Genomic DNA, 72,089 nt, shown 5'->3' with positions numbered 1-72,089 from the left:
ACAATAGCAAAACATCTTCAAAACTTACAAATGCCTTTGATCCAAAGTAATGTTATGCTGCAACTCTCTTGGTGCCCAAATGTTTAAAAAGACTGATAATTCTCTCACACTTTTTACATTTGTGATAAAATGCCTTGTAATATCAAAGTGAAAAAAGCCTTATGTGAGTCTGCATTTGCTTATATTATAATCAGATAAAAGTAACTACAGTTCACCAACGTATGCGGAACCACGGCACATATTCTGTCACACTATGAGGGCTTATAGATCTTCAGTTCCTTTTTCTACCCTTTTTGTGCTTTCAAGAAATCAGTTTTTGTGAGCGGATGCCAAAAACTGAACTCAATGTTCAAGATAAGGTATAAAACAGTTTGTGTTTGGCAAATAATGTTTATTTTGCTTTTATATATATATATATATATATATATATATATATATATATATATATATATATTTTTTTTTTTTTATAGGCAAATCAAAAAACTTAAAGTAAACTGAAATATGCTACATCTAGAGCCACACCTCTGTACAATTTTTGCACCGAGGTGGAGCAATTCAAAGTATATGTGCACTGTGAAAATGTCCCTACACTTAATTCAGCTAGACAACACATTAAAAATATAATCTATTTTGGTAATTTTCATTTAAAAACACAGATCTTTGTTGCATAAATTGGCAAATATTTATAGGACACACTGAAATATTATTTACCATTTTTTTAAAATTATGTTGAAATACCAGTGTAATGTTTCCTGCTGCTGACCTTCTTATTGTTTTTAGTGGTAACTCCACAGAGATACAACCTGTTGTAACCTGGATGTGTGAACAGAATATGATAGTAAAAAAATACAATTAAAAAATTATATATTTTTTTTAATTTTCTGCTTTTTATTTATAAATGTATCTCACATATTTAGGGGCGATTGCATGCCTTTATGTGTATAGAGATCAGGTATCCAATCAATGTTCATTACAGCAAATAAGATATTTACAAGTGGGTCTGAGTTTTATTGAATGAAAATGTGTACAAATATGCTTAGGAAAATGTGTAAAAAAAAAAATGCCAGTACATTTAATTGTGTTTAAAAGTAGTTTAAGATTTCATTTGAGTTTAACATTACATTTTGGAATGAATAGGCTTTACTGAACAAAAAATACATGCACCTTCTGCACCACCCATCACTGAAGTTGAAAAAGAACATTGATTTGACCCCATTGTTACAATATTCTTAAAACCAAAAAATGTAATTATTCTAGTGTATATCCAACTTTACTCTGTAGTTGCCAACTTAGAGAATTCCGGGATATGGATGTGTTTACATAGTTACAATGCTTGGACCAATGTGTGTATATATATATATATATATATATATATATATATATATATATATATATATATATATACCATAAACAATACAAAGAACAACTGGACGGTCACACATCTTGGAAACCACCTTTATTGTCTATGATTAGTAAAATTGACAAATCAAGTACAGCAAGAGGGATGGAGAAGGTCTAATGTGTTTCATGCTTTTCAGCTCTTATTCATAACCTGTCCAGCAGACTATGATTTACCAATTGTCACCCAGCCTCAATACATTCACTGAGTCAGGGTAGCACAGCCAGACATGAACATGTACATCATCCTGCCTTTTCTGGGTTAGCGGCATGCAGCGCACCACTCCTGAGACCTCTGTGTCCAACGGACACACCAGATTGTGGCTCCCAGTACCTGGCCCCTTTAATCATAATGTTAACAAAGCTATTATGAATTAATTTCAGTCATATCAGCTGTGTTTCCTCTGGTGATGCTGTGACTGGTCCACAGCCATCAGGATACCTGGGCCAATCACAGCACCTTGTACCATGTTATTGCTGCGAATCAGTCACAGCACACTATAGTAAATCACAGCTGTTATGAATGTAACCTTTTAATGACCATTCAAAACATTGATGTTACAGTGATCTTCACTGTACCAGCAATCAAAGTGTAAAGAAAAAAAATCCTTGATCACCCTCCCCCCCAGAATAGTACAGTGCTACTATGGTGACATTGAACAACTCTGATCAAAGTATATAAAAAAAATAGTAAAAGCAAATGTTTAAAAAGAAGAAACAATATTTAAAAAATGTAATAATTTTTTTCTTTTTTTTCTTTTCTGTCACCAGTCAGTATCCCTGATCCCCACCATACCAGTCATATGATGACGCTGTACTGCACTGCTTACACTATGTAAAAAAATGAAAACATGAAAAAAAACACATTTTATTTAAATTCTTTCTTTCCAAACCCTGTGACAAACAAATTGCAACTATAAAAAACTCACCATGCCTCTTACTAAATACCTCAAACTGTTTAGGGGTCATTTGGGAGGGATTTGTACTGCCCTGGCGTTTAAACGAGTGCCCCAAGAATGATAGTACATCAGGATTGATCAGTCTTCAAATATGCAGGTACATCTCATAAAATTAGAATATCATCAAAAAATTAATTTATTTCCGTAATCCAATTCAAAAGTGAAACTCATATATTTGAAATAGATGCGTTACACACAGAGTGATACATTTCAAGAATTTCTTTCTTTTAATTTTGATGATTATGGCTTACAGCTAGTGAAAACCCAAAATTCAGTATCTCTGAAAATTAGAATATTACATGGGCACGGGGGGTGTGGCTTGGTCCCGATCTAAGATGACTGCTTAGCTCTGAGCTCCTGCATCTCGTGGCCTGATATTTCCTCTGCTTAGCCCAAATACCCCCTGCATAGCTTCTACAATCATGGGGAGCACCTCCAGAAGCACCTCTGCTATGCTGTCCCGATCTCCGAGAGAGCCGGAGGCACATATTAGCCGCAACATTCCGGAAATCTTCTGCACGCAACCCAGGGACACACCGCGCCTACTTCTTCTCCCTCTCAGCAATCCTGCTCGCTGAACAGACTCCCTACCGGAACCCCGCTCGCCTGCCTCTGATCCATCCAGGCAACAAACCTTGCTGTTCTTCGCTGACTTACAAATGGTAGCCTCTGATATTAAGTCCGACATCAAGTCTACTCTTTTTGCAGCGATAGCGGAGCTGAGGAGCGATTTCCAAGCTATGGTGCTGAGGGTGGAAGAAGTGGAAACTATCACTGCCCTCCACTACACATCTCTGTGCCATGTACAACAAGTCACAGAATCTCACGCTGTCCTCCTCAGAGACCTCAACCATCATGTTGAGGATCTTGACAACAGGGGCTGCCGGAAGAATCTGAGAGTCAGGGGTATCCCCGAGAGTGTGGAGGACCAAAATCGCCCACAGGCTGTATCATCGATCTGCAATGACCTCCTGGGTAGACCCCCTGACTCCCCAGTTGTCATGGAGTGCATCCATAGAGCCCTTCACCCCCGGGGAGAGAAAATGACCCGTCGAAAGACGTGGTGTGTTGCCTGGCTGATTTCCAACTCAAGGAGGACGTGCTGAGGATTGCCAGGATTAGACAGCACATCACATTGCAGGGTACTGAAATTAAGATCTATCAGGACTTGTCCAATATCACGCTGCAAAGAGGGAGGGAACTGCACCCCTTACTAGATGAACTCCGCTCCAGGGCAATCATATACCGCTGGAAGTTCCCTTTTGGTCTTTCCGCCACCTCATAGGGCCGCACGGCACTCCTACGGGTCCCCGAAGATCTGGATCACTTCTGTGCAACCCTTGCCATCCCATTTGTCAGCTTACCTGACTGGTACAGCGAGTTTCATATCTCCCCGTTGCACAGGGCTACCTCCATGGATGGCATCCAGTCGGCCGGGAACTACAGCATCAGCAGGCGCCGGGGCGCACCCGTCCTCTTCACCCCCTGCCAGGGGGGATGGTGCCCCCCTTAACTGCAGCCCAACAGCATCTCCTCATCATAGGCGGGCAAGGCACACATTTAGCACACATTTGCAAATGCACAGTGGAAGCACATGAAAGCTAATGGATAGATAGGGGGCAGGTGAGCCTGGAGGTGGCCCATCCCTCCTGAAGGTACTTGGGGGCATAATGGAAGCCCAGCCAGTGGTATTACAGCAAAGGCATCCAGTATGTCCACTCACCAGTATACATTAACAACAAAGAAAATGGCCTATGCCCCCACCTATAACTGTGAAGACTCATAAATTTACTAGAGTTAGGACTGCAGGTAATACAGGATGCCGTGGAGTGGCCCTGCAGCTTACACATGCATTTGCAAATGTGTGCTAACTAATCCCCTGTTTTGACACAAACTGTAAGACAGGTTAATTTGGTTGGTAAGCAAACTGGTTAGCAAATCGAACTGGGAATTTTTATTTTTGTTTGTCTCATGTGCGTTGCCCTTCCATGTGTTCTTTGCTATAAAGGCCAGTTATAGGTGGGGGCAGAGGCCATTTTCTTTGTTGACACTGTCCTTGCCGACCTTCACCTTCAGAGACAAGGTTATGGAGATTGGACACCTCCCTGCTGACAGATCCCGTTAAAACCTTGGAAATTCAATCAACCCTTGCAGAATATTTTCATCTCAATGCTACCCCTGACACATCTGTCATGACCCAGTGGGTGGCGCATAAATGTGTCATTAGGGGTAAATTTTTGGCACTCGCTACAGCCCTCAGGAAACAGAGAAGCTGTTATTTCCGACTATTTGAAACAAATCCATGACCTTGAAACGGTGCATTAAAGAACGCTCGCACAAGACACACTGTCCACACTACTGGACATCCGGGAAAAACTTCAGGCTGAATTGGACAGGAGAACGAACAGAAGGTTCTTGCTGTCCCAGAAGTTGTTTTATGAACATAGTAACAAAAGCAGCCATCTTTTACAGAGAGCATTGCACACCCAGAAAGTCAAAACCACGGTCCACCACCTATGCTCTGACTCTGGGACGCGAGTGACGAACAATTGCGGTAGAGCCACAGCGTTTGAACGCTATTACCATCAGCTTTATAACCTACCACGGGAGGGCTTGCACCCCTCTTGTGGCTCTTCGAGAGCCTGTAATATTGATTTTCTCACTACTAACATGTCTCACGCCATCTCCCCTGACTACAAAACCACCCTAGATGCTTCAATTACCCAACTTGAGTGGGAAACGGCGCTTAAACAACTCCGACCCAATAAAAGTGCAGGCCCAGATGGGTTATCCGTCGCATATTACAAATCTTTTGCCGATACATTAGCATCTCCGTTCCTTGCGGCTTTCAACTCCCTTTCCTCAGACCATTCTCTACCTCCATGCATGCTAGAGGCCCATATAGTTGTTATCCCAAAGGAGGGGAAGGATCCGTCCTCCCCGTCCAACTATAGACCAATCTCTTTGCTAAATGTGGACGTGAAGATCTTTGCTAAAATTATGGCAAACACATTGCTCCCACTTCTTTCCAAGGGGATTCACACTGACCAGGTCGGTTTTATCCCTGGACGTGAAACCAGGGATAACACCATAAAGGCGATAAATCTACATCATGCCTTGTCCTTTACCAAACAGAGGGGGTTTCTACTCTCCCTGGATGCAGAGAAGGCATTCGATAGGGTCGCCTGGGATTACATGGAGGCCGATCTCTCCTCCTGGGGCTTGGGCCTGCACATAATGAGCTTTCCCATGTCCCTATACGCAAACCCGCAGGCCCGTGTCAGGGTTAACGATACCCTATCGAATGCCTTCTCCATCCGCAATGGCACCAGACAGGGGTGCCCCCTGTCCCCTCTGCTCTTTGTCCTCATGTTAGAGCCTTTTCTGAATAGTATCAGAAATAATGAGACTATCCGCAGTGTTAAATTTGCTGGGGTGACAGAACCCATCACCACCCTTCCTTCGGTCATGAGGGAGTTTCACCAGTTTGCCACCTTGTCCAATATGAAGATTAATTTCACTAAATCTTTCACCCTAAATGTTTCCTTATCTCCAACTGAGGTACAACATTGTCTAAATAATTTTCGCTTCATTTGGAAACAGGACTCTATCCCATATTTAGGTATCCAGATCCTGTCCAATCTACAACACCTCTATGATCATAATTTCTCCCCGATCCTTACTAAAAAGACCTCCTTTCTTGGACAAAACTGACTTTTTCTTGGTTTGGTAGGGCCGCAGTTTTGAAAATGAATGTCTTTCCAAGATTGCTGTATGTACTTCAAACAATCCCCATAGCAATTCCTGCGTCCTTCTTTCACACGTACAAACAATTGACCTTGGCTTTTCTTTGGAATGACAAACAACCTCGCATTCATTATGACCATCTTTCCTTACCCAAAAACAAAGGTGGCATCGGCCTCCCGGATGTTCGTAACTACTATACCGCGTGTCACCTTACGAGGGTAGCTGTTTGGAACGCGCACAAGCCTCTTAAGGACTGGGTGTCCATCGAGGGAGGCTACACCACACCCCCATAAAACTCAACCCGGACTTCCCACCGGGCATGCACCGCAGTTATTTAGCACATAATTGGTCCCTAGAGCAAATGCTTATCCACCATGTCTGCGAGGGCAACTCTGTTCTCTCCGCTTCTTCCATTGCAACGAGGATGGATAGACCATCCATACCACCCTGGCCTTTTCTCCTTCTCACCCAATATGTGAAATCGTTTCAACGCAAACACCTCTGCAAGGACCCCCCACTGCTTTTGACGGGTTCTGTCAGCAGAAAGGCCCACTCCGTAAACTAATTTCCATAACGCATTCCCTCTTATTTGCAGACTCAGGATGCTGTAAAAGTAAACGTTGCGAATCATGGGAAAAATAACTTTCCTGTTCAATCTCCATCGACGAATGTTAACAAATATTTGTCAAGAACCATGAAAGCTTGCTAAATGTGACCATGCAGGAAAATGGGTACAAAATTGTATCTAGTTGGTATCGCACCCCATGCTCCTGTATACATTTTCGCCTTCCATACCTTCCACCTGTTGGAGATGCCTGACAGATACGGGGATCCTTTTACATATTCTGTGGGCCTGCCCGAAACTGTCCTCCTTCTGGCAAGAGGTCCACAGGATTACTACACAGGTGACTACCTACACAATGGAGTTCACGCCTGCCCAGCTCCTCCTACACCATTCTCCTGCCTCGCATAGATCTTACATGTAATATCTTGCGATACAGATGATAAATGCGGATAGGCAATGCATTCCAGTACTCTGGAACTCCACTACTATAAAACAGTGGCTGTGGCATATTCTCAGGATTGCGGAAAAGGAAGAACTCATCCAGGTGGCGAATGATACCCCTACTAAATTCTATACGAAGTGGGCGTGCTGGCTCCACTATACGACTACAGCGGAATTCTCTAGTCTCTGCTGCCCGTAGACTTAGGCCCTTGCATCTCACGATTGTGGCTGCGATTCTGGAAATGATCCCCCTTTTTACTTTAGGTTTCACAACTTGCCTGCTCCGAAAGTACCTTCCGGTGCTATTCTCACCCTGAGTCCCGCACTTGCGCACGCTTGCTTGACTCTGACGAAGTGGGGACTACCCCCCCACAGCCCTTCCTTCACCCCCCTTTTTTTTCTCTCTCCCTCTTCTCTCCCCTTCCCTCATCTTCTTCCTCTCTTCTCACTTCTCTTCCTCTTTGATACTTGTACCCCTTCCGACTTTATAAGTTGCTAACTTGCTGTTCGGCTGGTCTGTTCAACACGCACCTATAAACTACCCGATGTACCTAGCTCGGGTCGTCTCATTGTATCGACGACTCTCTCTTCCCGTGCCTGGGTCTTAGCACCCAGGACATGGGTTCACCCTGTTACCTGCTCCTCTCACGTAGTATCTCCTTCCTAGAGGTCCCTCACATTTTACTGGTGTCTACAGCCACATCTCTTGCTTCTGTCCTACCTCGATCTCGCATATCAGAACACATTTCTAGTTCCCATTTTGGATGTTTTTTCGGGATCGGCATCGCCACCCACAAGTTATACTGCCCTTTCTGACCTCTCTGTGCCGTTACCCTCTGATGTTCGTAACACATTGCCTCTCTTAGGTCCTTGTCAACTCCGAACATCTTTTGTACTGGATTTGTTGTTTTCTTTTAAATTGTTTATTTTTTACATGCCTGTACTTACACTTGTTCTTGTATACATGCTTTTGTACTGTACTTTTTACTCTCAATAAAATTGTTTTTTAAAAAAAAAAAGAATATTACATAAGACCATTAAAAAAATGGTTTTTAATACAGAAATGTTGGCTTACTGAAAAGTATGTCCAAGTACAGAATAGTATGCTAAGGTGTTATGGAAGCCAAGGTTGCTTTGATAGTGGCTTTTAGCTCATCTGCATTGTTGGGTCTGGGTTTTTTCATCTTCCTCTTGACAATACCCTACAGATTCTCTATGGGGTTTAGGTCAGACGAGTTTGCTGGCAAATCAAGCACAGTGATAATATGATCATTAAACCAGGTATTGGTACTTTTGGTAGTGTGGGCAGGTGCCAAGTCCTGCTGAAAAATGAAATCAGCATTTCCATAAAGCTGGGCGGCAGAGGGAAGCATGAAGTGTTTTTCTTGGTAGAGGGCTGCGCTGACTTTGGTCTTGATAAAACACAGTGGGCCAACACCAGCAGATGACATTGCTCCCCAAATAATCACGGACTGTGGAAAATCCAATCTGCATGAGGTCCAGTGTGAAGTTTCCACAGTCAGTAAAGCATTTTTATAAAATATATGAGTTTCACTTTTTTAATTGAATTACTGAAATAAATAAACTTTTTGATGATCTAATTTTATGAGATGCACCTGTATATACCATAGTTTTTTTTTTTTTTGTGAAAAAAAATTATATTTAATTTGACTACAGTGTTGCATGACTGGGCAATTGTCAGTTAAATTAGCACAGTGCTGAATAGCAAAAACAGTGGCCTGGTCATGAAGGGGGTATAACCTTTTTGGAGGTCAAGTTGTTTAGTGCTGGTAAATGTGAAACGTGTTAACCCTTCTCCATCCCTCTTGCTATACTTGTTTTACTGATTTTCCTGATCATGAACAATAAAGGTACCTTCTAGGATGTGGGACTCTCCATTTCTTCTTCATATCTTTATAGGTATGAGCTAAGCAGTCACTCCAGCAGCATTCAAGTATTGGCTAATCTGGAGTGGTGTTTTTGTTTTTGCATATGCCATGCCTGTGGGTTCCCTTTAGAAGCTGCAAATCACTGCAGTAGACACCGCTACAGTGACCTCCACTAGCTTCTGGGACTCGTACCTGCTTTCTGAAAACAGGCAATCAGTCACTTAGCACAGGCGCCATTCTGAGAATGCTTTGCAGTTCCTCAATGAATGCAAAGCATTCTGTGACTGGATGAAGTTGAGAGCATGATATCGCCACCCCACCTCTCTATCTCTATCAATCAGAAAATGCTTTGCAAAGTACAAAACTGCAAAGTATTCCTCCAATGACACCTGTGCCAAGCAGCTGACCTCCTGCATTCAGTAAGCAGCAGGGAAGCCACTGAGCATGGGACCCAAAAACTAGTGGAAATCTCTAGTGTTGTGGTGTCTACTACAGTGATTTACAGCTTCTAGATGGATAGTATATGCATAGGTACATCAGTCCAAGATACAGCAATGTAGCTATGTAAAAATGCTATATGTGGAATTCTTCTTTAAAGTCTTCTCATTGGACCCGATTTACTAAAGAAAACTAACATTTGCAGGGATAAACTTGTATGATATGCTTCATATTCAGGCTTGAAAGTGTGTGGATAGATGTGCACGTTGAAACTAACAAATTGTACACCAATAGTTAATGCATACTATGAATGTAGTCCTAGTTCGCTGTGCAAGGAGTGTTGCTATCATTACTCTTCTTTAAAAAACAATAATGTGACCAAATTCAGGTCCTGGAGCACCAGGTCAGTTGAAACACCCACAAAATTACCACGTTTTGGACAGTAAACACCCCAAAGTTTTGTTTATCCTCTTGACCACTGGAAGGTTTTACCCCCTTCATGACCAAACCAGTTTTTGCTTTTCAGCACTGTGGTACTTTAACTGGCTATTGTGCGATCATGCAACAGTGTAGGCAAATTAAATTTATATACATTTTTTCAACAAATAGAGCTTCCTTTTGGTGGTTTTTGATCACTACTGGGTTTTTTTTTCTTATTATTATATAAGCGAAAAAAGACTGAAAATTTGGGGGAAAAAAACATAGTTTTCTACTTTTTGTTATAAAACATCTCCAATAAAATCTAATTTCTTCATGAATTTAGGCCAATATGTAATCTGCTACATGTCTTTGGTGAAAAAAAAAATTCCCTCATGTTCTCTCTTGTTACCCTCTCCCTGTCCTGTCCTGCTCCCAGCTACCTCTGTTTAATCTCCAGTGTATGACCCTGGCTCTAGTACGATTACGCTTGCATTCTCTATTTGCTGTATATATTTGGTTTAAGCAGTTGTGCATTGTGTGTCACTATTTGTTTGGTTATAATGTATTCATCTTGCTCATTCCCCAGTTAATCAGGGCAGAATTTTGTTTGGAGATGTTCGGCCATTAATTCAGGTTTGTGCGGAACTAGGTTTGTCCAGTATTCCTAAAGGCAGTGATGACTTTTCTCCCCTTTCAGTATGGCTCAGGTAGAATCACTGGTATGTTTATTAGAGGATGACTCGGCTTATTTCTTTGAGTACTATTCAGCATGTTCCCAACATGTGCTAGTGGAGTGTATTAATGCAGTGCAGTCTCTTGTCAGACAGGCTAAGTGTAAACTGAATTTTGTTCAACTATTACTCCATCATATTCCGATATATTTCACTCACTTGTCAGCATGCACCAACCCATTCCTGCTGCTAGACAGCTGCCTGCTCTAGTATCTCTCTCCATCACCCACAGCAACCACAGTTGCAGCCCAGCTTACCCTGCTACCAACCATATGTCAGTACCCTGTTTCCACTTGCTACACCTACCCTACCTTTAACCCGTTGAAGATTAACTCTTCTCCACTGCCTGCACCAATCCCTCATACATCCTCCTTAGCAACTGCTCCCTCTTTTTCCCCATCCCCCTGCTCCAGTTTGCTTCCACGCCAGCCGATCTGCTCCAGTCTGCCTCCATGCCTGTCAGCTGCTGGTGTGATCAGAAATGTGTGGACTGTCACAGAGAATGTCAGGCACAAATTCAGTGTAAAAGTATATAATTTATTTAAAAATAAGTGAAAAACATAAATGTAAACACAACTCCAATAAACCAAACTGTATAAAACAAACCAGATAACCAGACATATAGTGAGACACAATGCACGTCAGGGAACTTCCCACAAGAGAGCTGAATCTTCCGCCCACACTAATGCAGCGACGCCCAGTGGCCTATTTAAACCAGCCTGCTCCAGCCATTAGTTGCTGGATGATCTTCAGCTTCCTGTTTCCTGCTTCCTGTGTTCCTGTTCCTGTTTACTTGGATTACCTGTTACCGACCCGGCTTGTCTCACCTGTCTTGTCTCTCCTTCTGGCTCCGACCATCGGCTTGTTTACCTACTCTGCTTCAGTCTGCTGTTCCCGTGTATGACCCCCGGCTTGCTCCTACAGACTCCTCTACTGCTTGATGAACTGTGTTTGACCCCTTGGCTTGACCTTGACCTCGCTCTTGTCGCACGCCTGGCTACCTCCTCCAGTCACCTTCAAGGCATCCTGCATTTCAGCACGCACTACGTGTCTACTACCACAGCAGTCACCTCTTCACCGGAGCTTGCCGCAGCTGGCGACCCCTGTTCCTTTGGGCACAGCATTCCCTGTCTCCACCTCCAGGGGTGCCTTGCACTTAGCCACAAGGGAAGCCCTCTCAGCACCTCGGCCTCTGATCAGGTACGTGATAGTATCATCCAGCCAGAATATGTCAGAGGCCGACAGAGGTGCTTCCCAGCTCGAGGCTCTGTGCCAGCAAGTCGCAGCCCTCACTCAAGCAGTGACCAACCTACAGGACGGGTACTTCCAGTTGGAGGGTCATTTACAGAACTTGGCAGTATCTTCCGCAACTACAGCTCCTCTGAAGGAGAACCTATGCAAATTGGCATGGTTTGTTCTGCCCTGACCTCTGATGAGAGACTCCGCCGCAGGCGGGCTAACCTCTGCCTCTACTGTGGGGAGGCCGGACACTTTCTCCGCAACTGCCCTGTGAGGCCCAGTAAGTCTTCCCCACACAACTCCATGTATCAGCAAGTCTCAGGATCTTCCCTTACTCATCTTGTTCTCCATGTCTCCCTACAGGTAGTGAAAGGGGAGGTCCGACTCCCAGCAATAATTGACTCTGGGGCATGTAGTTGCTTCATGGATGTAACCCTTGCCAAGGACTTCCGGATTCCTATTCAGACTAAAGAACTTAAACTCAAGGTCCAGTTGGCCGACTGTACCACTCCTTGATCCGGGCCTGTTACTCACGAGACGGTACCTATTCTTACCATTACTGACTCTGGCCATCAAGAGTTCCTGAAGTTTGATATTTTATGTTCCCCCATGTTCCCCACAATTCTGGGGATACCATGGTTGCAGGCACACAACCCACAGATAGACTGGATCCGAAGGGAGATCTCCTTTGGGTCCCCCTACTGCCTTCAGCACTGTCTGATGCCCAAACCTGTGTCTCCTTCCAGTTGCCTTACCGTCCAGCCAGTCTCCGACTCCAGCCAGGACGTTCCTCCAGTTTACCATGATTTCCTGGACGTCTTTGACAAAAAGAAGGCCGATATACTACCACCTCATCGCCCCTACGACTGCCCTATCGAGCTATTACCTGGTGCAGAAGTTCCCTTTGGAAGGATTTTTCCACTTTCAGAGACTGAGCTTGAGGTGTTGCGCCAGTACATTGATGAAAACCTAAAGAAGGGATTCATGCGCCCCTCATCCTCTCCAGCTGGCGCCAGAATTTTCTTCGTAGAAAAGAAAGATCATACCCTCAGACCCTGTGAGGATTACAGAGAGCTCAATAAGATCACCATTAAAAACCGGTACCCTCTTCCGCTTGTTCCGGAGCTCTTTCAGAGGTTCCGTACCGCCCAGGTCTTTACTAAATTGGACTTGTGCGGTGCCTACAACCTAGTACGCATTCGCGAGGGCGATGAATGGTAAACAGCCTTTCGAACACGTTTTGGGCATTTTGAGTACCTGGTTATGCCTTTTGGTCTATGTAATGCTCCAGCTACCTTTCAGCACTTCGTGAATAATATCTTTAGAGAATACCTGGATAACTTCATGATTGTGTACCTGGACGGCATTCTTGTCTTCTCCCCTACCCTGGAACTACATAGAATCCATGTCAAGAAAGTGCTGTCCACACTAAGGGTAAACGGACTCTATGCAAAAGCAGAGAAGTGTTCCTTTGAAAAGACTTCTATACAATTTTTGGGTCTGATCATTTCCATTGATGGGGTAGCCATGGACCCCCAGAAGGTATCTGCCATCCTGGAGTGGCCAACTCCCACGGACAAAAAGGGCATTCAGAGGTTCGTAGGGTTTGCGAATTTCTATCGGAGGTTCATCAAGGACTTTTCTGGCATTATCGCCCCGATTACCCAGCAAACTCGCCAACACTGCCGCTTCCAGTGGTCCCAAGAGGCTCAAGAGGCTTTTGATAAATTAAAGGCGTTATTCACTTCTGCCCCTGTCCTGCAGCATCCCGACCCCGCCCTGCCCTACGTACTGGAGGTTGATGCATCTGAAGTCACCACAGGGGCCGTCCTATCTCAACGTCTGGGCCCTAAAGCACTATTGCATCCAGTGGCTTTCTTCTCCCGAAAGCTCTCTCAGCCGTAAAGGAACTATGATGTTGGTGATCGGGAACTGCTGGCCATCAAAGTCGCTCTGGAGGAGTGGAGATATCTCCTGGAGGGTGCAGCGTACCCAATTATGATATTCACCGACCATAAGAACTTGGAGTATCTCAGATCTGCCAAGCGCTTAAGACCACGACAGGCCAGGTGGGCCTTGTTTTTCTCAAGGTTTAATTTTCACCTCACCTATCGCCCAGCATCCAAGAATGGTAAAGCGGATGCTCTGTCACGAATGTTCCCTGAGACCCCAAATACTGCCACCCCCAGCACCATTCTGTCTCCCCAGAACTTTCTTCTTATCCAGCCTGATCTAAGGGCCACCCTGGAACAGGTTTCTGCCCGGTGCCCTGAGTCCGAAATCCCCACACTTAGAAGGCAGGAAGGTCTTTTGTGGCACGGGGATAAGATTTTTGTACCCGAGGGAGCCAGAGTCCAGGTTCTTAAAACGTTCCACGACCACCAGCTGGCAGGCCATTTTGGGGTCCGCAAGACATTAGAACTGATCCAACGTTCCTATTGGTGGCCCAACCTTAGACAGGACTGCAAAGACTATGTAAGTTCTTGTACGACCTGAAGTACCCGAAGTAAAGGAAGTCTCACGCAGACTTGGGGCTTGCTAAGACCTCTGCCTGTTCCGGACCAGCCTTGGAGGATGTTGTCTATGGACTTTATTGTAGAACTGCCCCCTTCTGAAGGTTTTTCCACTATCCTGGTAGTAGTAGACCGCTTATCAAAGATGGCACACTTCCTGCCTATGGTGGGCACTCCCTCAGCCATGGACACAGCACATATCTTCATCAAGGAGATTGTAAGGCTACACGGCATACCAAACAGTATTGTCTCGGACAGGGGGGTACAATTCACCTCTCGATTCTGGAGGGCCCTCTGCAAGGCTTTGGATATCAAGATTTGCCTATCATCTGCCTATCACCCCCAGAGCAATGGCCAAACGGAGAGAACAAATCAAACCTTGGAACAATACCTTCGTTGTTTTTCTTCCTTCTCACAGGATAATTGGGTGGCCTTACTGCCCTGCGCAGAGTTTGCTTACAATAACTCTATTCATGCCACCACCAACCAATCCCCATTCTGGGCCAATTACAGCTTTCACCCCTCTTTTTTTACCCAACTCTGTACCAGAAGCAACGGTACCTGCGGTTCAGGATGGATTAACCTTTATCCAAGAGAACTACCTAACCCTCCAGGCAACCATGCGTAAAGCGCAGGAAGATTATAAGAGGTCATATGACAAGAAGAGAAAGGAGAATCCAGCCTTAAAAGTGGGGGATGAAGTGTGGCTCTCCACGGCAAACCTCAAACTACCCTGCCCATCACGGAAGTTGGGTCCAAGGTACATTGGCCCTTTCAAAATCAAGAAGGAAATCAATCCTGTAGCCTTCGAACTTTCCTTACCGGATTCCTACAGGATCCATCCTGTTTTCCATATCTCCTTGCTCAAGTCTGCCTCTTCTGGCCCCTTCTCAGGAAGGGGTGATCCACCTCCACCTCCCATCTCGGTGGGTGAGGAATTTGAGTATGAGGTAGAGACCATCCTAGACTGCCGAAAGAGGGGAAGACAGGTCCAATACCTGATTAAGTGGAAAGGGTATTCACCTGAGGAAAGTTCATGGGAGCCTGCAAATAACGTTCATGCCCCCAAACTTCTTAGAGAATTTTTCAACAAGCATCCTGAGAAGCAGGCCCAATTGGGCATCCGGAGGCTGCCCTTTGGGGGGGGGGGGGGCACTGTCAGGGAACATCCCATAAGAGAGCTGAATCTTCCGCCCACACTAATGCAGCGACGCCCAGTGGCCTATTTAAACCAGCCTGCTCCAGCCATTAGTTGCTGGATGATCTTCAGCTTCCTGTTTCCTGCTTCCTGTGTTCCTGTTCCTGTTTACTTGGATTACCTGTTACCGACCCGGCTTGTCTCACCTGTCTTGTCTCTCCTCCTGGCTCTGACCATCGGCTTGTTTACCTACTCTGCTTCAGTCTGCTGTTCCTGTGTATGACCCCCGGCTTGCTCCTACGGACTCCTCTACTGCTTGATGAACTGTGTTTGACCCCTTGGCTTGACCTTGACCTCGCTCTTGTCGCACGCCTGGCTACCTCCTCCGGTCACCTTCAAGGCATCCTGCATTTTAGCACGCACTACGTGTCTACTACCACAGCAGTCACCTCTTCACCGGAGCTTGCCGCAGCTGGCGACCCCTGTTCCTTTGGGCACAGCATTCCCTGTCTCCACCTCCAGGGGTGCCTTGCACTTAGCCACAAGGGAAGCCCTCTCAGCACCTCGGCCTCTGATCAGGTACGTGATAGCACAACTGCCTAAACCAAATCTATACAGCAAATAGGGAATGCAAACGTAATCGTAACAGAGCCAGGGCAATACACAAGAGATCAAGCAGAGGTAGCTGGGAGCAGGACAGGATAGGGAGAGTGTAACAGAAGAGAGAGCAGGAAGCAAGGGATCAGGCTGCAGTGTCAGGATCAGGGTCCAGGAACAAGAAACGGAATTTGGGGTTCCATACAGCACCTAGAATCGGTTCTTTTTAAGGGTTAGAAGGCAACTGCTCCTTTTTAGGCCTCGTTCACACCATGTGCAAAGAGGTCAGTTTTTCTGCACGCATTCTGCAAAGGCACAAAAAAAATAAAAAACAATTGTTCACTATGTGCCCTGTTCATACCACAGCACTGTTATCAGGTGCAGATTTTTTCTGCACAGGAATCTGCAACATGTATGTCTTTTTCTACAGGCGAAAAAATTACATGACTACAAAATTGGTGTGAATAGGGCACATAACTGACATGCATGAAAACTGATGTCACCATGCATAAAACCGATGTCCACGTGCATGAAAACTGAGGTAAACCAATGTGCAACTGGTGTAAACTGTTGTCTCTGTAAGTGAAATGTGCTAAATTTTACCATAAGTTTCCATTAGTTTTCATGCATGTATGGTGTGAACGAGCCCTTACTGTTCATGTTTTCATGTTTTGACAGTTGGCTGTTTTGATCCTTTGCTGATCCCTGCTTTGGCTACAAGAGGTTTCTGCTGTTATCTGTCTGTTTGGGTTTATTAACCCTTGTTGTTTTTCTTATGGGCCTGTTGCTGCCATTTTGGCTGTTTTTTTTTTTTGCCCACCCCTTGATTTATTGCTTGGGGACAGCCTATGGTCTTTACTGTAAGATAAAGATAACAAGAATGTTTATGTACCTGTAAATTCCATATTTTGGAGTACAGTACAGGACACAGGTCCCTCCTTTTTTCCTCTGTGATCTCCATATGGCTTTCTAAAAAACTGAAGCCTCACAGATTAGGCATAGTTATCAGGGTACCCTTGGGTCGCAGTTTCCAGCAAAGCTTTTGCCAGTGCCCAATCACCTGAGGTTGCGGCATACAATCCATATAAATCTTACTTTTACCTTACTGCCTTATGCATTTTATGTTCTCTCTAAATAAACCAAATCACAATTTTATATGAAATGTGAATATGTGTTAGATAATTAATCTTAAGTACTTAATTATGTGACTATTAAAAGTTAAGTGCATTTGAGAACTATTAGCTTGATTTACAGGATGTTATGCAATGAGATCTTAGGTACGTTCATAAATACATTTTTCAGTACACCAAAATAGCTAATAATTAGTCATTTGAATATTTTATTAGGTTTGTTGTTTATACCAGGAAAATCTAAATATGAAATCTACACAAAATCACAGAAATTAATAAAATCAAATCAATAAATACTTGCGTTAATAAGACTCTTCAGGCAATTCAAATAAGGACAAGTTGCATTTAAACGTGTAAATTACACTTAAAGTAGTTTTTTTTTTTTAATAACTTGCTCAGGCTGTTTGAAAAAAAATTGCCGGTCTTGCTGCAATATTCAGCTTTTCTCCAGTACTCTACCCCGCATGCTCACCACTCTGTCCATGCCCTCTGAGGCTGGCAATACATGATACAATATTCTTGTACAATTTTTCTTTAAATGTACCAAAACCATATAATATGAAGTTAAAACCTAAACACGTTCAATCTTTATGCAATGTGGCAGGCCCTCGCACTTTATAGTTGAAGGTAAATCTAAAAGAAATTGAACAAGATCATTGTATAATGTATGGCCTGCTTTAGTCTTTGGATGATGGCCACTTGCTGTGAGCCCAGACTGGCATGGACATACCCTTGGTGGTGTGCGACCATGGCAGCCTTGGCTCACAGTTTATGCAGAGAGCAGTGCTCTTTATTGCCTGGATCACAAGGCTTGCTGAACAAAATTTCAAAACCTTCATAGCTTCAATTGTGCATTTAGCCATTTGCCCAGAGTTTTTTAAAAGGGTGCAAGGCCAATAAAAGGTATGTGCAGTTGCTGGAAATATTAGTTATGAATTTTATACAGCGTGGTTTATGCTTTGCCTTCTCTTTTATTCTAGATTGATGAACTGCACAGTTCATCAGCAATTTAGTGTTGTATAACCAGCCATTTTCTAGTTTTATAAATAGTCACACTTTAATGGATGACAGATGGGTTGAAGCTATTTACGTTGAACATTATCATACATAGGTGCCCTATGCATGTTTGTATGCCTAGGCAGGGTTGCCCACTGTCCAAATCTTCATAGACAGTAAATAAAAGCAAAGCCAGAATTCCCTGTTGTTAGAAGGTAATGTATGTTTTTTGCAGACCATGAAAAAGCCCTGTTTTTAAAGGTTTTATTTGGCTGGCACAATCACAGACAGCTTTCTGTGCTGTGAAGTGCAGTGAAGCTCAGAGCAGACACAGCCCCTATTAGTTCCTTTTGGTTGCTACCCATCTACCTCTACAGGAAAACAGAGACTGATCTTTTTGGGTAAGGGCTAGGGTTCAGCGAATACATTTCACTGTATGTTCGGGATACAGTCCATTGTTCGATAATGTTATTTCATGTTTTGGCGCGGTTTTAATGGATTGCAAGGCAGCCAATCAGCAAGCATTTAACTAGTGTGCCCTTAGAAGCCATCACAGCCATGCCTACTAATGGCATGGCTGTGATTGGCCAGTGCAGCATGTGACCCAGCCTCTATATAAGCTGGAGTCACATGGGGCAGCGCGTCACTCTTCTCTAACTATACTAGGGACAGGTTCCTGATTCTGCTGAGGGAGAGATAGGAGATTATTGTAGGGGCAGGCTGGAGATTGCTTTCAGGGAAAGAATAGGAAGAATCTTCTTTAATCAGACAACGATCTACATTGATTTTATTGTGTGGGGGTGCAGTGCACAATCTTTTTGCCCTGACCTGAGCCCAGTGAGGAGGAGGGAGAAAAAAAAAACACTTTTATCAGTCTGTTAGGTGGGCGGCGTGCAGCGGCCATGTAAATGCAAGCTCATTGCATATGTGTCTGCTTAATCTGGATTTAAAATAAGAAAAAAACTTTTTTCCTTCATATTTTACTTCGACATACAATGTTTAGACACTGCGTTTCTAATCTGCTCTTCAAAAAGCACCAATTTAAGGGGAAAATATATTTTGTTCAGTTTTTAGGGAAAAAAAAATATTTTTCAGTTTTTCATTCAAATGTTTTTTTTTTTTTTATTCAATAGCAGAATAGAACAACAACAGTATCCAACCTGTTAGGTGTGTGGCGTGTAGCGGCCATGTAATGCAAGCTCAGTGCATATCTGTCTGCTTAATCTGGATTTAAAAAAAAAAAAAAATTTTCTTTCATATTTTACTGTGAATTACAGCGTTTAGACACTGCAGTTCTAATCTGCTATTTAGCAAGCACCAATTAAGGGAACAATTATTTTTCAGTTTTTCATTCATACTTTACTGTGACACTGTCATACAGCGTTTAGACACTTTTATGCAAATCTGCTCTTCAAAAATCACCAATTAAAGGGAAAAATAAAAATGTTTCATTCATACGTTAGTGAGATACAACCATTGGATACTGTTGTTGTATTCCGCTTTGCAATAAAAACCCATTTAGGGGAAAAAAATTAAATTGCAGCCTAGTCTGCATATGTTACAGTGAGAGACACCCATTGGATAATGCTGTTGTATTCCGCTTTGCAATAAAAACCCATTTAGGGGAAAAAAATTAAATTGCGGCCTAGTCTGCATATGTTAGTGAGATACACCCATTGGATACTGTTGTTGTATTCTGCTTTGCAATAAAAACCCATTTAGGGGAAAAAAAAAAATTGCGGCCTAGTCTGCATATGTTACAGTGAGACACACCCATTGGATACTGCTGTTGTATTCAACTTTGCAATACAAACCCATTTAGGGGGAAAAAAAATTGTGGCCTAGTCTGCATATGTTACAGTCACATACACCCATTGGATACTGTTTTTGTATTCCGCATATCAATAAAAACCCATTTAGGGGAAAAAAAATAAATTGCGGCCTAGTCTGCATATGTTACAGTGAGATACACCAATTGGATACTGTTGTTCTATTCTGCTTTGCAATAAAAACCCATTTAGGGGAAAAAAATGTAATTGCGGCCTAGTCTGCATATGTTACAGTGAGATACACCCATTGGAAGGTCAAATAAGGGACGTGGTGCTGCTGGTGGAGTTCCTCTTGCAAGGAGAGGACGTGGTCGATCTGTGCCAGCTACACGCACAACTAAAACACCTTCCTCAGGTGTGAGGAAGTGGAAGAGATTGAGTGCACCGATGCCCAACCACTTATGTCTCAAGATGAGTACATGGGAGGACCATTACAGACGTCTCGGATGATGACGAAACACAGGTGCCAACTGCTGCGGAATTCCGAATTGTGGAGACCGACAAGGAGGGCAGGGGTGAAGACTGGGTGGAAGACGATGTGGAAGACGATGAGGTCCTCGACCCCACATGGAATGAACGTCATGCAGGTGACCTGAGTAGTTTGGAGGAAGAGGCGGTGGTCGCACAGAGCCACCAGCACAGCAGAAGAGGGAGCAGGGTGCAAAAGCAGAGCGGCCGTGCCCTAGACACTATGCCTGCTACTGCCCAACGCAGCAAGGGAACGAGCACACCTAAGCCAGCTCAAAGGAGTTCCCTAGCGTGGCAGTTCTTCAGACAATGTGATGATGACAGGACATGAGTGGTTTGCACGCTGTGCAATCAGAGCCTGATCGGAGGCATAAACCTTCTCAACCTGAGCAAAATCTGCATGACCAGGCATCTAAGTGCAAAGCACGAGCTGCAGTAGAGTAGACACCTCAAAAAACCAAGAAAGGTCTCTGGCTACTTCTGCTTCCTCTTCTGCTGCAGTCTCGGCCTCTTCATCCACCTCTGTAGTGACAGTGGCACCTGCCACCCCGCAAACAGGATCTGCCAGCAACACCACCACCTGGGTCACCAACAACTATCTCCACAATGTCCCTTGGAAGCATTCAGCTTTCTATCTCCCAAACACTGGAGCGGAAGAGGAAGTACCCCCCTACCCACCCGCAATCCCTGGCCCTGAATGCCAGCATTTCAAAATTCCTAGCCTTTGAAATGCTGTCATTCCGTCTGGTGGAGATGCAGAGTTTTAAAAGCCTTATGGCGGTGGCTGTCCCCACAGTACGTCGTGCCCAGCCCCTACTACTTTTCCAGGCAAGCCATCCCTTCCCTGCACAACCAAGTGGGAGACAAAATCAGGTGTGCACTGCGCAACGCCATCTGTTGCAAGGTCCACCTACCTACGGATACGTGGACCAATAAGCACGATCAGGGATGTTATATCTCCCTAAAAGCACACTGGGTAAATGCAGTGGCGGCTGGACCTGAGGCGCATAGCAGTTTGGCGCATGTCCTTCCACCACCGAGGATTGCAGGGCGCTTCAGTTTGCCTCCTGTTCCTAACTCCTCCTACTCCGCTTCCTCATCCTCTACCGCCTCCTCATCCGGTCAGCATAACACCTTCACCACCAACTTCAGCACAGCCAGGGGTAAATGACAGCAGGCAGTTTTAAAACTTGCCTGTTTGGGGGAAAAACCACACACCCCGCATGAGTTATGGAGGGGCATTCAACAGCAGCCCGATGAGTGGTTGCTGCCAGTGAGCTTCAAGCCCGGCCTGGTGGTGTGCGATAACGGGCAAAATCTCGTAGCAGCTCTGGGCCTAGCCGGTTTGACACACATCCCTTGCCTGGTGCATGTGCTGAATTTGGTGGTGCAGAGGTTCCTTAGAAATTATCCCGATATGTCAGAGCTGCTGCAGAAAGTGCGCGCCGTCTGTGCGCACTTTCGGCGTTCTCACCCTGCTGCTGCTCGCCTGTCAGCGCTGCAGCGTAACTTCGGCCTTTCCGCTCACCGCCTCATATGTGAAGTGCCCACAAGCTGGAACCGCACCTTGCACATGCTGGCCAGACTGTGCGAGCAGCAGCAGGCCATAGTGGAGTGCTAGCTGCAGCACGCACGCGTGAGTCGCTCTGCGGAACAGCACCACTTCACCACCAATAACTGGGCCTCCATGTGAGACCTGTGTGCCTTGTTGCGCTGTTTCGAGTACTCCACCAACATGGCCAGTGCCGATGGCGCCATTCTCAGCTTAACTATCCCACTTCTATGCCTTCTTGAAAAAACGCTTCGGGCGATGATGGAAGAGCATGTGGCACAGGAGGAGGAGGAGGAAGAGGTATAATTTCCAAGGCTTTCAGGGCTGTCATTCACAAGTGGCTCCGAGGGTGGGTTCCTGTACCCACAAACGCAAGGTACACAATTGTCCAGCAGGGGCACAGTTCTGGAGGATGATGAGGAGGAAGAGATGGAGGAGTAGATGGAACCATGTTCACAGCAGGGTGGCACCCAGGCCAGCTCATGGCCATCACTGGTGCATGGCTGGGGGATACAGAGGACACAGAGGATACACCTCCCACAGAGGACAGCTTTTCGTTGCCTCTGGGCAGCCTGGCACACATGAGCGATTACATGCTGCATGGTGTCTCCGCAACGACCGCCGAGTTGCCCACATTGTAACTTGTGCTGATTACTGTGTGGCCACGCTGCTGGATCCCCATTACAAGGACAACGTACCATCCTTAATTCCCTCATAGGAGCGTGATCGGAAGATGCGCGAGTACAAGCGCACGCTGGTAGACGCACTGCTGGTGGCATTCCCACCTGACAGCGGGGGCACAGTGGAAGCACAAGGCCAAGGCAGAGCAGGAGGAAGAGTTTGCCAACACAGCCAGGGCACCGCCAGCACCTCATAAGGCAGGGTTAGCATGGCCGAAATGTGGAAAGGCTTTGTCAGCACGCCACAACAAGCAGCAGCACCACCAGCTGATATGGAACGTCTTAGCAGGAGGCAGCATTTCACTAACATGGTGGAGCAGTATGTGTGCACACGCCTAGACGTACTGAATGACGGGTCTGCCCCTTCAACTTCTGGGTCTCCAAGTTGGGCACATGGCCTAAGCTTGCCCTTTACGCCTTGGAGGTGCTGGCCTGCCCTGCAGCCAGTGTATTATCTGAACGGGTATTTAGCACGGCTGGAGGCATTATCACAGACAAACGCAGCCGCCTGTCCACAGCCAATGTAGACAAGCTCACGTTCATTAAAATGAACCAGGCATGGATCCCACAGGACTTGTCCGTATCTTGTGCAGAATAGACATGTATACCGGCCATACCCAGCCATTGATGTATTTGATCTTTCTTACTTTTTTGGGGTGTACCCTAATATAAAAAAAAAATTTAATTTAAAAACCAAAACCAGTGTCGGCTACCTCGTCCTCCTCTTCCGCCGCCGCTTCCACCTACCCCGCCATATCCACCACCACCTCAACCTCCTACTCCATATGGGCCTCGTCCTCCTCCTACATCATTTAAGATTATTTTTTATTTTTATGTATTTTATGTTATTTTAAGTTATTTCCCTATCCACATTTGTTTGCAGAGCACTTGCCATGCTCTTAAGAAGATGTTGCTGCCATTTGCTGCCCTCTAGCCCTTTCCATGTTTGTTTTAGCGCCATTTTAGTGCTCAAAAGTTCGGGTCACCATTGACTTCAATGGGGTTCGGGATCGGGGTCAAGTTTGGGTTAAGACCGGGTCACGAACCCGGACATCCAGGTGTTCGCTCAACTCTAGTAAGGGCTTGAGGTCAGGGCTGCTGATTGTTTTAAAGCAAAATAAAACATAGCCCTTTAACCGCTTGCCGACTGCCGCACGACTATTTACTGCGGCAGTCAGCCCCGTACAGGCAAACCGAAGTAGGGCTACGTCGCTCGCCTCTAGGGGGGAGCGCGCACCACCGGAGGCGCGCTCCCGCCCCCGCTCGTTCACTAACATCCCCGCGCCAGTGACCGGCGGCTCTGATGTCTGCCGGTTACTCGCAATCTCCCGCTGGAGAGGGAGAAAGGCAGGCGGCTAATGTAAACAAAGCCGCCTGTCATTCTCCCTGATGTAACTGCAGAGATCCCTATGTAGGATCGTACAGGGAGTGCAGAATTATTAGGCAAATGAGTGTTTTGACCATAAAATCTTCTTTATGCATGTTGTCTTACTCCAAGCTGTATAGGCTCGAAAGACTACTACCAATTAAGCATATTAGGTGATGTGCATCTCTGTAATGAGAAGGGGTGTGGTCTAATGACATCAACACCCTATATCAGGTCTGCATAATTATTAGGCAACTTCCTTTCCTTGGGCAAAATGGGTCAAAAAAAGGACTTGACAGGCTCAGAAAAGTCAAAAATAGTGAGATATCTTGCAGAGGGATGCAGCACTCTTAATATTGCAAAGCTTCTGAAGCGTGCTCATCGAACAATCAAGCATTTCATTCAAAATAGTCAACAGGGTCGCAAGAAGCATGTGGAAAAACCAAGGCGCAAAATAACAGCCCATGAACTGAGAAAAGTCAAGCGTGCAGCTGCCAAGATGCCACTTGCCACCAGTTTGGCCATATTTCAGAGCTGCAACATCACTGGAGTGCCCAAAAGCACAAGGTGTGCAATACTCAGAGACATGGCCAAGGTAAGAAAGGCTGAAAGACGACCACCACTGAACAAGACGCACAAGCTGAAACGTCAAGACCGGGCCAAGAAATATCTCAAGACTGATTTTTTAAAGGTTTTATGGACTGATGAAATGAGAGTCTTGATGGGCCAGATGGATGGGCCCGTGGCTGGATTGGTAAAGGGCAGAGAGCTCCAGTCCGACTCAGACGCCAGCAAGGTGGAGGTGGAGTACTGGTTTGGGCTGGTATCATCAAAGATGAGCTTGTGGGGCCTTTTCGGGTTGAGGATGGAGTCAAGCTCAACTCCCAGTCCTACTGCCAGTTTCTGGAAGACACCTTCTTCAAGCAGTGGTACAGGAAGAAGTCTGCATCCTTCAAGAAAAACATGATTTTCATGCAGGACAATGCTCCATCACACGCGTCCAAGTACTCCACAGCGTGGCTGGCAAGAAAGGGTATAAAAGAAGAAAAGCTAATGACATGGCCTCCTTGTTCACCTGATCTGAACCCCATTGAGAACCTGTGGTCCATCATCAAATGTGAGATTTACAAGGAGGGAAAACAGTACACCTCTCTGAACAGTGTCTGGGAGGCTGTGGTTGCTGCTGCACGCAATGTTGATGGTGAACAGATCAAAACACTGACAGAACCCATGGATGGCAGGCTTTTGGTGTCCTTGCAAAGAAAGGTGGCTATATTGGTCACTGATTTGTTTTTGTTTTGTTTTTGAATGTCAGAAATGTATATTTGTGAATGTTGAGATGTTATATTGGTTTCACTGGTAAAAATAAATAATTGAAATGGGTATACTGTATACGTATTTGATTTTTGTTAAGTTGCCTAATAATTATGCACAGTAATAGTCACCTGCACACACAGATATCCCCCTAAAATAGCTAAAACTAAAAACAAACTAAAAACTACTTCCAAAAATAGTTGTTGTTCAATAATAAAATTAATCCTCAAAAATACTCATTTGCCTAATAATTCTGTACTCCCTGTATATCTCTGTGGTTACATCACAAGCCACGCCCCCCCCCCCCCCCCCCCCACAGTTAGAATCACGCACCTAGGGATACATTTAACCCACTGATCACCAATAAAGTTAACCCCTTCCATTCCAGTGTCATTTTTACAGTAACAGTGCATATTTATAGCAATGATTACTGTAGTAATGTCACTGATACCCCCAAAAATGTCAGTCAAGGGTCCGATCTTGTTCGCTGCAATGTCGCAGTCCCGCCAAAAATATCGCAGATCGCCGCCATTACTAGTAAAAAAAAACAATAAAAATGACAAATCTTTCCCGTAGTTAGTAGACTCAATAACTTTTGCGCAAACCAATCAGAATACGCTTATTGCGGTTTTTTTATACCAAACATATGTAGCAGAAAACAAATTGGCCTAAAATGTTAAAAAAATTTGATTTTTTACATTTTTTTGGGGGGGGGGGGGGGATTTCATATAAAAAATGTGAAAAATATTGTTATTTTTTCAAAATTATCGTTCTTTTTTTGTTTATAGCGCAAAAAGTAAAAATCGCACAGGTGATCAAATACCACCAAAGTAAAGCTCTGTTTGTGGGAAAAAAAAGGACGTCAATTTCATTTGGGTACAGCACCGCACGACCGCGCAATTGTCTGGTAAAATCATGCAGTGCCGAATCGCAAAATAGGCCCTGGTCTTTGAGCAGGAAAATCCTCCGGGGCTTAAGTGGTTAAGCAGTATGCTCTATTAGCTCGTCACATCATGCTATTAATAGCACAGATGTATACCTTGCTCAAGGGATACTATTATATCTTTCACCAAGCTGACTTTTTTCATATGCTTTGAAGTGAGTTTTCTTCTAGATTAATATCCCTAATATATAGTAACAGGGGCTCATACATTGATCACTATTATATAGGGAGAATTGGTATTCAGTGCTTAATTCAATGTAAATACCCACTTTAAATTGGTGGTCAGTGTTAATGTCCCTATTATATTGGTAGGCACTATAAATGTCCCAATGTCCCTCTACATCATTGGCCAGTGTAAAAACCCCAGTTGTATCAGATGCAACTGGGGTATTGCGTAAATACCACTTTTACATCAACATCAGTGATTACATAACCCCATTATATTGGTGGTCATTGAAGAACAACTACTCCTACACCCCCCCCCCCCCCCACCGCTAATGCTAATGCAATGCAGATTTTACTCTTTTGAAAGTTGGTTTGATTATGTTCATCAGAGCAATCTCCTTCTCGCTGACCACCAGCCATTGTTTTTCCCATGGAAACTGACTCCAGGCCTGTTACCTGTACATGTACCTGAACTGACCACTTTTGTGGGGCATTTTTTTATACCCAGAAACCACTGACATGGGGCAGGCATTTTCACTTCCACTTATGCCAGCTCCCCTCCCCCACTAACACTAAGGCAAATTTCCTAACCACCATTGCCTAGGGTTTCTTATTTTCACTGATGATTGGCATTTTTTTTTTCCTTTTCCTACCAGCAATGCAGTTGCCCCTAATATATATACCCCTGACCTCTTCAGTGTGACCACTACACCATATATATATATATATATATATATATATATATATATATATATACTATGCAGAACATAACCTAGATCTTACCGTTTACACTCTATATTCTATGTTGCGTTTTATACAGTCCTGACTAAAGTGTTTAATTCCCCAGCAGTAGATTTACACATATACAGTGTATGAACTGTATATTTGATACAGTAGATAGTTTTTTTTTTTTTTTTTTTTTAGTTCTTCAAGGTAGGCTCAGACTAAGTGTTAGCCATCTGTCCATACATTTCTGCAGCCCATCAGAGTACCCGAGTACCTGTCTCCAGCCCATCAGAGTACCCAAGTACCGTTCTCCAGCTCATCAAAGTACCCGAGTACCTGTCTCCAGGACATCAGAGTACCCAAGTACCTGTCTCCAGCCCATCAGAATAACCGAGTACCTATCTGCAGCCCATCAGATTAACCGAGTACCTATCTGCAGCCCATCAGAGTACCTAAGTACCTGTCTTGTGGAGTCATTTTGTGGATGTTTTACATTGTCCTGATGCTCCAATGCCTTTCCAGATTTGATAGGTAGTCAGGAAATCAAAAGACTCATTATGTCTCATAAAATATAAGTTTGGGGGTTTTCTTTCCAAAATGGGGTAATTTTGTGGGTGATTCCACTGTCCTGGTGCTCCAGGGCCTTCAAAAGTGTGATAGGTAGTCATGAAATTATATGTGTAATTTATGCTTCTAGAATGCCCATCGCTGCTCCCTGCATGTTGGGCCTCTGTATGTGGCCAGGCTGTGTAAAAGTATCATATGTGGTATTGCCATACTCAGGACGAGTAACATACTGTATTTTGGGGTGTCACTGCAAGTATGCCTTATTTTGGGGTGTCACTGCAAGTATGCCTATGTCATGTGTGAGAAATAACTTGTTAATGTGACAATTTTTTGTAAAAAAAAAAAAATAATAATTTTTTCATTTTCCTAAGAATTGTGGGAAAAATCACAACTTCAAAAAAACTCATTATGCCTCTTACTAAATACCTTGGAGTGTCTACTTTTTAAAAATGGGTCATTTGGGGGGTATTTGTATTGTCCTGACATTTCAGGGCCTCAAGCAATAAAATAGGCCATCGGTTTATTTATGAACAAAAATTACCTTTTTGCAAACATTTTTAATAGAAACTAACCTTTTTTTTATTTATATCGCAGGAAAAAAAAAAAAAAAAAAAACATATGTGACTAAATACCACCAAAAGAAAGTTCTATTTGTGAGAAAAAAATTATTAAAATTTTGTTTGGGTACAGTGTAGGAAGACAGTGTTGGGTACAGTGTAGTAATTGTCATTCAAAGTGTGAAGGCACTGAAAGCTGAACATTGGCCTGGGCAGGAAGGGAGTGTAAGTGCCCTGTTTTGAAGTGGTTAACATTTGTAATAGGAACTTTTGTCATATTTCAGGCTGTGAATAAAAATGTACACCTTTAGTAAAATTGTGTGCATTTTGTGAGTGAAAAAAGTTGAGAGGTTGACTAGTTTACAGAAACTCTGATCCACCTCTTCAAAGTAGCATATTAACTATTGAGCTTCTGCCACAATTTTCTCTCTTTTTTTTTTTCTCAGTTTTGGATGAGAAGGGAATTGACAGAACCTTGATCACCTGCTGGTGACACTGTGGTTCACAGAGCTGAAGGGTGTAGTTCTGGTGTCAATGTTATGCTGGCTGCTGGGACCACTCCCCTAGCTTCCCTCAGCACCTCTGTGCTTTACCAGTGCACCATATACCTGGTTACTGATGCTCTGTTTATGATCCTGCTCCTAATTACAACCATGTTCCTGATCCAGTATCTGCACCCGATATCCTGCTACCACATATCTGCTTTCCTTTTTTCCTGATCTGTCTCCCTGGTTGTCTCTTGCATGTCGTGTCTTACCCTGTTCTCCAGTGTTCTCCTTCATTTCTATATATTGAGTTATAGTTAGGTTGCTTGTTAGGTATTCTGCCACTTGGTTCATTGTTCACATATATTTTTACGTTTTTTTATACTGTTTGCTGGTGTTGGATGGGTTTTTGCTTCAATATTAATAAATCTTTAATCATAAACAGTCTGATCCCAGGCTCCTTAAGTGTAGCAAACAAAACAGACCTGGTCACTCCTTCTGTTGCTGGATACACGATCAGTATTCTAACAGTAAAACAACTGTGCTAGGTTTATACTGTCTTTTTTGGGAAGATTTCCTCCTATGTCCTGTTCACAATGACAGAAAGTTTTAGGAAGTCTCATTACTAAAAGTGTCATTCAAAAGAGGCACCTGTTTTGGTGGTTACTAACAAGGGAGGGAGAGGATTGTTGCTTTTTCATCACAATATGATACAAATGTATACTAATCCAGGATTGTATACAAAATATAGCTTTATGCAGATACAGTGCTCAACATAAATGAGTACAGATTACTCTGTAAAATAATTTTAACCACTTCTTACCCACCCACCATCAAATGACGGCGGAACGGTGCATACATTGTTCTGGTACGCCGTCATATGGCGGCGCACCAGAACTGCCTCTCTTGAATGGTGATCGTGGCCACACCGTGTTGCTAGGACACGGCGCGACCCCAATCTCGGTAAAGAGTCAATGACATGACTCTTTACCCATGTGGATACATATTCACCAGCACACCAAGGATCTTGCAAAAGCAGTCCAAAAAGCTTTATTCCAGAGAAGATCACATAAAAAAAAAAAAAAAAAAATAGTGCAACGTTTCGGAGCCGCGCAGGACTTCTTCGTCAGGCATGTGCTTTTGCAAGATCCTTGGTGTGCTGGCGAATATGTATCTACTTGTAATTGATCCAGTGGCCAGCTGGTGATCGCTTCAGCACCCAGTACACAAGTGCCTACAAACCGGGAAGATGTGCGATAGGAATTTGAACTATATCCTTACCCATGTGATCGGCTGTGTCCAATCACAACCGGTCACATTTAAATGAGGAAGTGCTGTTATTCGACACTGACAGTGTGAGGCAAGGAGAGCTGATCAGTGGCTCCTCCTCACAGGAGAGACAAAGACAGGTAATCATGGCACTGATCAGTGCCCTTATTACACAAAAGTGAAATAAAGTGCCAATCAATGCCCCCCATCAGTGCCCACAGTGCCCACCATCAGTGCCCAAAATCAGTGCCCATAGTGATGCCAGTCAGTGCCTGCTCATCTAGGCACTGATTGACACTGACTGGCAGCACTATGGGCACTGATTGTGAGCACTGATGGTGCTGCCCATCAGTGTCCATCAGTGCCGCCCAACAGTGCTTATCAGTGCCGCCTCTCAGTGCCCATCAGTGCCCATCAGTGCCACCTTTAAGTTCCCATCAGTGCTGCCTATCAGTGCCACCTATCAGTTCCCATCAGTGCAGCACATTAGTACCTCCTCATCAGTGCCACCTCATCAGTGCCCATAAGTGCCACCTCATCAGTGCTCATCAGTTCCGCCTATCAGTGCCACCTATCAATGCCCATCAGTTCAGCATATTAGTACCTCCTCATCAGTGCCACCTCATCAGTTCCACCTCATCAGTGCTCATCAGTGCAGCCTATCAGTGCCGCCTCATCAGCACAGATCAGGGAAGGAGTAATTTTCTTTTTTCAAAATTTACTCACAGAAAATAGGAAAAACTTTTTTTTTTTTCCAAAATTTTCTGTCTTTTTTCTTTTTTTTTTTTTTTTGTAAGAAATAAAAAACTCAGCAGTGATTAAATACCCCCAAAGCTCTATTTGTGTGAAAAAAATGATAAAAATGTCATATGGGTACAGTGTAGCATGATCGCGCAATTGTCATTCATAGTGTGAGAACGCTGAAAGCTGAAAATTGGCCTGGGCAGCAAGGAGGTGCAAGTACACTGTATTGAAGTGATTAATCAATATCTCAATGGACACAATAGCAATTTCCAAAATTTTGACAAAACTGACTTTTATAGAACATTTGTTTAGCTCATCACATGAAATTAAGGTTAATAATATAACTTACAGTAGATTACAAAATCTTCAGTTTTACTCAAATTAGTTGATGCAAAAATTAATATACCCACAACAAAAACTAGTACATCTAGTTTTTTGTATGACCTCCATGATTTGTAAGGACAGCAACAAGTCTTCTAGGCATGAAATGAACAAGTTGGTGACATATTGCAACATCTATCTTTTTCCATTCTTCATGACTGACCTCTTTTAGAGCCTGGATGCTGGATGGAGAGTGATTCTCAACTTGGGGAACACTTTATGTATAGCAGACTTTTAAAGGTACCCACATCACAACCTACAATTTACAACAATAAAAAGTTGTATTGATGCAATTCTCTTAAAACCAGTTTAAAACATGCATTAGAACCTAAATGCAATAAGCTCCTGTACATATGGAGTCCCCATCCATCGCCTTTTTGCTGTCCCATTCATATATTATCCTTATAGTGCAAATTACTTGTTCCTTTGAATGCTAATATATGGCAAAGGCATGGGGATTACTCAACATCTTTCTTGGAAACATCTCTATGCAATTTGAAGGTGTTACCACAAAAAAAAAAAACATTTATAAAGAAAAACAAATAATACAATAAAATTGCTGGAAAATACATTTCATTGTTGGCTGCTTCAAAAAAAAAAAAAAAAGGACCATTCTTAAGGGTCCCCAAATATTTTAGTGGACCTTTGAAGGGGCCTGTGTGCATTTCAAATAGAAGCTAGAAGGGAAATGTAATTTGCAATTTAAAAAAATTTTCCTTTTTAAATGGCAATGCTTAAAAAAAAAAAATCTCTGCCAATTTTTTTTTTTAATTTGCAATGGTTACATGATTCTCAGGTTCAGTGCCCATCCCTATTGGAATGCTTTTGACACCTGTTTTCCTAATTGGCATTTTTGGTATGACAAGTTTGGCACCTGTTGATTTTGGTGGGGTTCAGATTTGGCATCCAAACTTTTGAAATTTACCAAACTCTGCCAGAACTGAACCCAAGGCAACTTTGGAACTACAAGAGTTTCATAATTATTAGCCATGTTAAGTTCTGTTAGATACCAATATATGTAAATGTACCATATTATAGAATTGAGGAATGTGGGATTTGTTAATATTTATTCTAGTGATACTGTCTTATACAATGCTGTAATTGCATTTTTTTCAGTTTGTCAGGTATCTGTTTGTCGATCTATAAAAAACTGGATTTTGAAGATTTTGCGGTGCTGCATGAGTTTCAGAACAATATCAGAAACATACTATCATTTTTGGCAGGTTTGTCTACAAAACTATTTATTTCACAGTTTGGTGCTTATTATTATTTATACATAAATGCTGAAAAATATTCAATAATGTTCTTATGCAAATTGACGGTTTAAAAAGAAATTCTCTTAAAAAAAAAAACATATACATGTATGAATCTTAATTCTTTTTTAGGTAGCAGATATTTAGCACTAGTTTTACTTTACTTCAATATTCTAACAGCAATTCAAACACAACCAGGGGAATTCAATATAGTCTTAAAGCGGAGTTCCGGGCACAAAAACTTTTTTTCAGTGAACATACCCCCGGGACAGTCAGGGCTAGTAGATTCCACAATGGCTAGCCTCTGATCTGTCCCGGTTCGCACTTACCTACAAGAAGAAATACTCACTTTTAAAATTTCTTCTCCAGCATTGCCATCTCTGTTGTTGGCAGCTGATCCTCTTCTCTGTCCTCTTCTCCCAGAATGCGCCTGCACCGGCCCCTCTCGTCACTTCCGGTGCGGCGCCGCATTCCTCCACAGCTTCTGGGCATGCCCAGAAGCTGTTTAGCAGGGAATGCGGCGTCACCCCGGAAGTGACGAGCGGGGCCGGTGCCATCGCATTGATTCCAGGGAGCGATGACGTTCAGCTCCCAGGAATCATCGCAAGACAGGAAGTAACGGCGGAGCCGCGGCACAGAGGGAGGAAGTAGAGAATAGGTGAGTATTTCCAATCTACAATTACAAGGTGAGTGAAAAAAAAATTCCTAACTATCCAATTCCTTTCAGGTGAAGGAGACCAAGTGGATGGGCACAAAAAAAAGGTTGATTTTGTGCCCGGAACTCCGCTTTAATGAAAGATTTCTGGCAGCCCCTTCTGGCCCTTCATCACCTCCATTGTATCACTCTCTCTCTTATTTCCCTCCCTTCTAAATTTTTTCCCCATATACACTTAAAAAAATATTGAAAACCTGATAAAAACTGGACTGATATTCCAGAGTTACGAAATATCCTTTCTGAGAGATGCAGAATTGACAATTTACAGTTCTAGTATTCTAGCTTGATGCAGATCATCTGTCATCATGTTTGTTTAACCTAAACTATGTATATTATTGCTAGTTACCAGACATGATTTATCTTGTCAACATGTTCAATCCGGATGTAAGCCTTTCAATAAAAAATGTAAAAATGTTTTTTTCGCATGGTAGTTAAGAACTACTTGTGCCTAATTCAGGCAGTCCTTTAGTCCTTTGCACCAGTGTCAGTAACATTATCGACATGTGCAGCACATTTAGATAGTTCTTACTACTTCCACTCTAAGAAACTTGTTGCTATGGCAGCAACAAATCCTTAAAGAATTACCGCCAACCTTTGTTGCAATACCTTGCTGCATGGGTCCACTCCTTGCCTCCAGACAGGGTTTTCCAACCCCCCCCCCCCAGATATGCTCACTCTCTCAGAGACTTCCAGACTGCCTCATGCCCCCTGGACTCGCTAGCTGCCTACGTTTTCTCGACCAGGAGACCTTCTCTTGGTCTCCCAGGATCGTGTATCTGTACCAACTTTCCTAATGATTTGGACAAGAAGTACCCTGCATTAAGGATGCAGTTTCTGGTAGGAACACCCAGCTCTTCTGACAGGGTCCTGTCTTCAAAGAGTAGCACACCAGTCCATCATGTTAAGTTGTATATTTAACCCTCTCTGTGCTAAAAGAAAAATGAGGAAAACTAAAAATCTAAATAAAACAAATGAATAAAGGCAAGTAGATGAATCCCAATAAGCTATTATGCTAACAAATATACCCCAAATAACCTGTAAATAATTGTGTAGAGTGGACACAGCCACTACAAAAAAAACCCAGTGCTTTGAGATAAGTGCAAAACACTAAATAATGAAAGTGTCAAATGTGCAGCAGACACTTCTCAAATGTTGCAGAAATTAAACTATCAAATATGTAACAAGCACTTTTCAAATATTACAAGATCAAAAACAACCCAAAAATAGTGTCCACAAAAAAATCTTCCTAATATTCAAACAAATCTTCATGCCAGTGTCCAAATGGAGTCTCACAAATAGATAGTGACAACCAAGTTCATGACAAGCTTGTGTTATTGTATAATTGTGAATCCATCATATACATATTCCACCACCAAAAAAAAATATGTAAGTATAATCCACCAGTGACCCAGGGCCATCTTACTGAATGGGCACGCTGGGCAGGTGCCCGGGGGCCCCACTTGCCTGGGGGGGGGGCCCACCTGCCCACCGACCCAGCCCCAGCCAAGCATAAGCCCCGATTCCTGTGTACATCCCGCCGCCAAACTTAGCTGTCAGGCCACTTGAGCCGTAGAGGGGAAGCCCGCAACTACAGTAATGCCTGTCTGCCTCCATTAGGAACAGGCACACACAGGACAGTCGAATCTGACTCCCATCCGTGTGTGTGTTCCCTGGACCTTGCCGCCGAACCTGGAAGCTGTTATTTACCTGGCACTACTGTATCAATAAATAGCCTTATCGATAATTTGCATTTTTATGCTCGTGGGTGTAGGCAGAGCCCCAGTGTACTGCATTGCCCAGGGCCCTTTAATGCTCTTAAGATGGCACTGCAGTCACTCCTTACACCCAAAAGAAAGTAAATGTTCCTCACTCACCAGAAGAAATTGCCTTACTTAATGAAAAGAAAAGCAAAAGTCGTTGAGTATATTATAATCCAGCAGCACACTCCGCTCTCTTTCTCCTCCTCAGGGAGTTAATAGAAATATCACCAACTGCACTGGAACATCTGATTCTGCTCCCTTTAGGGTCCTTTCACACAGGCTTTCCGCCCCGGGGACTCAGTTTTGCTCAGCAGGGATCGATTCTGCCGATCCTCATTAAGCAGGCAGATAACAGGTCCGTCTCCGCTCACTGTTCAGAGACGGACCTATCAGATCCCCGCTCTCCTCTATGGGAGATCAGATGAAAATTGACTGCCTGTCTGTTTTCGTCCGATCCTTCAGGCGGATGGAAAATAGGGTTTCCATCCGTCTGGATTTCATGGACAGGATCAGATTGGATAGCGGACATGTCACCACTGACATCCGCTGTTCCATAGGGGTGCATGGAGCATCCGATCAGGCCCGCCTGAAAACCTGACTGGCGGACCTGATCAGAAAGCCCATGTGAAAGGGCCCTTCCAGGTATCGATCTTGTGAGAGCCTATGTACACAGCTTGCCGTAGTTTCAGAAGGAGCGGCTTTTCTAGTGAGCCAGCAGATCTGTTGTGTTAGTGATGGCTGACACTTTGGTCCCGGGGCATGCATTGTCTGCATTGTTTTTATCTATCTTTATCTTTTTTTCCCTATCCCACATTACCCCACTAATCAAATCGATATCTGCAAAGGGAGCGTCAACGCTAGTGTTCAGGTAGGGTTGCCATCTCATCCCTTTAAAACCAAACCCATATTAATTACACAGGTTCTTTTGCTATTTTCCACTTGCTGACCGCTCCACGTATATATACTGCGGGGCGGCAGCTCTTCTGCACAAAATCACGTAAGCGCACCACCAGGGACCAGCTCCCGCTGTGATTGGACACAGAAGGAGCCAATCAGCGGGTCTGGGGAAAATAGGGTTCAGAAAAGAGTCAGAACGGTGATCTGCCTATGTAAACAAGGCAGATCGCAGTTCTACTAGTAGTGAAGACAGAGATCCTGTGTTTCTGCTAAGCAAGAACATGGATCTCTGTCTTTTCACAGCGAAAGCACCCCCACACAGTTGGAAAGCACTCCCTAGGAGCACATTTAACCCTTTTATCACCCCTGAAGTTGACCCCTTTACCTGGCAGTGTCATTAGTACAGTGACGGTGCATTTTTTTTAGCACTGATCATTGTATTGGTGTCACTGGTCCCCAAAAAGTTTCACTTAGTGTCAGATTTGTCCACAGAAATGTCCCAGTCCCACAAAAAAAAAAATCGCTGATTGCCACCATTACTAGTAAAAAAATAAATAAAAATCCATAAATCTATCCCATAGTTTGTAACTTTAAGCTAACATCAGTAATAAGTGGCGTAGGAAAAGCAGCGCTGATACACATTTCATTATTTTGGCTATAACTTTTGTGCAAACCAATCAATATACACTTATTGGGATTTATTTTATTTTTTTTTACCAAAAACATGTAGCAGAATACATATTGGCCTAAACTGGTAAAGAAATTATATTTTTTACATTCTTTTATTGGGTGTGTTTTATAGCAGAAAGTAAAACATTTTTTTTTTCATAATTATGGATCTTTTTTTCTTTATAGCGCAAAAATTAAAACCTGCAGAGGTCATCAAATATCACCAAAAAAAATCTATTTGTGGGAAAAAATGGACATCAATTTTATTTGGGTACAGTGTCGCATGGCAGTTAAACACAGTGCCGTATCGCAAAAAATGGCCTGATCATGAAGGAGGGTAAACCTTCCAAAGCTGAAGTGGTTAAGGTGGTAGTTAAACTCACTTGGTGCCTTATCTGCATTAAATTAGCCTCAGAACCTGTGTAATTCATATGTGTTGGCAACCCTATATTCAGGGAACACTAGAGAAAAAAAAGCAAACAAGATAGTGGTGGCATAAGCTGGCAGCACCGTTTAACGCTTCATTCAAAGAACAGGGTAATTCACTTGTTACAAAATTGTGATATTATCAACCTAAAATACATAAATGTTGTTTCATACAGAAACATATGCAAACTGTAAATGTTTTTCAGTGCTGTGTCAAGGAGAATTTATTAACGGCAAATAGTCTGTTCGCTTTTTAAGGGAATTTCCCTGTAACTTAGCAGATAAAGTAAAGCTTGGCTGACCTCCATTATCCAATCATGTGCAAGCAAAAATACAGGTTTTTTGGTTATTCATTGCATACTGAATTTTCACCACATTTACTAATCAAAGGGAAAATCCTCTTGCAAAATGAATGGCCTATTTTCCTTTAATAAGTCGACCCTATTGTGTCCAGGAAAGCCAGGGACAGAATATACAGTACTGTGGAAATGTTTTAAGCAGATGTAAGGAAATGTTGCAAAGTAAGAATGCATTCAAAAATATATATATTTAATCTTTTTATTTTTATCAATTTACAAAATGCAATGTGAGCAAAAAAAAAAAACAAAAATTTAACTCAAATCAATATTTGGTGTGACTAGCCTGTGGCTTCAAACCAGCATAATTTCTTCTCAGCATTGAGGACCCATTGATCCTGGATGGATTGGACATTTGCATACCAGAACATTTTGTTGTGTTTCGTTATCGGATCTATTCGTTAAGTGAAGAATTTGTTTTTGGATGCATTTGTTAATGAACCTATTCATTTTTAGAATTTGTTTTGTATCTTCATTATAACATCCATCAGTCATCTGCTGTCAGTGGGATGGAAACAAAACAAATGCCAGTTTAAAAAAAAAACAGTAGGGTTCCTCCCCCAATCCATAGCATGCCCTTCAGACTTATTTTTTTGTTAATTTGTCCAGATTTTTATTTTGGTTTGGAGTCACAGCTCCTTAACTCTAACATCACCCCCCCCCCCCTGGATGTTTTATTTTTTCACCCTATGAGCAAGTTCCAAATGCAGTGAATCATGGTCACCAAGCCCAAAATTAGATATGTCATCAGCGGTAGTTGCGGCATCGGGTGTGCCTTATCTAAACATAATCCCATTACTAAATTTACCTGAGGTGTCACTAATAAACATTGTGTAAGGCAATTGTTTGATTGATGTTACTGGTATACTCCTTCTCAATAAATTTGAAGGATAATTTAAGTAATTTTTTTGTTTTGGATAGAGTAGGGAAGAGCTGAAATTCTTGTTGGGTTATTATTTCTGCCTGTGACTTTATTTGGAAGATGTTTCTCCTATTTCCTGTCACTTCCAGTAAGAATGCTTTCAAAAATACAGTGGGTACGGAAAGTATTCAGACCCCCTTAAATTTTTCACTCTTTGTTATATTGCAGCCATTTGCTAAAATCATTTAGGTTCATTCTTCTTCCTCATGAATGTACACATAGCACCCCATACTGACAGAAAAACACAAAATTGTTGACATTGTTGCAGATTTATTAAAAAAGAAAAACTGAAATATCACAGACCCTTTGCTGTGACTCTCATATATTTTACTCAGGTGCTTTCCATTTCTTCTGATCATCCTTGAGATGGTTCTACACCTTCATTTGAGTCCAGCTGTGTTTGATTATACTGATTGGACTTGATTAGGAAAGCCACACACCTGTCTATATAAGACCTTCCAGATCACAATGCATGTCAGAGCAAATGAGAATCATGAGGTCAAAGGAACTGCCTGAAGAGCTCAGAGACAGAATTGTGGCAAGGCACAGATCTGGCCAAGGTTACAAAAAGATTTCTGCCGCACTTAAGGTTCCTAAGAGCACATTGGCCTCCATAATCCTCAAATGGAAGACGTTTGGGACGACCAGAACCCTTCCTAGAGCTGGCCGTCTGGCCAAACTGAGCTATCGGGGGAGAAGAGCCTTGGTGAGAGAGGTAAAGAAGAACCCAAAGATCACTGTGGCTGAGCTCCAGAGATGCAGTCAGGAGATGGGAGAAAGTTGTAGAAAGTCAACCATCACTGCAGCCCTCCACCAGTCGGGGCTTTATGGCAGAGTGGCCCTATGGAAGCCTCTCCTCAGTGTAAGACACATGAAAGCCTGCATGGAGTTTGCTAAAAAACACCTGAAGGACTCCAAGATGATGAGAAATAAGATTCTCTGGTCTGATGAGACAAAAATAGAACTTTTTGGCCTTAATTCTAAGCGATATGTGTGGAGAAAACCAGGCACTGCTCATCACCTGTCCAATACAGTCCCAACAGTGAAGCATGGTGGTGGCAGCATCATGCTGTGGGGGTGTTTTTCAGCTGCAGGGACAGGACGACTGGTTGCAATCGAGGGAAAGATGAATGCGGCCAAGTACAGGGATATCCTGGACAAAAACCTTCTCCAGAGTGCTCTGGACCTCAGACTGGGCCGAAGGTTTACCTTCCAACAAGACAATGACCCTAAGAACACAGCTAAAATAACGAAGGAGTGGCTTCACAACAACTCCGTGACTGTTCTTGAATGGCCCAGCCAGAGCCCTGACTTAAACCCAATTGAGCATCTCTGGAGAGACCTAAAAATGGCTGTCCACCAACGTTTACCATCCAACCTGACAGAACTGGAGAGGATCTGCAAGGAGGAATGGCAGAGGATCCCCAAATCCAGGTGTGAAAGGCTTGTTGCATCTTTCCCAAAAAGACTCCTGGCTGTATTAGATCAAAAGGGGGCTTCTACTAAATACTGAGCAAAGGGTCTGAATACTTAGGACCATGTGATATTTCAGTTTTTCTTTTTTAATAAATCTGCAACAATGTCAACAATTCTGCGTTTTTCTGTCAGTATGGGGTGCTATGTGTACATTCATGAGGAAGAAGAATGAACTTAAATGATTTTAGCAAATGGCTGCAATATAACAAAGAGTGAAAAATTTAAGGGGGTCTGAATACTTTTCGTACCCACTGTATATATATTTAATCTTTTTATTTTTATCAATTTACAAAATGCAATGTGAGCAAAAAAAAAAAACAAAAATTTAACTCAAATCAATATTTGGTGTGACTAGCCTGTGGCTTCAAACCAGCATAATTTCTTCTCAGCATTGAGGACCCATTGTCCAGATTTTTATTTTGGTTTGGAGTCACAGCTCCTTAACTTTATCACCCCCCCCCCCCCTGGATGTTTTATTTTTTTCACCCTATGAGCAAGTTCCAAATGCAGTGAATCATGGTCACCAAGCCCAAAATTAGATATGTCATCAGCAGTAGTTGTGGCATCGGGTGTGCCTTATCTAAACATAATCCCATTACTAAATTTACCTGAGGTGTCACTAATATGTCATCAGCAGTAGTTGTGGCATCGGGTGTGCCTTATCTAAACATAATCCCATTACTAAATTCACCTGAGGTGTCACTAATAAACATTGTGTAAGACTGATTGATGTTACTGGTATACTCCTTCTCAATAAATTTGAAGGATAATTTAAGTAATTTGTTTGTTTTGGATAGAGTAGGGAAGAGCTGAAATTCTTGTTGGGTTATTATTTCTGCCTGTGACTTTATTTGGAAGATGTTTCTCCTATTTCCTGTCACTTTGACATCTATGCAAGAAATGGCATTAACAGTTGTCTCTGGGGACAAGGAGGCACAGACCGCAGTAAATACAAAATGTATGTATTTCTTTGAGATACAAAGTGTGGTCTCTAAAAACCCTTTTCCTACTTGTATTGGCCCTGATTCTAGGAGACTCTTCACTTTCAGTGCTTATTGGTTGCCAGTTTCTAGGACTAACATAAAAACTGACGAGTTTCTAAAACACATGATAAGTAGTTGCAGTGAGTTTGCAGTAATTCAATGCTGGGGATAATGTTGTTGATGACAGCAAAACCTGCATTGTACAGTGCAATTCTGCAACATTGTGTAGAACAAAAGCCTATGTGGCATGGAGATGACAAAAGAGCACCTCCAACATCATTGCAAAAATGAAAGCAAAATACTGTAAAATTCTTGGTTAGATAAATATAAAGTTTATAATTTTCTGTCTCTTGTGGGTCAGTCTGACCTAACTTCAGTCTTTATTTGGCTAATCAATTCACATATTACTAGCTGTTTGCACTAACACTAAAGTAAATATAGAAGACCAGGATAAGAATCTTTTAAGAACAGCTTTTTATTTTATAGACCTTGTTTTGATGACATCCTCATTGTATGGAAAGGTCACATGTGCAGTAAAATTGATTTCAAATGTTATCTGCATTGCAAATGTGATCATTATTTAAAGGTGGTCATAAAATGCTAAACTGCAGGAAAATAAAAATCTATTGCGATGGTATGATACTAAACCATTAGGATTACCAGCTCAGAATCACTTTAAAAGGAATTCAGTTAAAACACAATTTTAGTGAAACAATGCATTGAAAGTAGATGATAAAAACAGAAACAATATTTTCAAACATACGCAAAGTGATTTAAAAAAAAAAAAAAACACATTCCAAGTCAAAACAAACAGAAAACAACCATTTTATTACAGATTTTAATGCAAAAGCAAGTGAAAGAAAACCAGATATGATGAACAGTTTATGCTTAGTTATAACCTTATCTTAAAAATGACTTGACAGGTAGGTATTCATGAAAAAATACCCTGTTGCAGGATACTAAAAGATCTGTTTCAACCAGAAATTGAAGATTACTTTTATATTATGTTTGTAGTAAAAAAAAATTACTTCTGTGTTGCTTCTCACACCTGGCTGATTCTCTCGTTAGCTTTAATCATCATCTCTGTACAGAAAACACCTTCAATTAAGTGTATCAAAGGAAATCTAATGATATTAGAAACTTTTCCAGTGTAACAGGACAAAGCTCAACTGTGGCATCTGCACGTGTTCTGCTCATTTTTTCCAGCCAACTACAGTGTAGTCTAGGATTTCCTACATAGTTAAAGGCATGCCTTCATAGATTTACACAGTATTAATCTACTGATAACAGAAACTTACAAACATTTCTTTTCAAACACTGGTCATAATGTGTTATTTTTTTTATATTTTATTTTACGTGTAATCTGTTCAAAGTTGCTGCATCTTTGAATAATTAAGAGCCCGTTCACAAAAAGTGTGGTATAAAGAAGACATGTCATGTTTTTGATATACAGTCTATTTCTTCAGTAGCTGTTTTTATAATATTGTGGGGGAAAGAATCCACTTTGTCATATGTTTCTAACAAGTTAAATTCATTAGATTGAAGAAGAACTTCATTCAAAATGCTGAACTATTGATATGTGCAGTAGATAGGGTATGTGAACTCCTTTACTTGCCAAATGATTAGTGAGTCAGTAATTCTACAATTTAGAGGATCTGTCTTCAACCAGTTTTGTGATACTCATACAGTATGTTTGTCCACAATGTATTATTGGACAGGTGACACTATTTCAGTTTCTAATGTCACCTGTCTGCTGGTTGGCTATAATGCTTATCCTTTGAAATCAAAAGTGGTATTTTCTGCAGGTCATGTATTAGTGTGTTTTTTTAATCAAAATGTATTGTGTAGTTTGGGGTTCCAAGGACACAGTCTACTTGCTAATGTTTTTTTTTTTTTTTATAAAGGAGTTCTATGCATTGAAATAAAAAAAAGCCTTTTGTGTGCAGCAGCCTCACCAGCACCACCCATAATACTTACCTGAGCCCCATCTCTGTCCAGCAATGTCCACGAGTCCCTCGGCCATTCGGGACTCTCCCTCCTGATTGGTTGAGACACAGCCACAGTGCAATTGGCTCCCACAGCTGTCAATCAGTCAGTTAGCCAATCAGGAGAGAGAGGGGACGGGGCCGAACTGTATCTCCTTGTCTGAATGAACACACGCAGCTGTAGCTCGGCTCGGGTGTCCCCATAGCAAGCTACTTTCTGTGGGGGCACTCGATAGGAGGGAGGGGCCAGGAGCAGCAACAAGGGACCCGAGAAGAGGAGGATCCAGGCTGCCCTGTGCAAAACCAACTGCACAGAGGAGGTAAGTATAGCATATTTGTTATTTTTTGTTTTTTTAAAAAACAAAACTTTACAATCACTTTAAGGCTTATTTTTGCTCACTTTAATTTAACAGAAAGTTTACAATAAGACAGAAGGCTACCCTTGCATGGGTTTTTAGCATTACAGTGACAAAGTGACACAAATTGAGTTTTTTTTTTTTTTAAACCTTCTAGCTACCTGGACGGTTTAATCCCTAAACACATATACATTCACTGCCTAAACCCACTCAACCATTAGGCTAATAAAATTCTCTAGCTTGGAGCTGCACATGCTACCCATTTACACATCCACTTATGGTGCATATAGGCTTCTATCTATTCAAACGTTGGACAGATTGCCTCTCCTTGAGGCCTGTTCATGCAGCAATTTATCTCCAAGGGAGCAGCTCTGAACTCCACTTAATTTCCCCACTATATGGCCTGTGCACACTTGCACAATCAGCAGAGGCTGGTCACATTAAAACACTGACCTAAGACCAGAGGCTTTATCCTTTCATAGTCTCTAAAAAGCTCCTGGGACTGGGGGGGGGGGGGGGGGGGACGTGGCTGGCTTCAGAGCAAGATGGCTGCTTGATCCACTAGCTCCACTCAGCCTAGAGACAGGAAGCAACCCTTTGCCCGCTACAGCGACTCCTCTCCCCTCTCTCCTGTACCAGAAGGGAGCCAATACACAGGACAACTGGACAGTATGTTCAGAAAGAAAAACCTCCGCCCCTACATGTCCCCCTGACTTACGGACTTCTTCACTGTGCCAGACATGCAGTGTGGGCAAGATGGCACTGGAGGGCCGCCGCCTCCTCCTCCATCCCTGCCGGCAAATAATGAGACACTAGTCCCTGCTCCAGCCGCTGATGACATGGACAGCACAAAGCCCGCTCCAGCCTCACACCAAGGCTCGCCCAAGGACAGAGGTAAGAGAGCGGCACAATCACCAGTACACTCTCCTAACAAAACACTGCTATACAAGAAGCAGCACTGGGACACTCCAGACAGATCCATACCTGAATCGAACGATCAGGAGCATTTAACTGCACACCCAGCCAGTGACCAACCAGCCTCAGAGCAATCACTTAAACTCATGCTCCTTTCCCTTAAAAAAGATCTCCGCAATGAACTTCGCTCATTGCTATTTTCACTACATATTAGAGTAGAATGAACAGAGGAACATACGGAAATACTCGAAAGGCAGATCACAGAAAAAGCCTCTGCGCACCATGAGGCATCTGAGGCCTTTCAACAACACTCTGAAGCAAGGCCAAAGTGGCAGATCTGGAGGATCGCTCCAGAAGAAACAACATTATGTTCGGGGGAATTCCTGAATCTGTTAACCTCCAGACCTAATCCACTACATCCAGCAATTGTTCCCCAAGCTCAACCCTCGCTTATCTCAAGCTGACCTAGACATGGATCGCGCTCACAGAATCGTTAATCCTAATTATCTACCTGATTCGATACAAGGTGATGTCCTGGCGCAAATCCATTTTTTTTTTAGTAAAAGAGGAAATTATGGCTGCAGCCCGCTCCCCAGACACACTGCCAGATCCATACTCCTCTGTCTCTCTTTACACAGACATATCTGCTACCACCACCCAGAAACGAAGAGAATTCGCCCAAATCACTGCAATACTCTGAGAACGACACATCACTTACAAATGGAGTTACCCTACTAAATTAGTAGTGACTTTTCAAAATCAGACAACCAATATCTACACAACCAAGGAGGGCGTAAAACGGTTACTAAACTGGGGCATCATCTCTTCACCTCCGCCTGATCCTGAGCCACACCAACAGCTATCACATGGTCGTGGCAGAAACACCAACCGTGCTCCTCCCCTCTAACCAGGATCATTGGTAGGGCCCCGGCACTACCATCAGTTGTCCTTGTTCCTCACATGGTGACTTGACTGTTTTTTGCGCTCTTATCTCTGTACTATACCCCTAATATCACAGAGTTCTAAGCACCCTCTTCTGACTCGAAAAGTGTGATTTGCATTCACTACATTTCTCTAAAGCCTTTTACATTATACAAATTAATTTTTTGCCTGTTTACCTACGTTAACAGTTGTGAATTGAAATATATACTTAAGCACTGGATGTGCTACAATAACAGGTGCTCCTCCCTTTCCACCTATACCCTGTGTTTCTAAATTCTCCCATTAGCAGACCACAGCTATGGCTATCACTATTACTTCCCTTAATGTTAAGGGGCCTAAACTCCCCCTTTAAAAGGCACCTAGTATGGAAAGATGCCCTAAGACTCAACTCTGACATCATATGTGCACAGGAAACTCATTTCTCCTCTCGTAAACTCCCCATCATGCTCTCAGCAGTTTTCGTACTGTATCTTTGCTAATTCCTCAAAAAAAAAAAGCAGATGTCCTCATCGCTGTTCCCTCAACGGTATCATTCCAACTACTTCATTCTGAATGACCCCTATGGTAGATATATCATATTACATGCCTCCATTAACAATACCATTATGACTATTGTCAATGTATATGCCCCAAACACTCACCAAGGCCAATTTTACAAAACTGTAATGGTGAAACTAGAACCATTCAGACAAGGTACCTTAATTATATGTGGCGATTTTATTCATATCGTGGATCCAGATCTTGACTCTTCAAACCCCTCTCGCAAACAATCTACTGCTCTCTCCTCTCTTCTTCACTCTGGAGACTTATACGACCCCTGGAGATGCCTACATGGCACAGAGAAGGACTATACCTTTTATTCGCACACCCAAAAATCCTTCTCCAGAATAGACATGTTTCTGGTAGGCAAACACATCCTCCAAGCTGTCCAAGATGCAAAAATTGACAACATTACGTGGTCTGATCACACACCAATAGTGCTTAAACTATTCCCCCCACGCCACACACAATTGGGGACCGGATGGAGACTCAATATCTCTCTTCTCTCATGCCCTCATCTCCAGAAACATGTTGCTTTTGAGATCAAAAACTATTTCTTAACCAATGCAGGCTCTGTATTTGATCACAAAGTTTTTTTTGGAATGCCCATAAAGCATATCTCAGAGGCTTTCTCATTAAAGTCGGAGCACACAAGAAAAAAGGTTGCAATTCTACCACATATAAGTTACTGGCACAAATACGTTCCCTTGAAACTGCACATAAGACCAGACCCTCCACATTTCTAGAATCAGAATTGTACAATGCCAGATGGAAACTTAGAAAGCACCTACACGTAAACTTTGATTTATCCCTCAAGAAACTTAAACTTAATTTTTATGCCCACCACAACAAACCCAGAGCCAGCCTAGCAAAACAAATTAAGCGGAGCCTAGTATACACTAAAATCCAATACCTCACCTTGCCTACTCGTACCCGCCCCACCAATCCTAAAGACATTGCCAACAGGTTTAGCCAGTTCTACGCTAAATTATACAACCTCACCTCCTCAGACGAAGCCCCCTCCCCTGCTCCAGTCATTGTCCCCAGACGAATTACAAATCATATCCTCACCCCTTCAACTGCCTGAAATTGAACAACCTATTACCTCTTTCCCACTAGACAAAGCTCCTGGACCTGACTGGTTCAGCAATGGATACTACAGACAATTCTCTAAACTACTTGCTCCCCACCTTTGCCAATCTTTCAACCATATTGCCAAAACAGGCTCCATTCCCCCAGAAGCCTTAGAAGCCAACATCACCAAAATCCCAAAACCTGGCAAACCATCTGACAATCCAGCAAGTTAAAGGCCTATTTCACTTCTAAATACTGACACCAAATTGTATGCCAAACTTTTAGCCACACAGCTCTCCCTGATCATACTCCACCTGGTACACCCCAACCAGGTGGGATTTGAAGCTGGTAGACAAACTTCTGATTGTACCCGCAGATACATAGACCTTCTGCAATGGGTGTAACATCACCAAACACCTTCTCTATTCATTCCTTTGGATGCAGAAAAGGCATTTGATAGAGTTTATGGCAAAATGTAGCGCTAATCTTAAACTGTCTACACAGAATGTCTTTAAAACTTCAGAGGGGAAACAGCAGTCCTTAGTTTTTCCACATAGAATGATGTGAAGAAAAAAATCTTTGGATAGTGAAGATCCTCAGTAATATACCACCACCAGACACCGCACACACTGGTCCTTACCAAATGTAGGTGACCCTCATCACAAAGGTCATAACCGCATGATAGTGCCTGAGCCCTGGAAAACCGGGATCCTTCACTGCTCCTTCCTTGAATAGGTCAATATAGCAGGCAATCTCCACTCCACATGGGGTCCCCAAAAGAAGAAAATTTGATAGAGTTGACTGGAACTTCTTATGAGCAGTATAGACAAAATTTGGTTTCTCTGGTTCAACACAATTATGGCTATTTATTCCTCCCCCAGTGCTAAAGTTACAACCTCAGGCATCTTATCTGACCCCTTCCACATAACCAACAGGACCTGTCAAGGGTGTCCCCTATCACCTCTAATCTTTACCCTCCTCATGGAACCACTGGCCCATTCCATCCGCGACAATCCTCTTATCTCCGGAATCACAGTTGGCAACGTCAGTCACAAAATTGGCCTTTATGCCGATGACGTGATCATCTCGATAACTAACCCTACACAATCACTTCCCCACCTCCATCATACCTTAGAACTCCTTAGCAAGGCCTCATTGTACAAGATCAACTACTCTAAATCCTCCATGATTGGCACAAACATTGACCTGAATTGTGGGCTCCTGATTCTACCCTGGGCATAGGCCTAACTACTCCCACCTCTTGATTGTTCTTAACTTCACACAACTGATATCCATCCTTCAAAAAACAACTCAGGGCCTACAACACATCCAAGGCTCATGGGCTGGATGCAGCGCCCTAACCAAGATGTACCTTCTGCCGCACATACTATATGTTTTCCGAACTTTGCCTATCACCTTCCTACAATCCCACCTCAACAAATTACAAGCAATTTTTAATTCCTTCATATGGAATGGGAAACACTCCAGAATTAGCCACTCTATCCTTTGCACACCAACATTGGCGGGTGGTATGGAGCACCAAACATCCCTGCATACTTAAAAGCAACCATTCTCGACCAAGCTAAACAATAGTGGAAAACAACCTTAGCAGCTTGCCCCAAGACACTCCTCAGTGCCCTACTTCTACAACAACGCAGGCAAAAATACTACCTTAGCACCATCAACATGATTATCAACACATGGAGAGCAGCTTACCAACACTGCACAGGCATACCCCTCCAACTTCTGAACCTTATAGAGCTCAACACGATACAAGCCATTACGCCGGATATCTCTATATCAAGCTGGATTTCTGCTGGCTTTCAAACAACCGGTCACCTGTATCAAAACTCATCCCTTCTCTCATTCTAACACCTAAAAAAAGAATAATCTCATCCCTGCTAAAGACTTCTTCAAATTCCTTGGAATCCGTTCTGCCCTCTCACACATATCATGGTCGCAGAACACCTTCTTTTGGCATCTTTTAAAATTCTATGAAATGAAGAAGCCCCATCAAAAAGGCATCTCCTATATATACAGTACAAGCTAATCACAAACCCGATGATTGAATCAAAAACCCCAGCAAAGAGACATTGGGAAGGAATTATAAACCACAGCTATTCAGCACAACAATGGCGACAGACCCTCCAGAGACCGCAGAGGGTCTCCAGATGTACACTACACTGGGAATCTGTACAGAAGATCCTTAACGACTGGTATCTTACACCTACCAAACTGGCAAAGATCTACCCCACTACATCTCCTACCTGCTGAAGAAACTGTGGGCATCCTGGAACACCTATGCATATCTGGTGGACTTCTCCTAAACCTAAAACCCTTCTGGTCTACCCTAATTAGATTTATCTCCTCTGTCATTCAATCCCCTACCCCCCTGTCTCCACAAATGGTGCTTCTGGGTTTTGACATTGATCACTGGCCCCCATACAAACACACCATCATCTCTCACATTTTTATTGCCACACGCCTAGATATTGCTAGATATTGGAAATCTCTAAACCCCCATCTGTCACTGAGGTAATAATATTACTAAACAACCATTGTTTAATGGAATACATGTACACCAAGGCCCACTTACTAGTTCCACAATTCCAAAAAAAATGGAACCCCTGGCTCGTTCACCCTAAATGCATATCTCTACCCTAACTACCGTATTTATCGGCGTATAACACGCACCGGCGTATAACACGCGCCGGCGTATAACACGCACCTCAATATTTGGAGATAAAATTCAGGAAAAAAGCTTAAATTTAAAATAAACAGCTTTGAACTCAGAACATTTTTTTTTCTCAACAGTGCCCATGAATGCAGCCTCATCAGCAGTGTCCATACTGTATATCAGCAGTGTCCATACTGTATATGCAGCCTCATCAGCAGTGTCCATACTGTATATCAGCAGTGTCCATACTGTATATGCAGCCTCATCAGCAGTGTCCATACTGTATATCAGCAATGTCCATACTGTATATGCAGCCTCGCAAGCGTAGTGTCAATATATGTAGCCTCGCAAGCGCCATTGCAACTATCTGAATCTGTTTTTAAAAAAGGCCGGGAAGCAGCGCCGAGAGAAGAAGGGGTGGGCCGGCCGAGGAGAAGGAAGGATGAGCTGTCATAAGAGCAGAAGGGGGCGGGTCGGGCCGAGGACAAGGGCGAACGAGCGAGCGCAGTCATTAGAAGTCCCGCCTCCTCTGCCGAGACGTGTGACGTCTGTCATAGGCGGGACTTCCGATGACTGCGCTCGCTCGTTCTCCCTTCTCCTTGGCCTGGCCCGCTCCCTTCTGCTCTTATGACAGCTCGTTCTTCCTTCTCCTCGGCCGACCCACCCCTTCTGCTCTCGGCGCTGCTTCCTGGCCTTTTTTTTTTAATATCGGCGTATAACACGCACTGCTGCTTTTTCCTCCATTTTTAGGAGGAAAAAGTGCATGTTATACGCCGATAAATACTGTACTTTTTCACATACAATCCAATCTCAAGCTCCAAAACTCAAAAGGACCATCTGCTCCTCCCTCCTATCTATGCTAGACTGTCAACCCCATAACCTATAAGCATTATACCTACCTACATTCACTACATAGCTTTATTGATTGACTTCCATAAACTATAACGACATGTGTTATTGTACCTGTTTAACCCATATACTTGCTTTCTAAGTACCTGTTCAAATACAATGAAATATTGACTGTATAACAAAATACTTAAATAAAGATTTAAGTTAAAAAAAAATCCAGGACCCATTCCAGGAATTACTAGTCCTGGAGAAAACGGCAAAATGTAACGCTCCTGCGTTTTTGTTATAGGCTGGATTTACAGCTGCAAAATCTCCACTCAGTAGTCATGTAGAGATGTGTTGAATACCAGATCCAACTCTCCAGGACTCATCACCGTGGGCCTGTCAGCTTCAACATACAGATATATACACACTCAATGAGATGTTCCTGGAGTGATAGGATGTATATGATAGTATGAAGGTGATGTGCTGAAGGGACAGGTGTGAACAGTGACAAGGATGGTAAGCACTTGATAGGTTTGTACAGGAGAGTTCAAGATGGTATTTAGGAATGCAGATAGGTTAGTATCGAGTATGCTAACAGGTGGTGAGGACAGCAGATGACAAATACAGGATAGACTAACCCAGTGCAAGGATAGATAGTAGTAGACAGGAGAGCTAGCAATCTATGCAGCAGTGCAGATGATAGATGGTAGTAGACAGGAGAGCTAGCAATCTATGCAGCAGTGCAGATGATAGATGGTAGTAGTCTCAAGAGCTAGCAATCTATGCAGCAGTGCAGATGATAGATGGTAGTAGTCTCAAGAGCTAGCAATCTATGTAACAGTGCAGATGATAGGATAGTATGGATAGGTAGTAACAGTCCTTAATGCAATAGTAGTAGTGTAAGTTATGGAGGTTTCCCCTGCGGGGTACTTATCACTATAGTATAGTAGTAGAAGGGTCCGGTGATGAGGAAGTGATCCAGTAGTGAGATACAGGGATCAGTAGCGAGGTTCGGGTCTGAGGAAGTGATCCTGGTAGCGAGATACAGGGATCTGTAGCGAGGTTCCACAGCGAGACACGCTTGTAAGCATAGATGCAAGGCAGGTTGAACGAACATGTGAGTGAGAACGCCGGCGGTTAAAATAGCCGCTCCGCGGCGCTCAGTGATGACAGCATCGGTCTTAAAGGTGTATGCGCACCTACCAGAAGAGAATGGTGGGATGCATACACGGAATGGAAAGTGGAATAAGGGTACCAGAGGTACCAGAACATTACACAAAATCAGTTCTCTCCACTTAAAACAGACATCCTGGAGCCCCTCAACCTGCATTAATGAGAACCCTGGGGGACATGTACCCTTCTCACACAATGAAATAACTATATTTTGTAATATACAGTGTATATATATATATATATATATATATATATATACATACACACACATACACACACACAAATTCAAAAACAGAATCACTGAGTTGTAAAAAGGATCACCCCCTTGTTTCAGTTTTTGGTGAACCACCTTATGCTTTAATTACAGCCTTTAGTCTGTTGAGATATGTCTCTACTAACTTTGCATATATAGACTTTGCAATATTTGCCCACTCTTTGCAGAACTGCTAAGTTCAGTTAAATTTGATGGTGACCGTTTTTGGACTACAGTTCTCATGTCATTCCATGGATTTTCAATGTGGTTTAAGTCTGGGCTCTGACTAAGCCATGCAAGGACATTCACCTTCTCCTTCAACCACTGTGCTATCATGTTTGCCATGTGCTTTGGGTCATTGTCATGTTGGAAGGTAAATCTTCCCATTAACGAGATAATTATGTATACAACCTAGGGTATAGTGTTACCATAATCCCTGAACAGATTGATTTAGGAAAGACCCCCTTGGGTGGTTGGGACTTTAGAGGTAACAAAAAGTGTAAACCATATTTCAAAATAATATGATACGATATAATAAAATACTTTTTATTGAAATGTTGATTGCAAAGGGCTCTCAACAAAATTTCAATTCCTAAATATTGAACATTTAGACACAATACATACAGCCAGGTAACATACTGGCTTGTCAAACAAAATTCATAGATGTAAAAACATGGTAATGCTACTTATAGGAGTGGTGGATAATCCAACACGTTTCCATAAATGTACAGATTAATGATATACAAATCTTCATCAGGGATTTTGAACACTCCTGAAAAGTACAACAAAGTAATTTTTTTTTATAACTTAAACAATTCAACAAATATCATCATATTATGCGCTTGCGACCGTTTCCCCCATGGAGGCAGTCCGAAATCCCCCCACCCCCCACACACACCCCAACCTGTAAGTCCCACAACATACCTGGTGTCCTAGCACCCCGCTAAGTTCCTCTTCTAATGTACATCCTTTATCCTTAGACTGAAGTTAGAGCCATGTACAGGTAATTCAAGTTTCCTATTCCTAGGACAACAGGCATATCTATAGGTTAAGCTCCAATAGTGTTGATCCCCTTCAAACCTTCCTCCCAAGATGAGGGGGAAAGGGGAAGGGAAACATGGGATGGGGACAGGAACAAAACATCGGGGAAGAGAGGAGAAAAAGGGGACTTGGCATTCCCTCCTGCTTAATCCCATCAGGGGAGTATCTATTCGTCCTCCGTATATTTTTCTAAGAAAGATTAGAAGACAGAGAAGACTAAATTTGAATCAACATATGTCTCAAACCACCTAACTGCTCCATTAGTTAGTACTGTTTCTTACCTTGACGGACCATTGGGATGAGGGTCAAGGAAATATATCAATCAATTCATGAATAGATAGTCTGCTTCCTAATCAAAGGCAAACCACCTACAAGGAGGGAAGGATCCCTGTATATTCCACAGTCCTGATACTTCAACTGCCCTGAAAACAGAAGACAGGGGGATATAGGGTAAGCCTTATTTAATCTTAAAGAATATAGTCCCCATGAGAAGTTGCCCTAAACATCAAATCCCCAGGGAAAGATGTGGAGCAACGAGTACTTACAAGTGAAGAGGTTGTCCGCTTGTAGTGTGTCCCCACACACTCCCGGAGCGGGAGTATTTGCCATCCGTCAGATGGAGAGAGATACCTCTCCCCTCTGGCTCTCGGCGTCCCTAAAAAGGCATTGCGCCTGCATCGGTGACGTGACGCACCTTGCCGTATGCGCGTCTACGTCACTTCCGCCGGAACGTTCGTTGCAGGAAGTACCCGACACTTCTCTCTTTGCTGTTGTTTATGTTGCCGAGGCAACCAACAGCTGCTGAGCCGCGTACGAAAAGATGCCATATCATTAGCATGTACCATTACCATAGACCAGATATTGCCATCGCCTTCCGAGAAACAAGGCGGGCAGTCATTTATTATATAAATGTTCTATTTTAAACTGCACACAATAGGCCTGGAATGCTTTTATAATGGTTAACAAAGTAAAGGAAAAAAAATTATTCTGTTGCAAGGATATTCTAGATCAGGATATGGCCTAAATGTCATTACAGGGAACTTCACAGAATGTGCCTAAAAGGGATAAACGCCCCAACACTGGTAGTGCGTAATCCCCTCTTTGAGGGGTAAGGATAACCCACCCCAACTGCGGGTGGTCCCATATTGCAATAGCCCCAGATGGACAGGGTTAAACTAACCCCTGGGGGCCTACAAGTGCCGGGCTTCTGAATGAGCAAGGATCCCATGAGAGGAAACGCTGGCCCCACCAGCGCAGCAGAGTACGGACACCAGGCTAGCCGCAGGTGAGGGGGGAGTGGGACCAGACAACCACCAGGGGAGAACCCTTAATCGCATAGAGCATTTACAATGTATCATACATGTACAGTGAATTTAACAGGATTCATAAAACCCAAAATGAGATTTATGAAGACATACACTCAAAAAATGTAAATATCCAGATTCTACAGATGAGGAGAAATATATAAAACTTTCAAGGCAGAGGGGGCGTGGCTAAGCCATGGCGGAGTAGAGACACGCATCTACTGAGCTCCCGGCTCTCTCTCCGACCCTAACCTAACCGGCATGTTTGGAACATTACAGCGGACATGACTCTGACTAAGAAGCGTAAAACTAAAGGCTCAGTGCAGAGAACGAGATCAAGCAGAACAGAAGGGGAGATCTCACAGTTTTTCCCTGCGGCAGTCCCTGGTTCATCTTGCTCTAAGATGGCGTCGCAGCGTGGTCGGCAGACTACAGGGGCGGACCCGGCTTGTATTGCGAGTTCTCATGCAGGATCCCTGGCCATGTCGGAGATACCTGAAACACACCACCCGGCCGACCCCAGGATGGGGGAAGGGGTCCTGTCATTGAGGGCGGATGCTGAATTACGTGCCCTTTTGCAAGCTTTGCCTACTAAGGCAGATATTGAGGCATTGGTGATCCGGATGGAGGAAAAACAACAGGCCGCCATAGCAGAGGTGAGAGAGGAGATGCAGGCAGTAACACAGAGGGTGACGGCGGGTGAGTCGACTCTTACCTCGTTGGAAAGGCGAGTGGGGGATCTGGAATCCCATACCAAGACACATTTGGAAGCAGAGATGTCCTTGCAGCTCCGCATGGAGGAGCTAGAGGACAGAAGCCGACGTAATAATGTGCGTTTGAGAGGTCTACCGGAGGCTATAGTGTCGGAAAACCTAGCAGAAGTCGCAAAAGACATATTTAAGATAATTCTGGGCGATCGGTATCCGACCAGACTCCAGTTCGACAGGGTCCATCGAGCCCCAGGTCCCCGACCTACTGACTCTGACGGATCAAGGGACGTGGTCTGCCGGATCCATCACTTTACGGACAAAGAACTGATACTACGGGGCGCATGGGACAAAGGTACTGTAGACTATGAGGGGGTACCCATTAAAATCCTCCCGGACCTATCCAAAGCCACACTGCAGAGGAGGGCTATTTTAAGGCCCATTCTTGAGAAGGCCAGACAGTTAGGCCTAACTTATCATTGGGGGTTCCCTTTTTCAGTTACTTTTCATAATAAGCAAGGCTATTTTATTTTACGATCGCCAAGCGATCTGCCAACGTTTTTCTCATTTTCGGGAATAGATCCCTTCCAGGTTCCAAATTGGTTAACTTTCTTCCCAGGACAGAGGAGTGGAGGTATAGGATTTCCTGGAAAGAGGCGCCTTGCACAACAGGAAAAAAAGGGTTCCCCTAAGGAAGTGCAAGAGGCTGGATCAATATGAAGAGAAACAGAGAATTAAGCCTTGATGTAGATATTACACCTTTATGTATTAGTTATGGAATTTTTTTTCTTTTCCCCCTTTTTTTTTTTTTTCTCCCCCTGGCTTACTCTAGTATGATAAAGGAGGTTGTAGGGAACAGAGTGTGATGGGGAGGTCGCCTCTCATGTCCAAGGGGGGGTTGGGGGCCAGGGGAATTGCTCAGCATAATAACTAACACTAATATTCAATAGCTTATGGGGGTTTTCCCCCCTCTTTTTTTTTTCCTTTTTTTTTTTTTTTTTTTTTTTTTTTTTTTTTTTTTTTTAGTGTGAGCGTGATGTTTTTTCTTTGAGAGACAAGAACTCTTCTTAAGCACAGGTAATAAATATGAGGTCATAGTGTCAGAGGCCTCTCGTTTTTTTTTTGGTGTCACATTAAGGAATTTTTTTTTTTTTTTTTGGGAGGCACAGGTTATATAAGTAGCACAACAATTTTCTAATACACATTCACTTGGAATGCTGAGTGTTGCCAGGTGCCCGGGCCCGGGGCGTGGGAGGGGCCCATATATGGGAAACAGCAATCGACTACCCCTAGTAGTAAGGGACCCAGTTGAGTATGAATTCCCCCCTACTTATTTTAGAAGTGGTATTAATAACGGTATACGGAGAAACTTTTTGATGACCTTAATTAGGGGGTTCTTACAGATAAAGAGAAGGGGGAAGATATCTTTAAAAGAAGAGGGGGAGAGAGGTGTATCACCCCTACTTCTTTTGAGTGGGTGAGGGTTTTTTTTTTTTTTTTTTTTTTTTTTTTTACTGGGGGGAGGTAAATAGTGCCCTTTATTAGGGACAAGATGATTGACACCCTCCCTTCTCGCTTTCCCTCACCTATGAGGGCTTGGGATCGGGGGAGGTGGGGGAGAGATCTATTTATTTATTTATTTAATTTTTTTTTTTTTTTTTTCTCATCAGGAAGAATAGCTAGAAGAGGTTGGCTAAGGGCCTTTGACTCTTAATTCTAAAAACAGTCAGGATTCAGAGTGGGGTCCCTGTCTTTTGTTTTTTCTTGTTGGTGGTTGGGGGGGTTGGAGAGGGTCCGGGAGAGCGGTGCTCTTATTTTATATTCCTTTTATTTTTTTTAGGTGCTCTGCCCGTACATGCTTTGGATCACTGCCCCATTTAGGCCAGTACACTGAGGGGTGACTTTGGTCACATAGTGTACATGGGAGTTTGTCCCTGTTAGTGTTAGGGGGAATTGAACCGGGGAACGGGTGGTAAGAGACTAAGAGACTACCCTGCTTTGCCCGGGTGTGGGGAGGTAATTGTGTGAGATTGGGTTTTTGTTTGTGGGTGTTTTTTTTTTTTTTTTTTTTTTTTCCTCTTCTTATCCCCTTCCCTCTCCTCCTTCCCCTTTTTTAGCCTACCCCGATGATGGAGGACCTTGTCATCTTCTCCTTGAACGCTAGGGGTCTTAATATACCAGAAAAGAGGAAGATGTTGTTAAATGACCTCAAGCGTTCGAGAGTGGATGTAGCTTTCATCCAAGAGACCCACTTTAGGGGGGATAGAGTGCCCAAACTCACGAATAGATGCTATAATACAGCCTATCACGCCACCAATGCAGAGGCTAAGTCCCGAGGAGTGACTATCTTGCTATCCTCCAAACTTCAATGGAAATTGAGTGAGATATTGTCTGATCCCGAGGGACGATATTTGTTTGTGAGAGGGAAGATTGGAGACATACAGTTTACTTTTGCAACAATATATGCTCCAAATGATCGCCAAGCAGGGTTTCTTAAAAGAGTGACTAAATCGCTGTTGGAGTTCGTGGAAGGACAGCTTATTCTAGGCGGAGATTTTAATGTTCCATTGATAGCCCGTTTGGATGCGTCTACAGGCAGATCGGCTATTTTGCCGTCGGCTTGTAAAGGTATCGCACAAACGTTTTATAATGCTCAATGGATAGATGTATGGCGTCTGTGGCATCCATCGGAGAGAGATTATACATTTTATTCATCTTCCCATAAATGTTACTCACGGATTGACTATTTTTTAATTCCACACAGACAGCTACATGCGATTAAGGCATCGTCAATAGGTGACATAACATGGTCAGACCATGCGCCAGTGATGATCACTTACTCTCTGTCAGACCAAGCCGTGGCCTGTCAACGCTTTTGGAGGTTGAATGAGACCCTCCTACAGACCCCTGAGGTTCTGACAGAGATCTCGTCGGAATTACAGGATTATTTTCAGAGGAACGACCTGGAGGAAAGTGGGATAGGGTACATCTGGGAGGCCCATAAATCGGTCCTAAGGGGGCTCTTTATTAAACATGGGTCGAGACTTAAAAAGGAACGAGACAAACATTTAATGCAGCTTCTAGATACACTCCGTCAGCTAGAATCGCAATATAGACATGCTGCGACGTCTGTATTGGAGACAGAGTTGATAAGAACACGTCAACAAATAACAGACCTGTACCTGTATAGGGCCAAAGCAGCCCTACAGAGGAGCCGAGCCCGGGGATATGAATATGGGGATAAATGTGGGAAACTTTTGGCAAATTCGGTGAGAGAATCGAAACTCTCAACCTATGTCCCTAATAATGTCTCAATACAAGGCCATACGTTGACCCCACCTAAACAGATTGTGGAAGAGTTTAGCCGATTCTATTCCTCGCTGTATGCATTGAAGGAGACCGTTTCTTCTAATTTGGAGATAGAGGAATATCTGGAAAAGTCTCGGCTCCCTACATTACCTAGTGAAACTAGAGAGCAGTTAGATAAACCGATTTCACTGTTAGAGGTCCAACAGACTATAGGAGCTATGAAGTTAAAGAAGGCTCCCGGGCCAGATGGATTTACATTACTATATTTCCAAGTTTTCCTTTCTATTTTGGGCCCGTACCTGGTCAGGCTGTACAATTCGGTAAGGGAGGGCACCAATATGCTTAGAGATACACTAATGGCACATATTACCATCCTACTGAAAGAAGGGAAGGATCCTACATTATGTGGAAGTTATAGGCCTATTTCTTTACTTAACATTGATTTGAAAATTTTTACGAAAATCTTGGCCAATCGTTTAGCCCCGCATCTTATGGACCTTATTCACCTTGACCAAGTGGGGTTTGTCCCAGGCCGGGAGGCTAGAGACAACACCACCAAAGTGTTAAACCTGATCCATGTGGCTAACACTTCTCGAATACCGAGTGTTTTTATCAATACCGACGCGGAAAAGGCCTTTGATAGGGTGAACTGGCGTTTTATGTTTGCGGTTCTTAAATACATTGGCCTGGGAAGCAATATGATGCGATGGATCACTAATGTATATTCAATCCCTACAGCACAGGTTAAGGTGAATGGTCTGTTATCCGAACCCTTTTTTATTAAAAATGGTACGAGACAGGGTTGTCCCTTGTCTCCTCTTTTATTTGTTCTCTCATTGGAGCCTTTCCTTTGTACTGTGCGCCAAAATCCAGACATACAGGGAGTGGGGATAGGTGGAAGCCAACATAAGATATCAGCCTATGCTGATGATCTTATGTTCTCGGTGACGAATCCTTCCCTCTCTCTCCCGAATTTGCTGCGGGAACTGACCAGGTACGGATCCCTGTCAAACTTTAAAATTAATTTTAACAAATCAGAGGCAATGGGAGTGGGAGCACGTTCGTATCATTTACGTAACCTCCAAACGAGTTTTGGTTTCCGATGGACAGAGAGGGCCTTAAGATATTTAGGTACTTTAATTCCATCTTGTTTATCTAAGGTCTATGACATGAATTTTCCCCCATTGATTGGGGAGACACGTTCTCTTTTGGATAAGTGGCATTCGGGTATACACTCATGGTTTGGCAGGTGTAACCTGCTAAAAATGAGTATACTACCCAAGCATCTGTATCTGTTAAGGACCCTTCCGATACGGCCGCCCGCCAGGTACTTTCATCTGATTCATTCCCTTTTCATTAAATTTGTGTGGGCACAGAAAAGACCTCGTCTGGCACGGACGCAAATGATCCGACCAAGAGCATTTGGCGGTTTAGCTTTACCGGATATACAGAAGTATTTTCAAGCAGTTCATCTTAGCAGAGTGGTTGACTGGTGTCGACACCAGGCATCTAAGCTGTGGATTAACATAGAGCAAGCACAGACGAATATTCCCTTGAAGGGTGCACTGTGGTGTTACTCAGACCTGCCTTCGCAGCTACGTTTGCATCCTCTTATGGGTACAACACTGCGAATATGCAATCAGGTCATGACACGGCATTCTCTTTCCCCGCCATGTTCTCCATTAATGCCAGTAATTGGAAACCCACGGTTTACACCGGGCCTAGTCTCACCAGATCTAGTTGCATTGGGAGCTTCTGGACACACCCGGGCGGCCCAGTTTCTGGTGTCGGATAGATGGCCGACACTGGAGAATTTAACAAACATGGATGGACATTTTAGACTGACTTTCTGGTCAGCCTTACAACTTCATCATTTTTTACATACATTGCCGAATCCAGTAGATTTCGCAAGAAGTTTGACGAAATTTGAAGAGTACTGTCTGAAAGAGGGGGTCTTGTCACATACGCTTTCTTTACTTTATAGTTTATTAACGACTCCGATGGATGACTCTCCCCCGACGTGTTTGACTAAATGGGCATCTGATTTACATCGTACTTTTACACCACGGCAAATACAAAATATTATCTTGCTTTCCTTTAAATCGTCTATTTGCACCAAAATCCAAGAGACTAATTTTAAGTTAATGTGCAGGTGGTATTATACACCCCATAGACTTCATAGGATCTTTCCAAATACATCGGCGAATTGTTGGCGCTGTGGGGGGGAAGATGCAACGCTGCTTCACATTTTTTGGTCATGCCCCAAACTCTCAGTATATTGGTCTGAAATTAGAGCTATTGTTCAAAAATTCACGGAATACTCTATTCAAGAGGATCCAGCTTTTTTTTTGCTCCACCTTTCAGACATACCCGTGCAGAGATACGTGAAATCGGTGGTAAGACACTTAGTGAATGCAGCAAAGGCCTGCATTCCGGTATTGTGGAAAAGTCCTTGCCCCCCGACGGTAAAAGAGTGGATACGGAGGGTAGAGGCCATTAATAAGATGGAGGATTTGGTGTTAACATCACAAGGCAAGCGAGAATTATATTGTGAGACCTGGGAATCCTGGAATACTTATATTCTGTCTGATGAGGGTACATCTTGGCTGCGTACTTAGATGGTGAAGTAGCCTACTATGTCGGAGATGGGGGGAGGGGGGGGGGGGAGGAGAGAGAAAATTCCCCTTCTTCTTTTTTTTTTTTTTTTTCTCTTGTGTGAGTGTGTTTGTTGTTGTTTGTTTTTTGGTTCGTCTTTAGTTAACAAAAAGGGCAATCTGGAAGGGAAGGGTAATGTGAGAATTTATTTAATTATAAGTCGAGACAGATGATGTTTTAGGCAGGTATTTAACTTTGTGGGACCCTCCGGTAGAGGTACAAGAGGGTGCCGGGTTGACCTGTATTCCCTTTTGCTTTTCGTTATCTGTTGATCAATGGAATGTTGTTGGTATCCTGATAATTTGTTTTGGCATGTATGTAACTGCTGTTCCAAAGTATGCCTTTCTGTGTTTTTGGTTGCTGTTTATTTTTTAAAAAAGTAAATAAAAAATTATATTTGAAAAAAAAAACTTTCAAGGCAGGCATGGGGTCGTATTATGCCCGAGTATGGAAAACTAAGTATGTGTTTCCCAATTCCATTGCCTCACACGTATATTGATTGAATTGACAGAAAAATGGTCAAAGTCAAGATCGGTTAGAGAGAGAAAGAAGAAGAATCCAATGGAGCCACCAAAATCCATTTTACCCGAAGAGAAACCCTCCAAGAAGGGTCTAAAACTCTCCGTTTCGTTAAGGCCAGGGGGGTGGTCACGCCAAGCCTCGCAATCCAGCGAATTTCACGCTGGAGTAGCTGCTTGTTCCAATCACCCCCCCTGGCCGGAACATGCATATGTTCCAGGGCATAAAAAGTGACCCTGGGGATCCTGTATTTGTGAGCAATGGCCGTATGTCTACCTAATGGTAAATATAAGTTTTTTTTCTTAACACTTCAATTTTTGTTAATTAATAATCAATACATACATAAAGAAGAAAAAAAAAACAATAAATATATGACCAAAAGTGCTAACAAAGCATTACCATGTGATAATGATGCACCATGTGAAGCACGACATCCTCTGTGATCCAGCACCAACACTGACACTTCAGCTCCTTACCTGAAATTATGAATTATGAAACACTGAGGTCATATGCACTTGCGAACACAAAACATGCCTCCAAAGCATTAAAACCACAAGGAACTGATCAGATCAACCCTTCAAGTCTCCAAACTGGGATATTAGTTGCAGGTAAATGAAGTATATGGCCCCTTTGAAAGGATGTTTGCCAGTTCGCGTCCCTCACACACATACACAGCCACAAAATCCAAGGAGAAAATACAAAGAACTATAGTGCACTGCATCTCATCTATTAGCCAGACTTCATTATAAGTCTCAGCTGTTCTCAGACTTTTTAATATTTGAGTTGACTGATGTTCATGGCTCTCTGTTACTCTACTGAACATTAAAAAGGTACAAGTTCTGCCGGTTTGTTTTGGGGAACCTATTAGGGCAAAGCCTGTTATGAACTGGCCTGAGTTTGGTTACTAGCTCAGATAAACAAATGCTTTGTTTGTTTTATGTTATGGACTCGCTGTACAAAGCCCTCCCACAAAAAAAAAACTGTATTTGTTTGCTTTCTTGATGAAAGAGAAAGGAGGACACACCTGCTTGGACTTTTCCTGGGTTTACCTGTCTTATGCATGGTTGCCACTGCCAGTACCAGTTGAGCCTGTCCCACTGAAGATGAAGCCAGCTTTACTTAAAGCGTGTACTAACATCTAATTGGTTAACCAGTAAACAATATCACCCTAGACTCAAACTTCTAACATATAGTAAAATAATCAGACATATCAGAGACATAGCCGACCCTGCACATTACTATTGCCCATTGAGACATAGTGAAGGACCAATAGGAACATACAGTGCCTTGTGAAAGTATTCGGCCCCCTTGAACTTTGCAATCTTTTGCCACATTTCAGGCTTCAATTATAAAGATATAAAACTGTATTTTCTTGTGAAGAATCGACAACAAGTGGGACACAAATCATGAAGTGGAACGAAATTTATTGGATATTTCAAACTTTGTTAACAAATAAAAAACTGAAAAATTGGGCGTGCAAAATTATTCAGCCCCTTTACTTTCAGTGCAGCAAACTCTCTCCAGACATTCAGTGAGGATCTCTGAATGATCCAATGTTGACCTAAATGACTAATGATGATAAATAGAATCCACCTGTGTGTAATCAAGTCTCCGTATAAATGCACCTGCACTGTGATAGTCTCAGAGGTCCGTTTAAAGCGCAGAGAGCATCATGAAGAACAAGGAACCCACCAGGCAGGTCCGAGATACTGTTGTGGAGAAGTTTAAAGCCGGATTTGGATACAAAAAGATTTCCCAAGCTTTAAACACCCCAAGGAGCAGTGTGCAAGCAATAATATTGAAATGGAAGGAGTATCAGACCACTGCAAAGACCTGGCCGTCCCTCTAAACTTTCAGCTCATACAAGGAGAAGACTGATCAGAGATGCAGCCAAGAGGCCCATGATCACTTTGGATGAACTGCAGAGATCTACAGCTGAGGTGGGAGACTCTGTCCATAGGACAACAATCAGTCGTATACTGCACAAATCTGGCCTTTATGGAAGAGTGGCAAGAAGAAAGCCATTTCTTAAAGATATCCATAAAAAGTGTTGTTTAAAGTTTGCCACAAGCCACCTGGGAGACACACCAAACATGTGGAAGAAGGTGCTCTGGTCAGATGAAACCAAAATCAAACTTTTTGGCAACAATGCAAAACGTTATGTTTGGCGTAAAAGCAACAGAGCTCATCACCCTGAACACACCATCCCCACTGTCAAACATGGTGGTGGCAGCATCATGGTTTGGGCCTGCTTTTCTTCAGCAGGGACAGGGAAGATGGTTAAATTTGATGGGAAGATGGATGGAGCCAAATACAGGACCATTCTGGAAGAAAACCTAATGGAGTCTGCAAAAGACCTGAGACTGGGACGGAGATTTGTCTTCCAACAAGACAATGATCCAAAACATAAAGCAAAATCTACATTGGAATGGTTCACAAATAAAACATATCCAGGTGTTAGAATGGCCAAGTCAAAGTCCAGACCTGAATCCAATCGAGAATCTGTGGAAAGAACTGAAAACTGCTGTTCACAAACGCTCTCCATCCAACCTCACTGAGCTCCAGCTGTTTTGCAAGGAGGAATGGGCAAAAATTTCAGTCTCTCAATGTGCAAAACTGATAGAGACATACCCCAATCGACTTACTGCTGTAATCGCAGAAAAAGGTGGCGCTACAAAGTATTAACTTAAGGGGGCTGAATTTTTCAGTTTTTTTTTTGTTAAAGTTTGAAATATCCAATAAATTTCATTCCACTTCATGATTGTGTCCCACTTGTTGTTGATTCTTCACAAAAAACGACAGTTTTATATCTTTATGTTTGAAGCCTGAAATGTGGCAAAAGGTCGCAAAGTTCAAGGGGGCCGAATACTTTCGCAAGGCACTGTATAACTAATGGGAGGTTGCAGCAAGCTTTGATACTAAATAGAAGTGTCATCAGAATGGACATAATGACTGTAACAGTGTAGAACCCGAGCTGCTAAAGATGCAAGAAAAAAAAAAAAAAATGATAGTTCTCCTTTAACACTTTTGCTGCCACTGAAATAAGGCATACAGCAGCACAGAGTCACTTTCAGGTGGCCAGGTCAGTATATCTTATGCCGGCTGCATTCCTTCTCCTGCTATAAGGTTACTTCATTACCTGAACTTATAGCAGAACAGTCCCCTAGATGCTCATGAATAAATTAGCTGTAATTGGTAGTTGACAAAAACATAACCTCCAACTGCTGCCAGTGCTTCTGCCCACAATGTGCTGCTGCAATCCCCATCTCAGGTGTGCCCCCTTATTTCTTGACCTTTCTTTTTCATATCACTACTCTGATTCCTCACTACTTCCTCCCACTGCCTCATTCCCCATAGTGCTTGTGAGCTGTCAGCAGCTGCGAGCACCCAAGGGATGGGATTTCATTATTGAGAGTGAGGGCTGGGTAAACATTTCATGTTAACGACCCTTTCCTTTCTTAAATGAATATAGTGAGTGACCAATATTGATCACTTCTGTATTTACTCATAACTGAAGCATAATAATTTAGGTTTAATGTCATTCAGTGCAGCTGCAGAGAAGGAAATTGGTTAATAAAATGATTGTGTCATACTTACCTGCTCTGTGCAATGATATTGCACAAAGTAATCCCTTGCCCCCTTTTATGGAGTTCCCTGCTGGCACTCTTCCCTCCTCCTTCCTGCAGGTGCCCCCTCAGCCAGGCGTGTGCCTGATCTGAATACATCCATTGATGCACATAGTGCTGGTAGCCTTGCCCCTCCTTCACAGGAGCTTATACCAGCAGAAACATATGACTGCTGCCTGTGTCTCCTGTGAGACTGGGAAGAGAGTAGAGTGGTGCTGCATACAGGACAGTGCTGGATTGTGAGAAAAGGCAGGTAAGTGTTTAGGGATGGGGGGGAATGCATTAATCACTTGATGACGGGGCCTTTTTCTGACATTTATTGCTTACAACGTAAAATCAGTGTTTTTTGCTATACAATTACTCAGAACCCCCCAAACATTATATATATATATATATATATATATATATATATATATATATATATATATTAGCAGAGACCCTAGCGAATAAAATTGCTGTTGTTGAAATTTTTTATGTCACACAGTGTTTGCGCATTGTTTTTTTTGTGAAAAATACACTTTGATGAATTGAAAAAAAAAAAAAAAAACATAATATATACCCCAATTTTTTTGTATAATGTGAAAGATGATTTTATTCCAAGTAAATATATACCTAACATGTCATGCTCTAAAATTGTGTGTGTCATGCTCTAAAATTGTGTGTGCTCATGGAATGATGCCAAACTACTGCACTTAAAATGCTGCATAGGTGACACTTTTCTACAGGTTACCTGTTTAGAGTTACGGAGGAGGTCTAGTGCTTGAATTGTTGCTCTTGCTCAGACGTTCATGGCAATACCTCACATGTGTGGTGCAAACACTGTTTACATATGTGGGTGTGACCTACGTATGACCAGCACGCGGGGACAGGGGCATTTTACAAACATTTTATTTCATTTATTTTATTATATTTTTTTAAGGTTTTACATTGTCCTTTTATAGGCCAAGGAACACACCAGACAGGTCTGGGATAAAGTTGTGGAGAAGTTTAAAGCAGGGTAAAAATACAAAACTTTGAACATCTCAGAGTACTGTTCAATCCATCATCCGAAAATGGAAAGAGTATAGCACAACTGCAAACCTACCAGGACATGGCTGTCCACCTAAACTGACAGGGTGGCAAGGAGAGCATTATTCAGGGAAGCAACCAAGAGGCCCATGGTAACTCAGGAGGAGGTGCAGAGATCCACACCTCTTAGCTTCACAGAGATCCATCGTGCACTCCACAAATCTGGCCTATATGGAAGAGTGGCAACAACAAGCCATTGTTTAAAAAGAAAGACAGTCCCGTTTGTGAAAAGCCATGTGGAAGAAGGTGCTCTGGTCAGATGAGACCAAAATTGAATGGCCTAAAAGCAAAACGCTATGTATGGCGGAAAACTAACACAGCACATCACCCTGAACACATTATTCCCCACCCCGTGAAACGTGGTGGCAGCATCATGTTGTGGGGATGCTTTTCTTCAGCAGGGACAGGGACAGGGAAGCTGGTCAGAGTTGATGGGAAGATGGATGGAGCCAAATACAGGGCAATCTTAGAAGAAAACCTGTTAGAGTCTGCAAAAGACTTGAGATTGGGATGGAGGTTCACCTTCCAGCAGGACAACAACCCTAAACATATAGCCAAAGCTACAATGGAATGGTTTAGATCAAAGCATATTTATGTGTTAGAATGGCCAAGTCAAAGTCTTGAAAATTTCTGTTCAGACGCTCTCCATCCAATTTGACAAAATTTGAGCTATTTTGCAAAGAAGAATGGGCAAAAATGTCACTCTCTAGATGTGCAAAGCTGATAGAGACATCCCCAAAAAGACTTGCAGCTGTAATTGCAGCAAAAGGTGGTTCTACAAAGTATTGAGTCAATACTTTTCAGATATTTATTTGTAAAACATTTTGAAAACCATTTATCATTTTCCTTCCACTTCCCAATTAAGTGCCACTTTGTGCTGGTCTATCACAAAAAAATCCCAATAAAATACATTTATGTTTTTGGTTGTAACATGAAAAAATGTGGAAAATTTTGAGGGGTATGACTACTTTTTTTAAGGCACTGTAGCTGCTAAAGAGGAGTGTAATTATATACACCATTCCCAAATTCTTCATGTAAAGTTAATTTCCTGGGTCCCTTGCAGAGATTTTTGGTTCCTCTTGCTGACTTCCATCTGGAAGAGTTGTTAGGGACCTGGGAGACTGACACTCCTGGAAGTGTACATTTCCGGGAGATCTCACATGAGACTTTTACTGAGCGAAACAGTGTTCGGCAGGGCAGAGTATGTATGTTCTTCTTTTACAGGTATTATGTTTCTGGCCAAATGTAGCATAGCAAACAGTCTCTAAATTTACATATTGTATTGTATTTATTTATTTTTGCAATATTGCATTTTCTGTTGTGCTCTAATATTCAAATATAAATTTCAAGTTAGGGAGTTTTATGTCTTGCAGATACTACAATATATTAAAATTCCCTTTTTTCCACCTATTACAGGTAATCCACAATATTTCTCTGAACACGTGTGCATTCTTTTTAAATGTAATAACAGTTCTGATGGAATGCTGATATCTCTTATTAAAGGCATCAACTTATTAAGTGATAGGCTTAAGGTATGCTTTTAATTTATTTGTTTATCTACTTTTTTGCTATCTCTTCCATTTAGGCATTAATCTTCTATGTACATTTAATCAGTCTCTGTGGTCATCACACATTGTGAGTTAGCTCTTCCTTTTTGTAAAACATGAAATCATTTTAGGTGTGTGGTTTAAAGGGAAATAATACTGTTTTTGCATTTTGATGTTACTTTCACATTTTTAAATGCTTGCTTTTCCATAGTTTTGTTATTTGTATTAAATAAAATCCAGTATGTGTACATTAACCAGAGAGAGTTTTTGAGTTAGCCTTATTCAAAGCATTGCTTGAAGGAAACTAGCAATTTCAGAAGCAGAAGTCAGCAATTGTATGTCATTAAAATGGCAAAAAAACTCCAAATTATTTCCTAATTTTCTTTTCCATGTTGTTGGTGTATTTTTACCTTATTTTTTTTTTTTTTTTACAAAATAGTAGAAAAGATCAAAATACTGTAGCTAAAATAAACCTTGGTTAAAGTCATTGTAAAATTATGTAATCTGTTTTGTAAAAAGATTATATAATATCCAGTGAGTTTCCATTTGTAAGCAGCGCTGTAAATAAGGTACTTTTCACAATAAAGTTACAAAAGGAGACGCACTGCACATTATATAATCTTTTTACAAAACAGATTACATAAACACATGTTTTTACAAGGATTTTACTAGGATTTTCGGAGTAGGGTTTATATTGCAGCTATCCCCAAAAATCACGCTAGGTTTATTTTTGGGGTAGGGCTTATTTTTGGGGAAACAGGGTAACTTACCTGAGACTGTCCACACAAACAGTCCTTAGCCTTGGGCAACAAATCTCCTAGAAACAATTCACCATAAAAAAATCATATCTGTAATAATGTATGTTTATTTGAATACCTATTCCAACAATTGAAACTTTGCATTATTCACCAAAACCTTTTAACTAAATTATCATAATTGTTTATCATTTGACATCTGATGAAAAAAAAAAAAAAACAACCTTTAGTTTCTTCTAAAGTAGTAAATTGTCAACTCAAACTGGCCAGATTAGACGTTTGTCATTTAACAAATATCTCCATGAAAAATTCTATCATGTTCATTTTATTTTTTCACTTTAGGATGTGCAAAACCCTTTGGGCGAATTTGTTGACTGTACAAGTTTCACAATAACAAGTAAACAAATAGTTAACATACTCCTAGCCAATTTCACAAATATTATTCAAAATGTAACCAATAAAGGGAATTGTCTTTGTAACTCAACAATGGATCAAGTTCAACAGCAGATGGAAAAGTAAGTTAGTTTGTTATATTTAAATATAAGTTTAAGAGGCACCATTGTGATGTCAAAGTCATGAAAGGAAGTCACACATTTTGAAATGAAAAAAAAAAATAAGGGTCAGGATATTTACATTGTATAATTTTTATAAACTTGTAAAAACCAAGTGATAATAACTTTTGATGTTTAATTAAATAAAAGTGTCATAACTTTTTTTTAGTATGGAAGATAATTAATACCAAGATGACATAGAGGGGAAAAGTGTACCTCAACATGTCAAATTGTGTGTTTATGATAAAGTGAAGATTCATTAAATGTTTAATGAAACAGCCAGTCTGATCAAAAACTGCATTAAAACAAAACTGATATTTCATTTTGAAAGGGTGATAATAGCAAATCAGTCAATATCAGCAGAGATTGTTGCTTTGCATGTGTGCATTTCTGGATACTTCAGAATGTGAAAATAAATGAGCAAATGTGACACAGAGTTTTGAAAGTGTGACCTCAAAAAAGACTCTCGCTAAGGGAAACAGAAAGAAGGATTATAGTACAAACCTTCTTTAATAGCAAAGAAGTAATAATAACTGTGTGATTAACCACTTGCTGACCGCCCCACGCAGATATACTGCGGCAGGGTGGCTCGGCTGTTAGGAGCACACTTAACCCCTTGATAGTCCCTAATGTTAACCCTTTCCCTGCCAGTGTCATTTATACAGTAACAGTGCATATTGTTTAGCACTGATCACTGTATTGGTGTCACTGGTCCCCAAAAACTGTCAATTAGTGTCAGATTTGTCCGCCAAAGTGGAGTCCGGCTAAAAATTGCTGAACACCACCATTACTAATAAAAACAATAAAAAAAGTCTATAAATCTATCCCATAGTTTGCAAACACTTTAAGTTTTGTGCCACACAATTATTATACACTTTTTGGGATTTTTTTTTTTTATTAAAAATATTTAGCAGGATAAAAATTAGCCTAAACAGATAAAACACATTTAAAAAATCGAATTTCTTTATTGGGAATGTTTTATAGCAGAAAGTAAAAAATATTTTATTTTTCAAAATTGTCGGTCTTTTTTTGTGTATAGTGCAAAATATAAAAAATGCAGAGGTGATCAAATACCATCAAATGAAAGCTCTATTTGTGGGGAAAAAAGGACATCAATTTTATTTGGGTACAGCGTCGCACGACCGTGCAATTGTCAGTTAAATCAATGCAGTGCAGTATCATAAAAAATGGCCTGGTCATTTACGTCATTATTTCTGACACTTGTTTATAAAAGTTAAAATCAGTTTTGTTTTTTTTTTTGCTAGAAAATTACTTAGTACCCCAAAACATTATATATTTTTTTTTAAGCAGAGATCCTAGAGAATAAAATGGAGATTGTTGCAATCGTTTTTTATCACAGCGTATTTGCTCAGCGGTCTTAGAAACACAATTTTTTGGGGGAAAAATACACTTTTTTTAATAAAAAAATAGTAAAACAGTAAAGTTAGACCAATTCATTTCTATAATGTGAAAGATAATGTTACACCAAGTAAATAGATACCACACATGTCATGCTTCAAAATTGTGCACGCTCGTGGAATAGCGACAAACATTGGTACTTAAAAATCCTCATAGGCAACACTTTAAACATTTCTAGAGGTTACCAGTTTAGAGTTACAGAGGGGGGCTGGGGCTCAAATTATTGCTCGTGCTCTAACAATCGCGGCAATACCTCACATTTGTGGAAGGAACATAAACATCCCTTGAAATAGAAATAAGCATGACAGGACCTCTTTAATGTGAGATCTGGGGTCAAAAAGACCTCAGAGCTCACACCTACACTAAAAAGACAAAAAAAAACAAAAGTATTTTTTTTTTATTATGAAAAAAAATGGGCTCTTTAAGGCCATTGCTAGGAAGCGACGTTTGACCTCGCTCTAGTCCACAAAGGCCTGCCTAAGAGGACAGCGTACCGGATAGTTTTCCCCGCTGCCGACAGCTCCGGTAAGCGGGAAAATGACCGGGAAGCGCCAGGAGGGGGGCACCTCTCCTGCCGCCAATAAAGGTAATCCCGTGGCGAATCCGCCACTGGGACCACCCTTATGTAAAATTGGACCACCTGCCATTTAAAAAAACACCGGGTTTATAGCTGCCATAACCCCGGCATTTAACGTCAAAGGACCGATGTAAATACACGGTGGGCGGTCGGTAAGTGGTTAATGACCAGGCTATTGTTTGCGATAAGGCTCTGCATTATTTTAACTGACAATCGTGCGGTTGTGCGATGCTGTACTCAAATAAAATTGATGTCCTTTTTTTTCCCTCAAATAGAGTTTTCTTTTGGTGGTATTTGATCACCTCTGCGGTTTTTACTTTTTGTGCTATAAACAAAAAATTAGTGACAATTTTGAAAAAAAAAAAAAAAAAATAAAAACAATATTTTATGCTTTCTGCTAAAGAACATATCCAAGTAAAAAAAATTACAAAAATCTAATGTCTTCATCAATTTAGGCCAATGTGTATTCTGCTACATATTTTTAGCAAAAAAAAAAACCCCAATAAGTTTATATTGATTGGTTTGCGGAAAACGTATTGCCCCTACAAACTATGGGATAATTTTATTTATTTATTTATTACTAGTAATGGTGGCGATCAGTGATTTTTAGCTGGACTGCAACATTGCGACAGACAAATTGGACACAAACTGACACTTTTTTGGGGACCAGTGACATTATTACAGTGATCAGTACTAAAAATATGCACTCTTACTGTATTACTGACACTGGCAGGAAAAGGGTTAACATAAGGGGCTATCAAATGGTAAATGTGTCCCTAGGGGGTGATTGCTAACTGTTTGGGGGTTGCTCTGACCGGGGAAAGACAGAGATCGGTGTTCCTGCTTGGCAGGAACACAAGAGCTTCTTCTTCCCTGTCAGAACGGCGATCTGTCTTGTTTACATAGCAGACCGCTGTTCTGCCTCTCTCGGGAAAGATCGCTCGTGGCCAGTGGACATCGAGTCCACCAGACCCACTGATTGGCTCTCCCTCTGCCCAATCACGGTGCGATCGCGCCTCCGGTGGCGCTAGTGGCTATTGCATGAAGTGATGTACAGGTACGTGATTTTGTGCAATAGAGCCGACCTGCCGCAGTACATGTACATTAGGCAGTCGGCAAGTGGTTAAATACAGTACGGCAGGGGTGGACGTACAGGGGTTGCTGGAGTCACGATGGCGACCGGGCCCTATGCTGCAGGGGGCCCTAGAGGGCCCCCTGTATGCCTGAATAGATGGAGAAGGCAAGGGCGGCTGAGATGGAGCTCATCGATCCTCAGCAGACCTGTCACACATAGGAAAGCGAAAGCACAGTGTGTGCTGTGCTCTCTGCCTCCCCCTAGAGTACAATACCCAGCAGGAAGGAAGCTAAGGTACAGTACAGCCATTTTTATAAAAGGATTTCTCTATGTATGTGTGTGTGTGCATGTGTGTGTCTATATATGTGTATGTATTATGTGTGTGTGCTTGTATGTGTGTGTGTGTGCTTATATATATATATGTGTGTGTGTGTGTGTGTGTGTGTGTGTATATGTGCTTATATAGGCGTATGAATATGTGTG

This window comes from Pelophylax lessonae (genome assembly GCF_965119305.1).
Source record: "Pelophylax lessonae genome assembly, chromosome: 5".
Classification (NCBI taxonomy): domain Eukaryota; kingdom Metazoa; phylum Chordata; class Amphibia; order Anura; family Ranidae; genus Pelophylax; species Pelophylax lessonae.
The sequence above is the reverse complement of the archived record's forward strand: the minus strand, read 5'-3'. Positions refer to the sequence as shown.